Below are 71,514 nucleotides of genomic sequence, written 5' to 3' on the forward strand. Positions count from 1 at the left end.
GTTACACGTTAATGAATCTATACAATACCGTAAGTCATTTGCTCTTGGATACTTTTCTCTGCTTTCTCTCCCACATACACACTGCATTATAACTCATGATCTTCCATTAGTTCCTATACTTCATTTTCAAATGGGTAAACTCTCACACGTATGAAATATTTAAATTCTCGTCCCTTACATCCTCATTCCCTGTCTCCAGTCTATGCCATATACATCTCCAATCATTTTCCCCCTTCCTTCTACAAACTCTCCCTTCTATCTTATTCTCGTATCTTTTTATTCTTCTCGCCCGATCACTCGACCTTTCACTCGCACTCGTAATAGTCTTTTAAAAAATGGTGTACTTCCCATACAAAATCAATAAAAGAAACTGCATAGTTCTAGCATAATCTTTGCTCATTGCATCTCCACATATCTCACTCTTTTCAGACAATACTTTGGCATTATTATAGAGGCCCTGAAGTTTGTAATCCTAGTAACAAGAGATGTAAAGTAGAGAAAGCCATAAGCTATTGTTTCTGTTAACATAATTTCTGTACATTGTTACTCTTGACTCATCCATTCTGTCTGCTTGCTTATCTTTACTCATATCCATTGATGAGTACTCTCTCATATTTGCTTTTACATAGTACTTTTCTCACAGCCTTGCACTTTAATACAATTTTTCTTGTACTCCTATTCACATTCCGGGACGCTATTGCAAGAGTTGTCTTTCTTCTTTCTCTGCACCTTCAATTCTTCACATTTTTTAATGTCTGCGATCCTTTCTTTCATTATTTCTGTCTTCTTTTTCTGCACCTTCAATTCTAAACATTTTCTTAATGTGTGCTATCCTTTCTTTCATTATTTCTGTCTTCTTTTTCTGCACCCTCAATTTTTCACATTTTCTTAATGTGTGCTATACTTTCTTTCATTATTTCTCTCTTCTTTTTCTGCACCTTCAATTTTAAACATTTTCTTAATAAGGTCTGCCATCCTTTCATTCATTATTTCTGTCTTCTTTTTCCGCAGCCTCAATTCTTCACATTTTTTTAATGTATGCAATCCTTTTTTTCATTATTTCTGTCTTCTTTTTCTGCACCTTCAATTTTTCACATTTTCTTAGTGTATGCTATCCTTGCTTTCATTGTTTCTTTTTCTGCACCTTGAATTCTAAACATTTTCTTAATGTGTGCTATCCTTTCTTTCATTATTTCCGTCTTTCTGCACCTTGAGTTCTAAACATTTTCTTAATGTGTGCTATCGTTTCTTTCATTTTTTCCATCTCTTTCTGCACCTTGAATTCTAAACATTTTCTTAATAATGTGTGCTATCCTTTCTTTCATTATTTCCATCTTTTTCTGCACCTTCAATTCTTCACATTTTCTTAATGTATACTGTCCTATCTTTCATTATTTCCTTTGAGGTTTTCAGGGAACCCCTTCTGTTTTTTATCCCTTTCACGAACCACCTCAGTGCTTGTTTTCCTTCCTAAATATTTCATCCTTATTTTCTCTCCTCCATAGTTCATATCTCAAAGCCTTCCATTCATCTTCCATGCCACACTTTCAAACTGTAAAGTCTAACCTCACTCACACACTATCCTTTATGGACCCAGTCGAGTCAGAGCCCAATGAGTAATGCCCACGTTAGGTCTGATATATTATATTTATAATTATTATTTCTTGCCAAGCTACAACCCTAGTTGGAAAATCAGGATGCTATAAGCCCAGGTGCTCCAACATGGAAAATAGCAGGATTGAAATTCATAGGGATCAGAAGTAATCATAAATTTACTTATTTTTTTTCTTTAATTTATTTTCCTGGTTACACACTTATATAGTCCCTTTCATACACTGTTTTACCATCAATAATAATTTTGAAATAGACTCTCATACAGTACTATTTTCTTATAACATATTAACCTCCACTTTTCATAGTAAAAGTACTGTCTTGTTAAAAAAAACTTATTTACATTTTTAACTTAATAAATCTACTTAATGTATACAATATTTAATCTAATGAACTTAAAATAGATAATTTATTCCTCAACTTTTAAATAAATTTGACATGCCTTTCGCTTTTAGATTTAGCTATACTGTATATTTATCTCCACTCTTACTCACCTAGTCTACACACATTGGTAAATCTCTTACGGTAATATAGCATTTGAAACTTTCCAAATATATATTGCATTTAACACATCAGCATGAAGACATATTTGCTCTAGAGGCCAATGTAAGGCCACTTTACTCGAGACCGCAACATCCTTCTCAACAGTCACTTCTATAAATATTATCGGTCATGCTAACCTTTTCAAACCGTGCAAATATTTATTTGAATATTGTTACTATTCCTAAAATATTTTAATTTTCCTTATTTCCTTTCCTTACTGGGCTATTTTCCCTGTTGGGGCCCCTGGGCTTATAGCATCCTGCTTTTCCAACTAGGGTTGTAGCTTAGCATTTAATAATAATAATAATAACAACTTCTATTCTCCACTCCTCATTCAACTAATAGAATACTTGTATGTATTGACCCGGAATAAATTGTGAAACAGCATAGATATAGGACATAGTCTCCATTATTTATTCAGGTCCAGTTGTTCGTTAATCTTTACACTAAGCTGCACTCTTTGGAAATTTCTGAAGCTTTTTTTATTTTCTTGAATATTTTGTAAACAATTTCCTGTTTTGTAATAGCCATTTGTTTCCTATCTTTATTCTTGATTGCCTTACTCATCTAATGTGCCTACAGCTAGTCTTCTGTAGTGAACGACACCTTTTAGTAACGGGTGATTTTGAGGAGGGAGAAGTCTAATTGGAAAGGGACCTCTGGTAGTGGTATCACTAGCCCCAGTTTTAATACTGACACCCTTTAGGGGTGAGCGAGCTGGATATATTCCGGGCATTCCATGCAACTTTTTTCTCTGGTATATTTAGTAGTATTTAGACCTTTGAAATGGTACTTTAAGGAGCATTTCACTGGGCAACACAGGTTGTGCCCAGAAATATTTTTCCTTCGTCAAAATCCCTTTTTTATTCATTGTAGCTTTTATATTTTGTAGTTTTCATGTTCATCCCACTTCATATTTTATAAATCTCTTCTTACCCTCATATACCAACAAACAGTTCCTTCTGTACCCAGAAATTCATGGTGAAGTTAGACAAAATACCCATTTATTTCACCATGTTTCTTGAACTCTAAAACTACAATTAATCCATTTTCACCCTTATTTTACACAAGTACCCATTAACAAACAGGAACTTTAGTACACTTTGTTTTACCTTAAATAATGATCTTGAAACCTTACTTTATACAAATTTTATACTAAGTATTACCCCTGTTTTGCAGATAATAATAGTATTGTTTTAACCCTTTTACACCCAAAGGTACGTTTCTCAAACCCCATCCCTTTACCCCCATGGACGTACCAGTACGTCCTTGTAAAAAAATGCTATAAATTTTTTTTTTTTCATATTTTTGATCATTTTTTGAAAAAATTCAGGCATTTTCCAAGAGAATGAGACCAACCTGACCTCTCTATGACAAAAATTAAGGCTGTTAGAGCAATTTATAATGAATATACTGCAAAATGTGCTGGGAAAAAAATAACCCCTTGGGGGTTAAGGGTTGGAAATTTCCAAAGAGTCTGGGAGTAAAAGGGTTAACAAACAGGCACTGTAGTACACTTAGTTTTACCTTAGATAATGATCTTGTAAGTAACTTGTCTTCATGAAAATTTTATACTGAGTATTACCCCTGTTTTGCAGATGATAATAGTATTGTTTTAAAAAACTACTTAATACTTACCTGTCATGAGGCCATTAATCAAACCTCTGTTCCTACTTATACTACAGTATTATCTTTTATATTGTCATCTCAATCACTACATTACATGTGAAACCTTTTTCCATCTTTTGAGTACAGTATGCATTCTTTTTAAGTATGGAATGCATCTCTTCAAACACTTTTTATACCCAGGTCTACCAAACTTCATTTTTAATCAATTCCTGACATTCTCTTTCTCACATCTTGACCCTTTTACCCCCAGGCTCTTTGGAAATTTCCAACCCTTAACCCCCAAGGGGGTTATTTTTTCCCCAGCACATTTTGCAGTATATATTTTTTTTAAATTGCTCTAACAGCCTTAATTTTTGTCATAGAGAGGTCAGGTTGGTCTCATTCTCTTGGAAAATGCCTGAAGTTTCTCAAAATAATTATCAAAAATATGAAAAAAAAAAATTTTTATAGCATTTTTTTGCAAGGACATACCGGTACGTCCATGGGGGTAAAGGGATGAGTTTTGTGAAACGTACCAGTACGTCCTTTGGGGGTAAAAGGGTTAATCAATTCCTGACATTTTCTTTTTCACATCTTAACTATATACACACGCTCTCCGCATGACCTTCCATTCCACAACCTGTACATTGGCTTCTTAAAGGCTAACCTATTTTAGAAAAATGATTCTTTGGGCCATGATTACAGCACTCCACATAATTGCTATGGGATCTAATCCAGTATTCATGAAAAATTTACTGTAATCTGACTTCTGTTACAATCTTTCACACGCTGATCTACTTTGCCAGAGCCAAAAACAGATACCCATTGACCACCTACTTATTCTTCTCACCCATTCCGTTGTACTTGAAATACCCTTCAATCTGCCTTTTCTTCTTATATCCCTCTTAGACTTTGCAATCAAATTTCTTCTAGTGTTGCCAGCAAATACTCTTGTACAATATTTTCACTCTCTTAGTCTTTCATCCTCATACTGCTCTTCAAATGTCTTATCCACAACATTAGGCTGCTGGGTTTCAAGTCTGTTTCCAAATGACTTGAGGACATTTTGTTTTAAAATCTTTATTCAAAAGGAACAATTTCTGTCTGGACAGATGAATAGGTGTTAGAAGAGGTAGAGCATTTCTGTTACTCTGAATTGTGAAGCAGGAGTCAAGTCGAGAGGGAATAACATGGAGAAATAGTCTCCCCCAAAATCATCTTATATAATGTTGTATTAATAAAAAAAAGGGAAAGCCTTATGCAATATGGCCCAGGGACATTGGCTGCACAGTCAAGAAAAATGGAACACGACTTTGATAACGGTGGTGGTACAGTTTGGTTTGGGTTGCTAATGTGGCAATGTAACTGTTAGGTTCTTACAGAGGGGAGAGATGCATGTGATAGTTTATTCAACAAGACAGCGAGCTAATATACAGATAGTTGAGAACAAGAATGACAAAATTCAAACCAAACAAGAAGTTTGATAGCAAACTTAAACAGGTTTATATTATCAGAGCAGGGGAGACAGAGAGAAAAAAAACTAACGTTAGTGTACGATCGTGTATGAAACACATGCTATACACACCGTGTTCTTGTTCGATTTTTTTTTTATAAGAATTGGATATGCGGACTTTGATGATCTATTGCATGATGTATTTTTATAACAATGTGCGTAACTTCAAAGTTTGTTTACAATTATACATACAGTACTTATATCTTTTACTAGATGTAGGTTTAGGCTGTCACATTAATTCGTCATCACAGGTCAGACATTTTCATATGTTCATATCTATCATGGGGTAATTATGAACATAAAATTGTGGATTCACATATAATACCTGTACATCTTAGTGTTAAATATAATAGTTGACCCATAGCAAACCATAGCGCCACCCCTAACAAAATGCGTTCTGTTTTCCTCCATACGTCAGCCTGTGTTTCTCCATTACAGAGTAGTATAGGCCATATTGCATATGGTTTTCCTTTCTCCTCTATTTGGACATTATATAATAGGATCTTTGGTGCAGACAATTTTTTTTTTATGATGCTGCTACTTTTCTGTACAGCCCTCTTGCTTCCTGCTTTGAATGCCACTGTAACAGAAATACCTTTCCTAAGACCTGTGCATCTGTTCCAGCAGGTTAACCCTTTTACCCCCAAAGGACGTACTGGTACGTTTCACAAAACTCATCCCTTTACCCCCATGCACGGACCGGTACGTCCTTGAAAAAAACTGCTATTTACATTTTTTTGCACATTTTTTATATTTTTTTGAGAAACTTTAGGCATTTTCCAAGAGAATGAGACCAACCTGACCTCTCTATGACAAAAATTAAGGCTGTTAGAGCAATTTATGAAAAATATACTGCAAAATGTGCTTGAAAAAAAAAAGGCCTGGGGGTTAAGGGTTGGAAATTTCCAAATAGCCTGGGGTAAAAGGATTAATAAACATTACTTAATCCAACACACATCTTGACACCATCTGTCAGCTTTACTATCTTGAACCACATATTTCTATGCAACTTTGTTGGGGGTTTACATATTTTTCATTAATCCTGTTCTGGTCATCATTAGGTTCATTTTGTTATACATGTTTTTTCAAATATCTTAATCGGTACTAACCACAACTGCTTTCTCGGATTAATATCAATGCTTCACTTCCATAGATGATTGTCTTTTTAAAATCTATTCATAAGTGGGGATTGGGGCTGTGAGGACAAGATATATTTATTCAACAGTTTTTACAATTGCATGTGATCTTACAATTTACTTTCATATGCTCACAACTCAATACTACGCAGTACTCTAGAAGTTTTATTCCAGCCGTGACCAAGTTGTGGAATGACCTTCCTAATCGGGTGGTTGAATCAGTAGAACTTCAAAAGTTCAAAGTTGGAGCAAATGCTTTTTTGTTGACCAGGCGGACATAGTCTTTTTATAGTTTATTTATGACATATTTGTTTTTGATGTTGTTGATAGTTTATTATATGACATGTCTGTTTTGACGTTGTTTCTTATTTTAGAATGATTTATTGTTAATTTGTTCTCTTCATTTATTTATTTCCTTATTCCTCACTGGGCTATTTTTCCCTGTTGGATCCCCTGGGCTTATAGCATCTTGCTTTTCCAACTAGGGTTGTAGCTTGGATAGTAATAATAATATACACTTATCACTTGGTAATTGCTCACAACTCTACCGTTGATGATAATCATGAAACTGACCTTCGTATTCATTTTATACAATTTTATACCTTTGATATTATCACTTGGTAAAAGTTCAGTATTATTGAAAAAGCAACATCTTAGTGCTTACCTAAATCAAAGTAATTAACCCTTTTACCCCCAGGCTATTTGAAAATTTCCAATCCTTAATCCCCAGGGTGTTATTTTGTTCCCAGCACATTTTGCAGTATATATTTTTTTAATTGCTCTAAAAGCCTTAATTTTTGTCATAGAGAGGTCAGGTTGGTCTCATTCTCTTGGAAAATGCCTGAATTTTCTCCAAAAATTATCAAAAATATGAAAAAAAAAATTTTATAGCATTTTTTTGCGATGACGTACCGGTACGTCCATGGGGGTAAAAGGATGAGTTTTGTGAAACGTACCAGTATGTCCTTTTAGGGGTAAAAGGGTTAATATATGAAGTTTCATTAAACTTAATACAGTACCCTATTTATTAATCTCAAACCGAAGCAATTTTTACATATGCATGTTACATTCCTCTATTACGTAGCCCTCTGCAACACACCATATTCTAGAACAGGACCTGTACATTTACTCGACGGTTTTTTATACACTCGTACTCTTGTCAAATTCCTAATGCTCAAAATATTGCCTATGTTCCATTTAATCCCTTATTCTAGGTTCAAAATACATTTTTCTGCCCTCGCACTCATTTCGTATTTTAATAATTGAAGTTACTTGTTCTACCACTCAAGTTTTGTAAAATTTTATATATTTCTTCAAACACTTAGTATTTCTATCCACTCCTAACCTTTTTGTTTTTATTTTTCCCATTCCCTACACATTCGCTACCAGATCAACTCAGTTTATATGTTTGCTTATTGGAGCTGTGCTGTTCCTTATCAGATCAAATCATGCTTTAGTTTGTACATATACATCTTGGAGTCTAGCACATCCCAACAAAATGGCCTTGCTGAATACAATGTCCACACCCCCTCCATTCTATGAAATTGTGTAGCCTATTACACTTCCGTACTTTCATTCACACGATGCCCTTTCTCTCCGCAACTAAAGCATATGCTGAGTGATCACCTTCATTAAACCTAATTTATTACATCTTAAACCCCTTCCAGTTTGTCTTTTATCCTTTCTTGTATATCTTATGATACTTATTTCTGCGTTCTAGAATTCTGGGTATACAGTATAGTGTACTCTTTTGATCTGTGACACAATTCCACAGTATTCATCCTGAAATATTGCCATAACCTTCACTGGGTTGCTTGTTAAGAGCAAGTCTATATGCCTTCTATTATGAATCACACTTTTCTCCTTACTTTCTCGCATATACACTATATCCATTTCTTGCATTCATATCAATTTTAATCTCTATTTTTTACCGTTTCCTGCATACCATCTCATTTAAATATTTCATTTACCCATCTCATTTTATCCTTTTCCAAATGGTAAACACAGACATTGCTCACTACAGTAGCCAAGAAATTTTTTATCAACACCCTACAGTCATTTATATCTTTGTTTCCACACAGTACGTTGTCTTTCCTAAAGTCTCCATTCTAATTACATATATCCTGTCTAATTTCGTCCCGTTCTGTCTTCTTGCAATTCTTTCTTCTTTGTGGTGTAACTGTAACGTGTCAAGCCTGAAGTTCTGTTGCATTCCACCGCTATCAGTTATTTTACTGACAGTAGCCAATTAAGTCTCACTCATCCTCTTAACCTTCTCCCTTCTCATAGTAGCTAGCAAGGAAGTCCTCTTTCTCTTGCACTCCTCCATTGATTTACTGCCTTTCTGAGCTATCTCTATCCATGGACCATTGCAACGTATTTTATTGAAATGTCTTGGGTGCTTTAAAAAGTACAGTACTGTACTTCACATGGAAGCTTAATACTGTAGGTATTTGGTATTTATAAAAGGATAGCAGGTTTCTAGTACTTTTTCCTGTTCAGTAAGGTATATAGGAAATGTGCAAGTAGCTTTTTATGAAAAAAATCCATTGTGTCAAAATTTGCTTAGCTTTTGTTCTCTTGCAACAAATTCATGGGTGTTACTGTAATGTGTAGTGGTTACACTGAATTCATTTTTCTCTCCTGACTTTTTACATTACTCCATTCATAAAGATGACAGTTAGACTTATCAAGTCGTGCACCCACTTCCCCGCAACACCAGTCACTCCCCTTACATGCTTCTTTAAACTTTCACTTTTCTAGCTTTTATTTTCAATGTATACAGTACCATACAATCTCATTTTGACCCAGATTATACCTTGACAAATTATCATATTTTTTTGGTGTGCCATAATGCTTTATATTCCTCCCTTTACCAAATTTTCTTTCATCTTCCTTCCTTTGCCAATCAAAATTGTACCATACACCTTCCTTAGTATATCAAGTAACATTTGTCCCTTATAATTCTTACAAGTCACTTTTATCTTTATATTCATTCATTCTTTCACCAACTTTGCATCCTGTAGGCTAGCATTTAAAAAACCCTGATAGCTATTTAATCATACTTATCACCACTCCAGTGCAGTATCTGGTTTGTAATATCTTCTGTCTTCCTATTTTTGAACCTCTTAATTACTTTTCTTATATCTTCAGCAGTCATTGACAACTTGCAGATTTGGAAGTGTTGTGGCAAGTTGTAATGGGCGTGAACTGCAGGTCTCCCCTATAATTCACCGAGTCTGTACTCTGCACGATGGTGCACTGCCCCTAGAGCAAGGGAACAATATTTCTTTGGTATTGGGCTGTATTGAATTCCCTGTTCTAGCCTTGAACAGGAAAGTCATTGGAGACCACAGAGCACCTCCATCCAAAATTAAGTTTCTCCTTCGTCAAAACTTCTTTTGTAGTCTCGCATCACTAGGTCCTGCCACTCTAGTATGCTTCACATTCAATCAATGAATTTTGTTCTTTCTGACATTACAGTTTTTGTCACTTATTCAGTTACATTTGTTCATGACATATCTCTTCTTTCTAGCATTCTTGATATCATCATCAAGTACGGGGTGTTCGATGCACAAAACTTCTCCATTCATTCCGGTCTTGAGCCTTCCTTTCCAACTCCACCATCGTTAGCCCGCACATCTCCTTGATATTGTCACTCAATCTAGTTTTAGGCCTTCCTCTCGGTCTTGTACCATAGACTGATCCAATTAGTAGCGTTCTTTCCAGAGTATTGTGTTTCCGAACCTGGTGTCCAATAAAAGTTAGTTTTCTTTCATCCAAATTGTCAAGTAATCTTTTTTCGATATTGATCTTTTGTAGAACTTCTTCGTTAGTCTTTTTCTCAAATTCTTGGTATACACTTCATCTATCCGTTTGCTCATTCATTTGCTTAGTATCCATCCAGAAACTTTGCCCTGACATTCACCGAGATTATTCTTCGGCAGATGTATAATACTTATATCCTGAGATAGTAGTTTATCCTTTCTTTCTTTCCCATGCACACACTACTTCCATTCCTCACACTTGATCATATTCAAGCTTATGAGGTTCTTTTAACCCTTTTGCCCCCAAAGGACGTACTGGTACGTTTCACAAAACTCATCCCGTTACCCCCATGGACGTACTGGTACGTCCTTGCAAAAAACTGCTATTTACATTTTTTTTGCATATTTTTGATAATTTTATGAGAAACTAAAGGCATTTTCCAAAAGAATGAGATCAACCTGACCTCTCTATGACAAAAACTAAGGCTGTTAGAGCAATTTGAAAAAAATATATTGCAAAATGTGTTTGAAAAAAAAAACGCCTGAGGGTTAAGGGTTGGAAAGTTCCAAATAGCTTGGGGGTAAAAGGGTTAATTTCCACAGCATCATTACATCTCATTTTCCTTTTCATATTGATAGAATTTCACCATCAACATTTATATCTCTCCAAATTTTCAATCCTTCAAACTCATTCTGTTGACTTTCTATCCATGATGGTGGTAAATATTAATTATAATTGTACAATTACAAATGACCTGTTGCCTTTAATTGATAGGATGTACTGTAGTATCCTCCACAGAGAGACAAGTTACTGACCTTCTACAAGGATATGTAATATAGCACTGCTGGAACGGACTACAGCTCCCTTTACTTTATTGATTCTCGATTTGATAAATATTCACCATTCTCCTAAACATTCACTACCAGACCAACCATGTTCAGTTTGTACATTTACTTCTTGGAGCCTTATGCTTCCTGGGACAATATCCTTTTCTGACCACAATTTGCATTTCCCTTCACTCTGTGGAACCCACTCTTGCTGTATGGCATAGCTTATTACACTTTTAGAACATTCAATCACATGATGCATTTTCTTTAGTATCTAGTGACCCTAAATTATTATTCTTCTAATGACCAAAGCTATTACATCTAAATCGCCTTTTAATCTGACTTTTCTCTTTTATATATCTTATGAATCTTTTATTTCTTATATGTGAGATGCCAGGCGTACACAGTTCTATTTTTGCATTCGCTCACGCTCTCATTCCCGTAGTATATATCAAGAAAGATTACTATGACATTCACTGGGTTACATGATCTACTGTTTCCAACACACCATCCCATTACAATTTTTCATTTACACATCTCATTTTATGCTTTACAAATTGATACTTTCGGATAGATTATTATGACATTCACTGGGTTACATGATAGACTGTTTCCAGCACACCATCCCATTACAATTTTCCATTTACACATCTCATTTTATGCTTTACAAATTGATACTTTCGGACACTGACGTGGACAGTGGAAAAGAAATTCAGTACAAATGCCATACGTTCATTTCTATCCTTGACTGCAAACGGTACTATTGTACTACTTTCATAAAGTTTCCAGTCTATGCATGCATGTCTTGTCGTATTTTCTGCAATTCTATCTGCTATAAGTTCATTTTTTGTCTTAATGGCAGCTCTTTTCATACTCGCCTGATCACTCGACCTCTCACAGATTCATAACTGTTCACCCGCACGCATAATTGTTGTAAAAAAGTAAGCCAATTTCCCTTCCGAAAAACTGGCAAATTTGTACATTCCTAATTATTTTTGTCAAAACTACCAATAATTTCTCTTCAAACCACTGTACTATCAGGGACTTTATGTAATAACGATATCTTAAAGACTTTTCCTAAATTTTCTTTGATTTGCTTTCTTATCCTTACCCATTTGATCTCTTATTTGTTGGTGAATACTTTGACTTTACTTTTCTTCTTCTTTGTCTACATCTTTTCCCACTTTTATGTGGGGTCGATGTTTCTGGCCAGTGTTCTCCATCTACCTGTCCCACACTTCATCACCGGTTAATCTCACAATCGCCACTGGCCATATTGGTTTTGGCTAATTTTTCATGGCTGGATGCTTTTCCCTTCCGCCAACCTTCCCCATTTACCCGGGCTTGGGGCCGGCACCAAGTTGATGCTGGCTTGTCCCCCTCAGTGGCTGGGTTTTTTACTTTGCTTTTATGTAATTTTATTAACCCTTTTACCCCCAAAGGACGTACTGGTACGTTTCACAAAACTCATCCCTTTACCCCCATGGACGTACCGGTACGTCCTTGCAAAAAAATGCTATAAAAATTTGTTTTTTCATATTTTTGATAATTTTTTAAGAAATTTCAGGCATTTTTCAAGAGAATGAGACCAACCTGACCTCTCTACGACAAAAATTAAGGCTGTTAGAGCAATTTAAAAAAAAATATACTGCAAAATGTGCTGGGGAAAAAATAACCCCTTTGGGGGTTAAGGGTTGGAAATTTCCAAAGAGCCTGGGGGTAAAAGGGTTAAAACTTTGCATTTCTTGACATCTGCTTTTCTTAGTACCCTCGTTCAACTTCCTGCGTGCTGGTGTAAGGAGAGTCTCTTCTTTTCTGCATCTCCTTTCCCTCTAATTTCTTCATTTCAGATGTTCTTGCTTCCATTATCTCAGGTATTTACAGGTAACCTTTCACTGTTTCTTCTCTTTCCCTATCATCCTCAGTTATTCACTTGTCTTCCTCAACCTTTCATTCTCAACTACTCTCCTCCTCAGTTCTTCCCTCAAAGCATTAGTTTCTTCTTCCATAATGCTCGATTTCCTTTACACTTATAAATAATTGATGCTTAGCTTGCTAGCTTGCTCTGTCACAGCAAATATGAAGAGAAATCTGTGGTTCTTGGACGAAAATCAGCCGATGCTTACTTATTTTCTACTTTACCTTTTTACATAATTGCACAATGACATGCATACAGTGTTGCATTCACTTCAAACTTACTAAAAATTTTGTAAAACACATTTCCCTCACTTTTCAAATGTGACAGTACAGTATATAGCTTCTTAACCCTTTCACCCCCAGGCTCTTTGGAAATTTCCAACCCTTAACCCCCAAGGGGTTATTTTTTTCCCAGCACATTTTGCAGTATATTTTTTTCAAATTGCTCTAACAGCCTTAATTTTTGTCATAGAGAGGTCAGGTTGGTCTCATTCTCTTGGAAAATGCCTGAATTTTCTCAAAGAATTGTCAAAAATATGAAAAAAAAATTTTTTTATAGCATTTTTTTGCAAGGACGTACCGGTACGTCCATGGGGGTAAAGGGATGGGTTTTGTGAAACGTACCAGTACATCTTTTGGGGGGTAAAAGGGTTAATCAACTCAATCCAATACAGTATATAGCTTCTTAATAAACTCAATCCAATGAATTTGAGCGAAATTCTATATTCATCGATCTCACGATACATACGTGCATTTTTAAACCTAGCAACCTTGGCACTCCAATATAAAATTTAATTGCATTGCCAAATGACTCCCACAATACATTGCAACACAATATTTGTTTTTACATGGACTGTATACAAATCTTCATCCTTTAACAAGTTAGATAAAAACAAAGATTGTCTACAAACTTCCCAGACTGTCTATTATATGCAAGAATGGATAATTTTTTTATTAATAGGATTATGTATTCAGCATTGCTAGAACCCAGATGTTAAAATTTATAAGGTGGTGTCAGTAGTTACTGGTAGGTGGCAAGGAAGCCTCACTCCCCTGGTGTAATACTGAATGGCCACTTTTTCAGCCGCCGGAAATTAGACGTACTATACTCCCAGCACTGTCGACTGGCATTTTTAATCTTATTCCTTTAGATAATTGTTGGAAGTTTGTTCTGTGCAAAGGATATTAATGAAGATGAAAGGTTTTTCTGTTTTCCAGACATTTGTAGCTAACTGACAGTTGTCTGTGTATCTTGCTTATATGGTTTCTTGTTCCTGTTTGACAGCATTACTGTTACTGTTTATTTCCTTATGCATGATAGGAGTAGCTACTGCTGCCGAGTTGAAGGGGAGGGTCACTGCCCTTATTGTCAGAATTTTCTTGTATACAGGTGGTTCTAGAATTTAGAGACTTATCTCCTGATAGTGCTGCCTCTTCATAGAGTACCGAGGATCTCTTTCCTCAGTGTGTCTTTGGCATCAGCCAGATGCCAGACAACTTCTTCTCTTCACTCACTTCCAGTCATAATGAAGTGTTCCACCCTTCTTTTTGGACCAAGGCCTAGAAGACTGATCAATAGGAGTTGCGTATGTTACGCTACCGTATCTCTCCTCATGGGAGAGACAGTACTGCCCCATGGACTTGCTTCACCAAAGACGAAAAATAAGACGGGACAATGCAGAGGACACTTGAGAGTCCTCCTTTTACTTATGACAAGCACTTCCTTACATGCTCATGTGTACCAACTAACATGCTAATTTATGCATGTGTAACCTTCCATTACTTGTGTTTGTGCTCATGCTCCTGCACCTGTTTTGTTTTCACTCACACTCCTTCAGTCTCGGCTATTCACATGCCCACTAGAGCCCTAGGTGTGTGTCTACCTTTGCTTGCTCAAGTGCCCATGAGTTCTCTCCTGTGTGTTCTCATGCTCCTACACGAGAGAGCACTCGCATGTTTACTCATAGCCTAGTTTATTCTCCTACTGAACTGTGCCCTTCTACAGCAGGTCCCTCCTGCAGAAGTGTACCCTCACCTCTTCGTTTACCTTCTTGTGAGAGTGCGCATTCTGCATTTCAAACCAGTGTTATAGCTTGGCTAGTAATGATGATAGTAATAATAATAGGGGCTCAGCAGGTCAGGTCAGTAAATCAAGCTTGCCCACGGGACAAGAGGCATCTCACCTTGCATAAGTCGTGATGTTACTCCAGAATGAGAGGTAATGTCAAGTGGCCTTAACTTGTTTCTCTTCCCCTTCCTTGGGATGCAGTAATCACTATGTTATATGCTGGACCGGACAATGAATGTAGGTTGAGGTCCACATGATCAAGCATCTTTTCTAAGTAGTAAGTTTGTTTAGAAGCTCCTCTCCCATCTTTCCTAACGAGGGGGTGAATAGATGTGTATGCACCCATGTTCTCGTATGACCCTACATGTAGACAGCATATCCCCCTCACAGATATAGGTTCTTCCCTTGACCGCATACCAGGCCATGGATGTAATCTAGTGGCTAATTAGGAGTCAGGGCTTCATTGTCACCAGCCAGTAACACTTCGTTATAGATTTTAACAACCACGATCAAGCTTTGCTGAAAGTATACGCTTATTAAAGGACTTGGTTTTGTATATTTAGGTAAAATACAAATCACTTCAGATATTACAATCATTGATAAATCTTCGGTACAGTATAGCATTTCTCTATATGAAATCCTCTCGCTATTTGGTTCACACATCACAAATTTATTTGGGTCTGCTTTAAGTAGAGTTCATTCCCTGTTTTGATAATACACTGTAATTGCTCCAAATAAAGATGAATTAGTAGTCTCTTTGAATTACAAGTCTCTAATCTTTTGCAAACATCATGCTACTAATCTTAAGTCTATTTTGTTTAGGTAATTCCTAGTAATGCTATTAATCAAATGTTATATTAATTCCTAGTTTGTGAAGCTGGAAATGGCTTTTAAATCTTTTCTGCTAAGGACATAGTATTTAGAAGGAAGGATTAATGTTCAGTGGTTTATTGATAAGTGTAGGATGTGTGATAATTTCCTGTGCAACCTTCTAATAACTAAATTTTTTCACCCGCATAAAGCATTCATATTTTCTGTCTATTCCCTCGCTCATGTTGAACAGGCTGACATAAGTCTTTTTATAGTTTATATATGTAATATCTGTCTTGGTGTTGTTACCATTTTCAAAATATTTTAATTGTTCATTATTTTTCATAGTTTATTTCCTTAATTTCTTTCCTTGTTGGGATATTTGTCCCTGTTGTAGCTCTTAGGCTTATAATATCTTTCTTTTCCAACTAGGGTTATAACTTAGCTAGTAATAATCATCATGTGGCGGTGTGACGTCAGCAACATAATCCCAAGGAGGTTGGCAATCCTTGGACGTTGATGTGCACCGTCTGAAGTTTGACTGCTGCAGTGTGTGAAGCCGAAGGATGATTTCCTTGTGTGTCTTTCTGTTCCTGGAAAGGCACTAGGGACTCTATACTTTCCCGGGGAACTTAACACCTGTTTGTACTATCAATGGAGTGTGAGATCTCTTCCCAGTTGGAGCGTCACCCTTTGGACTGAACAACTTTCAAGAACAAGTAGAAGGTTCAAGTGTCTTGTCTACTTCTGCTGCTAAACCATTGTGGCAGTGTAGTGGGACTGGGTTATATGATGAACAGAGAGAAGCATCTCTTGTGTTTGCCCTTTTAACACACATGGATGCTTACCCCTTCCATTGTCATCCACAACTGGTATCTTGAACTAGAGTTAGACGAGTGACTCTTGAAATGAATTATCAGTACTTTAGTCTTCATATTGAATAAAAAATACCATTTTAGTTTTAAAGAACTCTGGTTTTTAAATACCATTTTAGTTTAAAGAACTCTGGTTTTTTATGGCTAAGAAAAACAGATTATTTTAATTTTCTTCTGGTTTTTTATGGTTAAGAAAAAGATTATTTTAATTTTCTTTATTAACTTACATCCAGGCTTTTTGTATGAGTCAATTAATATATAACTTACCACCTTTAACAGGAAGACTTCTTCGGGAAGAAAAAAAAACGGCAGAAGACTTCATTCCACTACAAGGCACCTGGCAAAGCAGTGAAGTTCATCAACAGGAACCACCTGGAAAGCCGTGAAGTTCATCAACAGGAACCACCTGGAAAGCCGTGAAGTTCATCAACAGGAACCACCTGGAAAGCCGTGAAGTTCATCAACAGGAACCACCTGGAAAGCCGTGAAGTTCATAAACAGGAACCACCTGGAAAGCCGTGAAGTTCATAAACAGGAACCACCTGGAAAGCCGTGAAGTTCATAAACAGGAACCACCTGGAAAGCCGTGAAGTTCATAAACAGGAACCACCTGGAAAGCCGTGAAGTTCATAAACAGGAACCACCTGGAAAGCCGTGAAGTTCATAAACAGGAACCACCTGGAAAGCCGTGAAGTTCATAAACAGGAACCACCTGGAAGAGAAGAAACGACATTGAAGAAAACCCCAAAAATAACTTTCTAGTTTTATTCCAACTGTTACCAAGTTGTGGAATGATCTTCCTAATCGGATAGTTGAATCAGTAGAACTTCAAAAGTTTTTGACGTTTTTAATAGTTTATATATATGACACGTCTCTTTTGACATTACTTTCTTTAGAATGATTTATTGTTAATTTGCTCTCTTCATTTATTTGTTTCCTTATTTCCTTTCCTCACTGGGTTATTTTTCCCTATTGGAGCCCCTGGGCTTATCGCATCTTCCTTTTCCAATTAGGGTTGTAGCTTGGATAGTAATAATAATAATAAGGCTTCAGTTACATCATGATATGTACCATCATAACATATCATTTGTATTGTAATGGTAATTTATATAATATTTATAAACCATTGCTTCTGTAGTTAAACATTTCTGAAATTGTAATAATAATCCCTTTAACATTACCCAAAAATCAATTAAAGTTACTAACAATTTGTCCTGATAACCGAGGTTCTTGCAAAACATCTGTAAAAAGTCATATCTTTGAAGTTACCAACCAACAATTTGTCCTGATAACCAAGGTTCTCGCAAAAGTCTGTAAAAAGTCATATCTTTAAAGTTACTAACTAACAATTTGTCCTGATAACCGAGGGTCTTGCAATACATCTGTAAAAAGTCATATCTTTGAAGCAGCTGAATATAGTTTGATAATCATTTTTATGACTGAACAAAAATATAGTTTGATAATCATTTTTATGACTGAACAAAAATATATTAGTATGATGAAAAATATCAAACATGAAAAATTTCTTGTGAATAATTACTAGTCAAAAAGGGCGTTTAATTTTCAAACAAAAGCAAAATACGATACTGATAAAAAAATTAAAAAGCCAGAATAAAACCATTAAAGTCAAAAAGGCGTTTAATTTTCAAACAAAAGCAATAACGAAACTGATAAAAAAATAAAAATGCCAGAATAAAACCGTTAAACCAAATTACAAGCTTTGATGTCAAGGACCAAATAGCTGGAAAAACCACAACTTTTCAAGGTAAAACAGAAAACAAGAATACCAAAAAACTTTGTACACAGAAATTAACTAAAACAAAACCTGGAATACCAAAATAAAAAAAAAAAAACAAGACAAAACTAGTAATAATGGAAAACCAAAAAAATTCACTTTCTTAAAAAGCAGTAAATCTGGGAAAACCAGAACAAAGAAAGGTAGAATAGAAATCGACCAAAACAAAACCTGTAAAACTGGAATACTAAATATTCAAGGTAAAACAATAAAACAAAAAAAGGTAAAATGGACAGAAAACAACTAAAACTTGTTTAAAAACTAATGCTAAAAAACTATTCAAGGTAAAACAATACAACAATTAAAAAAAGTTCAGGGTTAAGAAAACATTAGTTAAAAAAACAGAAAACTCAAACAAGGTAAAACTGACAGAAAACAACTAAAACATGTTCAAGGTAACAAAGTTCTCTGTTTAAAACAGAAAACTCCCAAGGTTAGGAAACAAACCTGTTTAAAACATAAAACTGAAACTCCAAGGTTAGGAAACTTCTCTGTTTAAAACAGAAAACTAAAACATGTTTTTAAAACTCCAAGGTTAAACAAACCCGTTTATAAAACAGAAAACTAAACCATTGTAAAAAAACAAACTCGTTTATAAAACTGAAAACTAAACCATGGTAAAAAAACAAACTCGTTTATAAAACAGAAAACTAAACCATGGTAAAAAAACAAACTCGTTTATAAAACAGAAAACTAAACCATGGTAAAACAATCTAAAAAAATAAAACAAAACAACTAAAAACAAAAAGGTTAGGAAAACCAACAACAGAAAACAACTAAAACAAGGTACTAAAACAAATTCAAGGTTAGGAAAACCAACTTCTCTTTAAAACAGAACACTAAAACACAAATTCAAGGTTCGGAAACAACCCTGTTTAAAACAGAAAACTAAAACTCAACAGAAAACTAAAACTCCAAGGTTAGGAAACAACCCAGTTTAAAACAGAAAACTAAAACTCCAAGGTTAGGAAACAACCCAGTTTAAAACAGAAAACTAAAACTCAACAGAAAACTAAAACTCCAAGGTTAGGAAACAACCCTGTTTAAAACAGAAAACTAAAACTCAACAGAAAACTAAAACTCCAAGGTTAGGAAACAACCCTGTTTAAAACAGAAAATTAAAACTCCAAGGTTAGGAAACAACCCAGTTTAAAACAGAAAACTAAAACTCAACAGAAAACTAAAACTCCAAGGTTAGGAAACAACCCTGTTTAAAACAGAAAATTAAAACTCCAAGGTTCGGAAACAACCCTGTTTAAAACAGAAAACTAAAACTCAACAGAAAACTAAAACTCCAAGGTTAGGAAACAACCCTGATTAAAACAGAAAACCAACCTGTTTAAAATACAAAACTAAAATAAGGAGTTTTTTATTTCAGGCAAAACAAACTAAAACAAAACCAAGTATAACAGGCAAAACAAACTAAAACAAAACCAAGTATACTGTACTGTACTCACCAAAAACAGCTTTTGTAACAAATCAATGTTGGTGATTTGCGACCAAGTAAAAGCATAGTCCTTTCTTTTTATCCTCTGTTTATCATCTATAAAGCATAAGCGTAATAAATTCAGCTCTGTTTTCTTCAACACCTCTGTAGGGCAAGATTTAACAGATTAGCATACATCATTCAAGTCAAAATTCATTTAACATGTACAAAACCAGTTAGAGAGCCTATTTTCTAAAGTAAATCAAAATCATGAACTGATTTCTTCCATTATGCAAAGCTAAGAAAAAGTAATCTAAGGTCTCCATAGTCCTTTATTTTCTTAAAAAAACTAATCGTTACTTTAAAGGGATAAAAAAGTAAATTAGAAAAAATAAATGGTGTACTTTGGTATCCCCAAAAATTTATTTCAAATTACAACTAAATATCCACATATTATCCTATTATCCACTGCATAGAATATTAGATTCTATTGAAATAAGAGTAAAAAAGAAATTTATATAAAGTTTTTAAAAGTAGTATGTATTTTTCCTAGCTATATGAACCTGAGGAAATTTCTTTAGCAATCTTTAAAATAAGGAGATAAAAGGATTGGTTTGTTGAAATTCACCGTAAGACCAAACTAGTTGTTCCTTTATCTTCCCTGGAAATGTCAGTCTACATCATATGGATGAATATACCGTACAAGATTGGTAGGTAGTCAAAGGAGGGATACCTTTCCCCTATGGAGGGTCCGGAATAATACAGTACTGTATACTTGCTGTATGATAATTGGGTTGGTGTATATTCCACTATCTTCCCCCTTGCCTAAAGAGGATCTCTAGAATCTAAAAAATGGGGCTCAGAAGTGTAAACTTACAGGCATCAAGTCAGCTTTATCAAGTGATAATTTGATCACTTTGTCCCCCAAGAGAAGGTAAAGAAAACACGGAGAAGAGCCATTCATTTTACCTTTCATTCCAGACTTCCATCCATGCATTACCATAGATAATATGCTTCCAGTCCCGTGTGAGAGATGGGCTGGCTATGCAACTACATGAGTAGCCAAGCACAAAAGTGACGTATTTGTGGGTATACACCTGTTGGCAAAAGACCGTGAAGGTTGTTTAGCATTTGCATACCCCAGTTTTCAACACCTGGCTGACTGGGAGATTCCTCTTTAAAGGCAAGGTGGGGCCCATGACTTCATGGTCTTAGCTGGTACCTCAACACTCAGAAATCGAGGTGTACGCTTTACAGATAATATCAAGAAGCCATGAGAGATCGTGTTCCTTCACAGCTCCTTCTTGGCTCTACCAGTGCTTAACCCTTTTAACCCCAAGGTAAGGTTAAATTTCAAGCACATTTTGCTATATATTTTTTTTAAATTGCTCTAACAGCCTTAATTTTTGTCATAGAGAGGTAAGGTTGGTCTCATTCTTTTTGAAAATGCCTGAAGTTAATCATAATGTTATCAAAAACATGTAAATAACAGTGTTTTGCAAGAAGTACCGGTACGTTCTTTGGGGACGAAAGGGTTAAGCAACGCAGAACCCTCACAGAACAGATAATGGAGAATAATCACTGGGGTCACCTCACCTATGCCCTCTATCACAGGAGACACTGGTACTGGGAACACAGTGGGTGAGCTACCAGCTCCCTTAAACTACCTGACACACCCTAGGAGGCCCAAGCCTCATTGTTAGCCGGCCGCACAGCAACATACGTGTTTCTTACCCTTCTATAGGGTACGGCAATCAATGGGGGGAACCCCACACACCACCAGAACCGTAAAAACACGCCAATGGAGATCGCAGGATACTCCCATGGACGGAGCCCGGGGCATATACACAAAAGCAGTCAAACTCGAGGGAAACAAAGAGGTAAAAGACTTCATCGTTATGTTCTTAGGCGTTGCCAAAACAGACACTGCATAAGACTTGGCTCTCATTTTCCCTTTCAAAACATACGCCTAAAGCCACAGTGTGTGTATCAACAGCCAGTTTTGCCATAAACTGGTTGTAGCATCCACCCTTTTCATTCATCACAGACACCAACTGCCAGCATTTACTTCCTGTAAAGAAAATGAAAAAGATGAAGGCCTTGGTTATGGAGCAACAGTAAGTCTATACTCATTGCGGCCAAACCCAATAGTGAAAGGCTTCCAACTGGCAGACAGGCGGGGCTACTCAGTGTGTCCGCATCCTTAGACCTTTCCTTATTTTAAAGGGCTAAAGGCTTGTACTGTATATGCACAGGAACTACTATTATAATTGAAATTAAATACTAGTTGACAGTAAAGAGTAATTGACGTAAGATTTATACAATCCATTGCTTTAAAAGAACAATTGAAGTAAAAAATTATACCCTTTCTTCTTTGCCCATCTTGGTGGAATTTCCAGGCGAGAACAAACTGGTTAAATTATTGTTATACCTGCTGAGTAATTCAACAATGATAACATTTGATAAAATAGGTATTCAGTATATTGTCCCAATATCAAGGAAAACTTTTTAACAATTATTATTATTACTACCTAACCTACAACACAAGTTGGGAAAACAGGATCATATAAGCCAACAGGCTCCAAAAGGGAAAAAAGCCCAGTGAGGAAAGGAAATAATGAAACAGATAGAAGTGTACCTGAGTGTACCCTAACGCAAGAGAAATCTAATCCAAGACAGAGCAAGACCATGGTACAGAGGCTTTAGCACTACCCAGTCTAAAGAACAACGGTTCGATTTTGGAGTGTCGTCCTAGAAAAGCTTCTTACCGTAGCTAAAGTCTCTATTTTACACTTACTATATGGAAACTAGCACTGAACAATTACAGTGTAGTTAACCCATTGAGTGAAGAATTTTTCAGTTACCTTAGTGTTGTCAGGTGGTAAAGGAAAAAGGGCCAGACTGTTAGTGTACAGTATGTGTAGGCAAAGGAAAATGAGTAATAACCAGATGGGGTTCCAATGTTATTACTGTACTATCTGGCCAGTCAAAGGACTCAATCGCTCTTTAGCAGTACGTAGTACTGTACCTCAATGGGTGGCTGGTGCCTTGGCCAACCAACCTACCTACCCACTATTATACAAATACGACACTCAAAAGACTGGTCAATGTAAACATCTTTACGAAAGATTTTCGAAGAATAAGAGAACTTTAAAAGCCATTGCATGATGGAATATTGTCTTATTTTGTCTCACCATCTGAATGGAGGGAAAGCATAGGACTTCTGGATTACTCGACTGAAACTATCTGTACAGTACATATATTTCCTGGTTTCTAGAATGGAGAAAGGTAGCCAGCCAGTCAGTTGATAGGATGATCAGGAAGATGAAAGAAAGAAAGAGGAGAAGAGGCAAAGTAAGTTAAAAAGTAAGTGCAGCTATGGGTGGAAGACATTACAGAGCCTTAAGTAATGTCTATATGTTAAATCAATCATGCACTCAAAAGGTTCCAGGACACGCTCAGAAAAAAAAATGTAGAGTGGAGAAAGATATAACATTCAACGTCTTACATTAAAAACTAGAGGGGAACTCAATAGAGCGCAGACCTCCCCTGCTGCAGCTTGTTTCTCAAACTTGACCTTTGGCCTTATGTTCTAATTGGCGTGGATTTTCACACACTCAAATATGAACCAAGTTTGAAGTCTCTGTGACAATAATGTACAAACTTATGGCTGACTACGTGAATTGGATATTCTACTTGACCATAACCTTGACCTTCCAAATTTTAATCATTTGCACCTTTTTACATAAGAGTTAATCCCTGCAAGTTTCATTAATCTAAACACAAAATTGTGGCCAGGAAGCTGTACACAAACACACACACAAATAGGGGTGAAAACATAACCTCCTTCCAACTTCGTTGGCAGAGGTAACCATAAGTCGTCATAATCATTAACCTTTAGCTATAAGAAGCAAATATTTGAGGACATGGTAAATGACACCAATGGTTATCCGAAAATACGCACACGTATATGTAATAACTGTTATCATAAAAACCAGGCAATAAAAATTAAAACGGTGTGTGAACCGTGGATATCCGTAAGGTTCATAACGAGAAACAATCAGTATGGAGGACTTATTGAAAATCGTTAAGAACGAACGAGAGAGAGAGAGAGAGAGAGAGGAGCCGAGCCCACGAGAGACCTACAAAAGGTCGTGAATAATAAAGCTGAATAATATAAACAAAAAGGGGCAAGGCCCCCTCCAAAATCTCAAAACTCATAGATCTGGTACTTAACTTAGATGAAGGGACAGTGGAGTCCAACATCTTGAGGTAAATCCAGAAAAAAACCCGGGAAATACACACACAAGGTAAAAAACGGCTATCAAATTGCGTGCTAAAAAGGAGTGACGACACTGGCGTGGGATTGTTAGTAGTAGTGGGATGTTGAACGGCACCTCGCTGTTCGGGGATTTTGACAGGAGATATCTAAATGGTGCGAGGCCTCTGGTTGTGATTTATCACGCCCCAGTATTATATATCGACACCTTTTATAGGTGAGCGAGCTGGGTTCAACCTGGCATCCCTATGCAATTTTTTCTCTGGTAATATATAGCAGTTATATACCTTAGAAATGGTGCTAAAGGAGCATTTCACGGGGCGACACGGGTCGCAGCCCAGAAATAGTAAACTTGCATATGTAATTACAGTATTATCTACAACACTCGCTTCAAATACGAATTGAAACCATTTGCCTAGAAGAGCATGAATAAGCATAAAAATTGTTTTAATATCCATGTAATCAATTAGTAAAGGAGGTAAAGGCATTCATACCAAGGCAATGGACAAGACCCTTTAATAAAAAATGACCAGTTACCCAAAGAAACTAAAGGCCTTTGAAAAAAAAAGATATTTAAAGAGGGAGGAAGATATCTCTTAATAACCTATTCATCTGTAAAATAATTATTTCAACCTATACATACCGAATTTCCTAGATTAACCCTTTGCAGATAATGTATGTGTAAAATCATAATTGTGGAACAAGTGATTTTAATTATGTAACAATATAACAAAAATGTCTCGTATTTCTGTCTATAAGTAAAAAATCTCAAAATAAAAATTGTCAAAGGAGTATGATTTTAGAGCAGCTAGAACACTAGCCTTTTCTTCAAATTTATGTGTCCGTAGTTACTGTTGGGTAGCGGAGAAGCCACTCGGACCTTCAAACAGTACTTGTGGTTTGCATGAGGTAGGCACAGGACTGGTTTATATAATTAGAAATAGTATAAATTACTTTTAGAATTAGTAATTTGTTTCTATATGTATATAAATCTTCATCCCTTAATAGACTTATTCTTAGGAGGGAGGAAATGCCTATAACTAAACTGGTTGGTTTAGGATTCGGGGATGTTTAACCCTTTAACCCCCAAAGTACGTACTGGTACGGTTCACAAAAGCCATCCCTTTACCCTTATGGACGTACCGGTACGTCCTTGCAAAAAAATGCTATAAAAAATTCTTTTTTCATATTTTTGAAAATTTTTTGAGAAAATTCAGGCATTTTCCAAGAGAATGAGACCAACCTGACCTCTCTATGACAAAAATTAAGGCTGTTAGAGCAATTTAAAAAAAAATATACTGCAAAATGTGCTGGGAAAAAAATAACCCCTTGGGGGTTAAGGGTTGGAAATTTCCAAATAGCCTTGGGGTAAAAGGGTTAACAATCGCTCCATATGAGGAGCAAGTGTTGATTCAAATCAACGACTTATCACTTATCATCAGAAGATAGGGCTAGGTTACATAGACAAGTGGTCACGGAAGAAATAGATCTCCAAAAGGCTATTGCGTCTGTAATCCAAGGCACAGTAAATCGATGGGTTTACATTACTATCCATCTTGAGTCTTGTAATAGGAATATGATTTCAACCTAGACGGATTGAGGCTGTTAAAAGTTCATAACAAGGTGTCGGTACTTACTGGCGGGTGGCAGGAAAGCCCATCTTCCCATCAGCACTTGGATTAGCCACTTTGACCTTCACCTAGGACTTGCGGTGGATGAGACGTCAAGTCAAACTTGATGCATTCCTGTTTTTATTGTTAGGAAAAATGCAAATCACTAGCGGTATAAAATCACAAAATGTCCAACCACTGTCTGACAACATTCAACCAGCAGGGCAAAAGATACATTCGCTAATCTACGGAAGAAAAATATCGATTAGTTTTGAACTGGCAATATATACCTACAATAAATAAAAATTAATCTCTTAGGCTATTAACCCTTTTACCCCCAGGCTCTTTGGAAATTACCAACCCTTAACCCCCAAGGGGTGATTTTTTCCCCAGCACATTTTGCAGTATATTTTCTTTAAATTGCTCTAACAGCCTTAATTTTTGTCATAGAGAGGTCGGGTTGGTCTCATTCTCTTGGAAAATGCCTGAATTTTCTCAAAAAATTATCAAAAATATGAAAAAAAAAATTTTTATAGCATTTTTTTGCAAGGACGTACCGGTACGTCCATGGGGGTAAAGGGATGAGTTTTGTGAAACGTACCAGTACGTCCTTTGGGGGTAAAAGGGTTAATATTCAGGGTGGATACTCATCATTTGACAAAGTAAGGTACAGTATTTTCATACGAAATCAAGAGGATATTACATTTATAAAAAATTTAATAACCAATTAAGATAAAAAATAAAAGAATCTTTTAATCATTTGTATTTTTCCTAACCTAATATGAGTATGATTTAAGCTTAGCTAGAATGGCCATTAAGCTTTCAATGAGGTTAACAGACCTGGCTGCAGAAGGACTTGTGGGGTGGTTAAGGTGAATAGTGCAACTTGAAAGATTTGTTCCTATAAATAACACAACCCTTCAACATTATAATAAGACTCTCATCCTTATAATGTGCAAATGCATAACAGGGAAAAAATAATGAAATTACAGTAAATACAGTATGTCATTTTTCTAAGTTGTTTGATGATGTTTTTCGGTACCAAGATTTTTAAGATGACATGATTACTCAAAATTTGACTAAGCCTCACCTCGAATTGGCCAATCAAAATTCAGATATAATTTCATCACCTGTTTTTTAGCATTTCCATTTCCATCATTATAAATGCACTTCACCAGTTCATTTCAAATAAACTCATTTCAGTCATGGCCGACATTTATGAGAGGTTTAAACTATGTTAAATAATTCGTTCGAAAATCCTCATAGAAAAATAACTTTACCAGTTTCTTTCAAATAAAGAAAATCCTCGTTACAGTCATGGCTGACATTTGAGTACTACAAGCCTTATTTCACATAATTCATAAACATTGACATTTTTACGTAACCACATTGTTCTTCCAAGAGAAGTCAAGTGTCCTAAGTGTGTTAAGCCTGGGGGTATACGTTCAGATTGACACTACCAGCACCGTCACGCAAAAGTCCGTAAACCCGAAACTATAAGACGCATGGCGCAACTTGGGGCTTCCCCAACGGCTAGCCGTTCCAGTGCCGTTACTGAACGTCAAACGGAAACACCAGACTCCGACTGATAGGGTAGGACAATAAGGCATCCTAGATCAGCTTGATAATAATAATACAGGAGTTATGGAATTATGATACGTTAGATAATGATTACACGGCTGGCGTGTGTAGAACATTCATGTACCTCTTGCTTAACCCTTTTACCCCCAAAGGACGTACTGGTACGTTTCACAAAACTCATCCCTTTACCCCCATGGACGTACTGGTACGTCCTTGCAAAAAACTGCTATTTACATTTTTTTTTTTTGCATATTTTTGATAACTTTAGGCGAAACTTCAGGCATTTTCCAAAAGAATGAGACCAACCTGACCTCTCTATGATGAAAATTAAGGCTGTTAGAGCAATTTAAAAAATAAATATTGCAAAATGTGCTTGAAAATAAAAAAATAAAAAAATGCCTGGGGGTTAAGGGTTGGAAAGTTCCAAATAGCCTGGGGGTAAAAGGGTTAAACAAAGGAGTGATGAGATTCTGTTTATTTGCGAGTGAGTCGAGCCACGACAGAGCAAAAACATTTGGTGTCTGTAAATAGATTATAGGCAGTCATAATACAGTACTTTGATAGTGACCCACGCAGATGGCGTGCACAGAACAACCATTTAACGCTTGCCAGAAAACACAAGCAACGCAATAATGTTTATTGGTAATAAACATGAAAAACTATTTTTTTCGTTTTTCGTTGGTCTTCTTGTTTTGTTTTGTTTTATGTTGTTACCTTCTATAAAGCCATTGTTTTCCGATCACCAAAGCCCTACATACCCCAACAGTAATGGGGGTCCCCAGGTGGGAATCGGGATTATGGGTGGTGGCAAAGTAAAACTAGGTATGTGCGGAAGATAACAGCAGAATAAAACAAATCCATGAAAATCAACAGAGAAAAATGTTTTTTTCATGTAAAACTAATGGGACGAAGCAACACCAACTGAGTGACTGCAGCAAAGGTGCCTCTCTTGAGCACAGTTTTCTATATCGGCCCGATTTCTAAACGACGATTTAGAAAACTGGCTAAAGAGAAGGCTCTGCAATTTGCCACCACTCAAATAGATTTTCCTTCGCCGTGGCTAGTTTTGCTTGCAATAAACATCATCTCGCTGCTCCTGTATTTTGGCAAGCGGTACATAGATGTTCTGTGCACGCCAACCGCTTGGGTAACTATCAAAGTACTATATCACAATTACTTATAGTTTATATGACATACCTGAAATGGATTTCACTCCGCCGTGGCTAGCTCCGTTCCAAATAAACATTACCTCGATGATCCTTTGTTCTGGCAAGCAGTACACAAATCACTACCTCATTGCAAGAGGGTCGTAACTCCAAATTCCTGATTTTTCAGGAGACGCATTTGAAAGTTGCTAAGTCCTATGAATTTGATCATGTTTCACAAATCTTCTTAGTGCCATCTCTCGGCCGCTAATTCACCTAGATTTACGACTCTTTTACCAAAAGATGCAGAATCAATTCGGCAATCTTGTACACCATATAACTCAAAACTAGCAAATTTGGAGTTACGACCCTCTTGCAATGAGGTAGCGAAATGTGCTATGCATGCCAGCCGTGTGGGTCATAAATGTATCATAATCACCTACTGTACTATTATTATTAAGCTGACCTAAGATGCCATACTATCCCACCCTATCAGTCGAAATCTGCCGTTTCCGGACGACGGGCAGCAACGGCACCGGAACGGCCAGCCATTGGGGAAGTTCCAAATTCCCCCTTACACATTTTACTTCTGGGGTTATGTCCTATTGCGTGACACTGCCTGTAGCGTCGACCCGAACGCAGACTGCAAAGCTTGATTTAGGATCCTTGACTGCTCTTGGAAGAATATCATGATTATGTGAAAATGTCAATGTTTCTGAATTATTATGTAAAATAAGGCTTGTTGTACTCAAATGTCAGCTATGACTGTAATGAGGAATTTTGATTTGAAATGAAATTGCAAAGTAATTTTTTCTGAGGATTTTTGACTGAATTTTTTAGAGAGATTTTGACAATTTTTTAAATTAGGATTTTTTACAGAATTATTTATGATGATTTTAGACTGAAATTTTTAGAGAATTTTTGACTTAAATTTTTAGAGGATTTTTGACTGAAATTTTTAGAGGATTTTTGACTGAAATTTTTAGAGGAATTTTGACTTGAAATAAACAAGCAGTGATTTTTTTTAAAGACTTTCATGAAAAAATATATTTTTTCTTTAATAGAAATACTGTATATCTAAATTTTGATGGCACAATTCAAGGTAAAGTTTAGTCAAATTGTCAGATAAAGAAGACATGGAAAACATCAATAAAGAATTTAGAAATTTTTTTATAATTACCATAATTGGATTATTTTTATTTTTTCGCTGCGGCAGAGCAGCCCTCTCTGCAGCCAGTTTTCTAAAACGTCGTATAGAAATCGGGCCGATATAGAAAACTGTGCTCGAGAGGGCTACCTCTGCCGCGGACGCACTGTTGTTATTTTACTCTCCTAGTTCTGCCTGATAAAAAAACAAAAAATTTAAAATAAATTGTATTTTTCCTAACTACAAATCTGGAGCTCTTTACATAGGAGTATTACTTCGGCAATAGCTGAAACTAGCCATTAAAGCCTTTAGGAGGTGTAACTAGGCTCTGCTAGTTAACGGAGGGAGGTAGCACTATACAAACCTGGAACTCTTTACATAGGAATATTACTTCGGCAATAGCTGAAACTAGCCATTAAAGCTTTTTGGAGGTGTAACTAGGCTCTGCTAGTTAACGGAGGGAGGTAGCACTATACAAACCTGGAACTCTTTACATAGGAATATTACTTCGGCAATAGCTGAAACTAGCCATTAAAGCTTTTTGGAGGTGTAACTAGGCTCTGCTAGTTAACGGAGGGAGGTAGCACTATACAAACCTGGAACTCTTTACATAGGAATATTACTTCGGCAATAGCTGAAACTAGCCATTAAAGCTGTTTGGAGGTGTAACTAGGCTCTGCTAGTTAACGGAGGGAGGTAGCACTATACAAACCTGGAACTCTTTACATAGGAATATTACTTCGGCAATAGCTGAAACTAGCCATTAAAGCTGTTTGGAGGTGTAACTAGGCTCTGCTAGTTAACGGAGGGAGGTAGCACTATACAAACCTGGAACTCTTTACATAGGAATATTACTTCGGCAATAGCTGAAACTAGCCATTAAAGCTGTTTGGAGGTGTAACTAGGCTCTGCTAGTTAACGGAGGGAGCTAGTGGGAGTAGACCAACCTCCCAGCTCACACCAGTGCCAGTAAACAACAGTCACTTTGCAATTACGGCAGGACTTCCGGGGGAAGGTGATGGCGGGACCAGTATGTGTGAAGAACTTCAGGTTTGTATGGTCAGGAATAATACATATTCTAAATTTGTCATATGTTCCAGCACTATATACAAACCTCACACTCTTTACGTTGGAGACTCACCCCATGGTGGATGGAAGTCCTAAATCCAACTGGCTGAAGACTCCCTGGGTGACACACTTTGCTTCGCGTGAGCTGATCAGAGGGCGCCCTGACACCTCGTAATCACTATAGGATGGCAGTCAGGGCAATCTGTGCTATATTTAGAATTTAGCAATGTGACTTGACCAGGTAAGCATAATTTTGGAGCGAAGCTCCCCACTTAACCTAGACATTGCCTGACCACCTCGCTTGGAGAATGAGGACATAAATACATAAACATATATCAGGTTACACAAAGGGCATGGTACCCACCTGCAGTCAGAGGAAGAAAGCTTGTATAATTCCTCAGATGTTTGACCCCAAGAGCGGGGAGAGTGAAATATGAAATGGCCAGTCACTCGTGCATTCATCCTAGACTTACTCGTGGGTAACATCTGCCCACAACCAACTGCTATTTGTCCTACAAGGGAGCTGAGGTGTTATTGACCACATTTTGTGCAGTCACCATAGGACTTAAGGTACAGTAAATGTATTCAGGTTCCTGTGGGCAATGTCCTGCAGGTAGTGGGCGGTGAATGTTATTTGCCGTTTCCACACGCCCGCTTGTTAAACCTGCGTCAAGAGATAAATTCTTCTTGAACGCCAGGGATGTGCCGACACCCCTGAAGTCGTGATCACAGGGATGACGACTGGGTGTTGAGGAGCCTGGTTGTATGGCTCTCTCGATTACCAGTCTGATCCAGTAATCTTCCTCTTGGTCCTCCCCGTGCTCACTAAGAGCCTGCTGATCTGAGGCGGACTCTGGAGGTTTTTTTCAAGTATTTCCTCAGTGCCTTCACAGGGCAGAGTAACAGTTGGTCTGGGTCATCTGTCACAGTACCGAGACTCTCAACCTAACAAAAACAAATATGAAACTCAGTGTCACTTGGCCCCATCCCCTTGAAAGGGCGATATCATAAGACAGATCATGTCGCTGGCTGACTTTCTCGGCAGAGGCCAGGGCTAGGAGAAATGATATTTTCATAATAAAATAAATTTTTGAACATACTTACCTGGTAGTTATATATATATAGCTTAGTCCCTGACGTCACGGCAGCGTTTCAAAACTCGCGGCAATCGCCGATTGGGTAGCCAGGTGTACCACCAGTGCGCCCTCTACCAAGGTCCCTGGAACCATTTCAACTATTCCTCAGATTTTCCATGCCCTTAGGTCTCTAGAGGGGAGGAGGGTGGGAACTAAATTATATATAACTACCAGGTAAGTATGTTCAAAAATGTTATTTTCCTTAGTAAAATAAATTTTTGAATATACTTACCCGATGATCATATAGCTGCATCCCTGCTGCCCGACAGAAAAAACCTACGGGCGGAATACGCCAGCGATCGCTATACAGGTGGGGGTGTACATCAACAGCGCCATCTGTCAAGTAGGTACTCAAGTACTCGATGTCAACAAAGAACCAATTTTCTCCTCTGTCCACTGGGTCTCTATTGGGGAGGAAGGGTGGGTCCTTTAATTTATGATCATCGGGTAAGTATATTCAAAAATTTATTTTACTAAGGAAAATAACATTTTTCAATATTAAACTTACCCGATGATCATATAGCTGATTCACACCCAGGGGTGTGGGTAGAGACCAGCATTACATGTTGACATTATTATGAGCTAAGTATTCCGTATTTCATTTTAGCAGTTATTCAAAATAACAAGCATAAAATAAATAAGTACCTGGTAAGGAAGACGACTTGAACAATTACTCTGCCTTTTTAAGTACGTCTTCCTTACTGAGCCTCGCGATCCTCATAGGATGCTGAGCGACTCCTAGGAGCTGAAGTATGAAGGGTTGCAACCCCTACTAAAGGTCCTCATCAAAACCTCTAATCTAGGCGCTTCTCAAGAAATGATTTTGACCACCCGCCAAATCAAATAGGATGCGAAAGGCTTCTTAGCCTTCCGGACAACCCAAAAATATTTCAAGAGAAAGGTTAAAAAGGTTCTGGAATTAGGGAATTGTAGTGGTGGAGCCCCCACCACTACTGCACTCGTTGCTACGAATGGTCCCAGAGTGTAGCAGTTCTCGTAAAGAGACTGGACATTCTTAAGATAAAAGACGCGAACACTGATTTGCTTTTCCAATAGGTTGCGTCGAATATACTTTGCAGAGATCTATTTTGTTTAAAGACCACGGAAGTTGTGACAGCTCTAACTTCGTGTGTCCTTACCTTCAACCAAGCTTGGTCTTCCTCATTCAGAAGGGAATGAGCTTCTCGTATTAACAGTCCGATAAAATAGGATAAAGAATTCTCTGACATAGGCAAAGATGGATTCTTAACTGAACACCATAAAGCTTCAGACGGGCCTCGTAAAGGTTTTTAAAATAGAACTTAAGAGCTCTTACAGGACATAATACTCTTTCTAGTTCATTTCCAACCATACGATAAGTTTGGACTATCGAACGATATTGGTCAAGGCCGAGAAGGCAGCTCGTGTTTGGCTAGAAAACCAAGTTGTAGAACATGTAGCCGTTTCGGATGAGAATCCGATGTTCTTGCTGAAGGCATGAATCTCACTGACTCTTTTAGCTGTGGTTAAGCATATCAGGAAAAGTGTCTTTAAGGTGAGATCTTTCAGGGAGGCTGATTGAAGTGGTTCGAACCTGTCTGACATAAGGAATCTTAGAACCACGTCTAAATTCCAACCAGGTGTAACCAAACGATGCTCCTTCGTGGTCTCAAAAGACTTAAGGAGGTCCTGTAGATCTTTATTGTTGGAAAGATCTAAGCCTCTGTGACGGAAGACTGATGCCAACATGCTTTTGTAACCCTTGATAGTGGGAGCTGAAAGAGATCGTTCTTTCCTCAGATATAAGAGGAAGTCAGCTATTTGAGTTACAGAGGTACTGGTCGAGGATACGGATACTGACTTGCACCAGTTTCGGAAGATTTCCCACTTCGATTGGTAGACTCTAAGGGTGGATGTTCTCCTTGCTCTAGCAATCGCTCTGGTTGCCTCTTTCGAAAAACCTCTAGTTCTCGAGAGTCTTTCGATATTCTGAAGGCAGTCATACGAAGAGCGTGGAGGCCTTGGAGTACCTTCTTTACGCGTGGCAGACGTAGCAGGTCCACCCTTAGGGGAAGTGTTCTGGGAACGTCTACTAGCCATCGAAGTACCTCGGTGAGTTATTCTCTCGCGGGCCAGAGGGAAGCAACTAGCGTCAACTTTGTCCCTTCGTGAGAGGCGAACTTCTGCAGTACCTTGTTGACAATCTAGAACGGAGGGAATGCATATAGATCTAGATGTGACCAATCTAGTAGAAAGGCATCTATAAGAACTACTGCTGAGTCCGGGATAGGTGAGCAAAGTATTGGGAGCCTCTTGGTCATCGAGGTTGCGAAGAGATCTATGGTTGGCTGGCCCCAGGTGGCCCAAAGTCTCTTGCATACATCCTTGTGGAGGGTCCAATATGTTGGAATTATTTGTCCCTTCCTACTGAGACAATCTGCTATGACATTCAAGTTGCCTTGGATGAACCTCGTTACTAGTGAAAAGTCTAGACCTGTTGAACAGGAGAGGAGGTTACTTGCGAACTCGTACCATGTCAGAGAGTAGGTCCCTCCTTGCTTGGAGATGTACGTCAAAGCAGGGAGTTGACCGTGTTCACCTCCACCACTTTGCCTTGAAGGAGAGACCTGAAGCTTTTCCAGGTCAGACGTACTGCCAGAAGCTTCTTGCAGTTGAAATGCATTGTCCTTTGACTCGAGTTCCATAATCCCGAGCATTCCCTACCGCCTAATGTCGCACCCCAGCCTACGTCCGATGCGTCCGAGAAGAGAACGTGGTTGGGAGTCTGAACAGTCAGGGGAAGACCCTTTCAAAGGTTGATAAAGTCCTTTCACCAAGTCAGACCAGACTTTATCTTTCCGGAAACCGGGATCGAGACCGCTTCTAGCGTCTTGTCCTTTTCCAGTGAAAAGCTACATGATACAGAAGAGGACGGAGGTGTAGTCTTCCAAGTGACACAAATTGAACCACGGATGACAGTGTCCTAACCAGACTCATCCACAGCCTGACAGGGCAGTGTTCCTTCTCCAGCATCTTCTGGATGGATAGCAGGGCTGGGGGTTGATCGTCTTGTTCAGCAATGTCCTCATCAGAGGGTTCCTCATCCGAAACTGATGAGGAAACGGCAACGGAGTGGGCAACGTCTGACTCGCTGAATCCGGTCGCACTGGTGGATGCGTGACGGAGCCGGACACAAGATCATGGTACTGCTGCACAGTCTGTGAACTGTCAACCATGGGGACGCGAGGAAGTACAGCGTCAACCCGAAACTGTCTAGACTGTCTGGGTTGTGCAGTCAACCCCCTACCGGGTTGCTGAGGTTGCCGCACTGCGTCACAACAAGTCACCTCTGCTGGTTGTTGAACGTCTTCCTAGTGACACACTGAACGTCCACAACCACCTCCGAGAGTCGTTTAACGTCAACGTGCGACTGGCAACCCACACTGGGTCGCACCGGTGGAGGAACCATCTCAACTGGCGGACGTGAGTAGGATACCTCAGCGTCAACAGGGCGTACAACCAACCGGTAGGAAGGTTGTTGGCTAGAAGGTTCTTCTCCGTAAAAAATCCTCTATCAAGGACACAAGCTTGGACTGCATGTCTTGCAACAAAGCCCATTAGGGTCTATGGGAGCAGGTGTGGCAACAGACGGGGTTAGCGACTGAAGCGGAACCATTTACCATCCCTGGAAGCATTGTTATGCTTTAATTAAAGTCCATAGGAGGCTAAGCAGCTTAAGGCTCCTCTCCAAATGACAGAGTCCTCAAAGGAATATCAGAAGGAGGGAGAACAGCACTTTCTCATCTACAGGAACCATGTCCGAGAAAAGCTAGGTTATCTCAGTGAGGGTTTCACTGGTGCATAAGCAGCAGACCAGAAGGCAACGTTATGTAACTGCTTGACAGTCTGTGAACTGTCAAAAACTGAACTGTCAACCGCAACAGGTGCGTGAGGACATACAGCACTGGTGCATTAGTAGCAGACCAGAAGGCAACGTCATGTAACTGCTTGACAGTCTGTGAGCTGGCAACAACCAAAGCTGTGTGGGGAAGCCTCAACTCCTGACTGACTAGTCTGCTGCGGGCGAGTGGCGGAAACCACAGTGGGTTGCGGAGGCTGACACACCGTGTCAAAACACGGCAGCTTGTGGTAGCTCACGCACGGCAATGGAGTGCTCCGTGTCTGTGGGAGTCAGCATGCGTCTGGCAGGGTCGACTGCGCATGGGTGGAGGAGCTCTCACAACAAGAGTGTGGGAGCAGGCAGCCATGCTGGGCGCACAACCGTGGCAGGCTGTAGGCCAACGGGTGCATCGTCAACCTTCTCCGCAGTCGGAGTGTGGGAGCAGGCAACAACCAAAGCGGAGTGGTGGTGCGTGGTGGGGACTGCCGTGGGTTGCGGAAACTAACGCATCACGTCAAAACACGGCAGCTTGACTCCACCTTCCCACTGCTGATGCGGTAGCTCACGCATGTTAACGGAGGGAGCCGCACGTCGGCTAACGTTAACATGCGTCTGGCAGGGTCGATTGCGCATCGGAGGTGGAGCTCTCCGCAGCCGGAGTGTGGGAGCAGGCAGCCTCAGCGTGAGCTGGGCGCAAAATCGTGGCAGGTTGTAGGCTAACGAGAGCAGTGTAAACCTTCTCCGCACGAAACTCCTGCAAAACCGCAGCTAACTGAGTCTGCATAGACTGCAGTAAAGACCACTTAGGGTCTACAAAAAACGGCAACAAACGGAGCTACTGTCTGTTGTGACTGAGTTACTGCCTGTTGCGGTACCACCTTGCCTCTCTTGGGAGGTGTGCAGTCGTCGGATGACTGCAGCGAGTCCGAACTGACCCAGTGGCTACACCTAGGCCGTTGGACTTGCGCGGAAGGGACCGACTTGCACTTAAAAAGCTGCAAGATTTGGTCCATGGTTTCTACGAGAAACCTCTTCCGCAGACGAGGAATAAATGAGCTCTCTCGTCTTTGTGTGGTTGGGGCGATCTCACGTCGGCAACGTGTGTAGAAACGCCCGAAACCACGGAGGGAAAAACGTCTGTTCGTCGATCAAGGCCTGTGGAACCCATAAGTCGTTCGACATTACTTCTCCCCTGGGCTTGGGAGCTTGTAAGAGGTCCCGGACTAGGTGAACAACTGGCACGAACAGACGAACCCTCGGACGCAACACTGTAACACTTTGCACATATCACTTTATCACTTTTGATTTTCTGTTTGCACTTATTTCACTGAAATCGAAACTTTAACTGATTTCTACCTGAAACACGCAATCCTATCCTTCATTAAAAGGTAGTAATTGCGAAAACAGTTTTACAATGCAACAGAAAAACATAAATAAAGATAAAGAATTCAGTGGCTGGAAAAGAGACTAAACACTAGATCAAATAAACAACGTTTACAATCTCTCACCGCATAAAGCCTGGGAACAAGAATAAAACTCTAGAAACGTTTTACCTTCTTCGCCTACAGCGACTAGGGAGAAGAGTAAAAAAAAACGAATTCAGTGGCTGGAAAAGAGACTAAACACTAGATCAAATAAACTACGTTTACAATCTCTCACCGCATAAAGCCTGGGAACAAGAATAAAACTCTAGAAACGTTTTACCTTCTTCCCCTACAGCGACTAGGGAGAAGAGTAAAAAACGAGAACAACGTTACCCGCTTGAACGAAACGTTTATTCTCCTCTCTCTCCCTCCGTCTCTATCTCTCTCTCTCTTCTCTCTTGACTTAGCACCTGAGAGAAGAGCCCAATTATATATCGTTAAAACATGTTATTTGCTAAAGGAAAAAACTGAAAGGTTTCCCAAATAAAAAGTTCCTTTATTTAGAATTTAAACCATTTAAGCTAAGAAAGAATGAACGAAACGCTAGAATCGGTTTACTCTTACTGCAACGTGAAACCGTGATACACTCTCTCTCTATCGTAACGATAGAGCACATGTTGAACGTTCTGAACGTCAACAACTGCGGAGACTAAAAAACTAAACGTAGGTTCATCTTTGAAAACAGTACGAGACTTTCAAAGAAATTCTTTCATAAAACATTAAAATTAAAAAAGTATTGAATTCTTAAAAGGTTAAATACGATATGACGGGCTCAATGTTAATAAACTTCGGTTCCAAGTAAGGACCGCCTACTATTAGGAAAGGTCGCATATAAACAAACATAAAAATTAATTTTTATAAGTTTATAATAAATGGAAAGTTAATCGAAGAGGCCTATAAGGGCGGAGAGATATAAAATAAATAGATCTATAACTTGTTAAGCAAAATTACCAAAAACCTAAACACACTTCCGTCTAAGGGAAGGGTCGGCCATTTAAAAGTGAAAGAGAGTCCATACTCTCTTCGTCACCATAATTAAATCTATCCAAAACGAGTTCAAGTTTTGAAATGAAGATAAAACCCCTGCATAGCGAAAGCTCAAAACTGGAATAGTGTACTTCACCAAATCGTTGTGAAAACAAATTCAGTTAGGGACGGCGTATTTAGTAGGTCTTGCCAGTGGCACGACAGAGGGAAAATTGGTTCTTTGTTGACATCGAGTACTTGAGTACCTACTTGACAGATGGCGCTGTTGATGTACACCCCCACCTGTATAGCGATCGCTGGCGTATTCCGCCCGTAGGTTTTTTTCGTCGGGCAGCAGGGATGCAGCTATATGATCATCGGGTAAGTTTAATATTGAAAAATTTATTTTATTATGAAAATATCATTTATAAACATCTGACTTACCTGGTAGTTATAAATATAGCTGATTGACACATTGTTGGAATTTACCTAAGAGTTAATAAACAAGCTTAAGGGTTCGTACCTGTTAAGGAAGCTGACTTCAATGAATTCCTGCCTCATTATGTCCACTTTCCTTAAGAGATCCAGCGATCCACCCAGGGGGCTGAAGACCTCTAGGAGCTGTCAAAACGGTGTATAACCTCTATGTGACAGGACCTCCTCCAATACCCTTGTTCCGGGTGCTCCCAAGGAACAAACTGACCACCTGACTATAAATCAATGATTGTGTACTGCGTCCAATCTCCACAAACAACCATAAAAATACAACAGTTCCAAGGGAAGAAAAAGGGTATTAGGTTACGGGAGTGTAGTGGTAGATCCTTCCCCCACTACTGCACTCGCTGCTACGAATGGTCCCAGAGTGTAGCAGTCTTCATAAAGAGTCTGGACTTGTTTCAAATAGTGTGAGGCGAACACAGATTTGCTCCTCCAGAATGTCGTGTCCATGATGTTCTGCAAAGACCTATTCTGCTTGAAGGCCACAGACGTTGCCACAGCTCTAACCTCATGTGCCTTGACCTTCAAAAGCTTGAGGTCCGTCTCACTACAATGAGAATGAGCCTCCCTTATTAAGAGCCTGATGAAGAAGGATAGCGCATTCTTAGACATCTGTAGCGAAGGTTTCTTGACTGAGCACCAAAGTGCTTCTGACTTGCCCCGTAAATTCTTCGTTCTTTCCAGGTAGAACTTCAGGGCTCTTACTGGACACAGGACCTTCTCTAATTCCTCTCTAACCAAATCCGAAAGGTTCGGAATCTCAAAACTTGGGCCAGGGTTGTGAAGGGCGTTCGTTCTTAGCAAGAAAACCTAGCTGTAAGGAGCAGATAGCCTTGTTATCTCTAAAGCCCACAATTTTGTTGAAGGCATGAATTTCACTGACAATTTTGCTGTCGCCAAACTGACCAAAAAGAGTGTGTTCATGGTGAGGTCCTTAAACGAAGCTGAATGTAAAGGTTCAAACCTGGTACTCATTAGGAACTTAAGGACTATGTCTAGATTCCAAGCTGGCGATTCCTGATGTCGTTTCAAAGGATTTGAGAAGGTCCTGGAGATCTTTATTATTGGACAGGTCCTAATCCCTATGCCTGAAGACGACCGCTAACATGCTCCTGTATCCCTTGATGATTGAGGTCGAAAACTTACGCTTACAGAAGGAAGTCAGCAATCTGAGTCATAGAGGTACTGGAAGAGGAAACAGTTGTTTCTGCACCATTCTCTAGAAACCTCCCACTTGGATTGGTAAACCTTGATGGTAGAAGACCTCCTTGCTCTCGCAATCGCACTAGCTGCTTCCTTCGAAAAACCTCTTGCTCTCTTGAGTTTTTCGATAATCTGAAGGCAGTTAGATGTAGAGCTTGGAGGTTTTTATGGTACAAGACATTTCATATTTTCACATGGCGACAGGAAAGACTAGTAATTATTAAGAATTTGGTATTTCAATTGCCCTACTCTTGGTACCATCAAACTGTCTTTCCTGCCGTCCAGTCTTTAAAGATGGGTAGTTTGGTAACTCCTCCTCCGTCCATATGCTTTACTCGAGCGAAAACGGAGACGAGGAGCCAGGCAGCCCGGCCGTCCGACAGTGTCAGAGAAAGAGACACAGAGAAGAGAGCTGAGACCTCACTCACCTGGGAAGGTTCCTGCAATTTAGACTCTTCCGACATGCCTGTCTTAGGCTAAAGGCTTTTATTGGGATCCCTGGTCTATGTCACCCTCTTGTGAACATCTGCAAAAATCCATCTGCAACGCCTTTGTACATGGTTCGACAATGGTGAGTACCAAGAATATATAGGGCTTATTTTTAAGGTTATCATTGCGAACTCTCATTGCCTTGTGTTGTCTATAAAAGTTTTCCTGTCTGTCATTTTTAATCTTATGAAGATTTGTATTAGTTTTTTGTGGTCAATATGTTTTATACATCGTATTCTCTTGTCCTTTCAGGTGATTTAGCTCTCGGACTAGTAACTCTAGCTTATTCATAAATTCACGTTGTTAACACTTGGGTAAGAGAATCGTCTAATACATTAATGTTTCGAGTGGTTATATTTATGACGGATTGTCTCCTATATTACGACCGAGCAAATTTATATTAGGTTTACCGTTCATTTCAGGATGGTGTTCGGTTTCGGTGTATCGGCCCTTTTATTTCCTTCCTGATACTAATGTAAACCTCAGTTGCTCAATTGTAAGGTAATTTTAAGTGGGTTATTATTGCGATGGGTATATTCTTCTACATAAATGACCATGACTTTTAGATACTAATCTTCCTGAATATTTCTTTACAGACAGCGAGCGAAGCAGAACGAAGGAAACGCCCTACGATCTACGTGAATTGCCTTGTTCTCCAACCAATTGTTTGTAACTACGTTACTACGTCATTTTAAAGGCTTATTTATGTAATAAATATCATATCTAATTACATTTTTCCTTCCAACCTTTATTTCAAATCACAGATTTTTTATGGTGTTCTGCTTAGGTACCTTCCTAAGTGGGGTTGTTTGAGAAGATCTACTCTCAAAGGGAAGCTTCTCGGTGTGTCCACCATCCATTCCAGTACTTCTGTGAACCACTCTCTTGTGGGCCACTAGACTCAATCTGGTTCCCTCGGGCGACACAAATTTTTGCATCACTTTGTGCACAATCTTGAACGGTGGGAACGCATACACGTCCAGATGGGACCAGTCCATGAGGAAAGCGTCGATGTGAACTGCTTTGGGGTCTGGCACTGGGGAACAGTAAGTCTCCAGTCTCTTCGTGGTTGCGAACAGGTCTATACAAGGACGACCCCAAGTCTGCCACAGGCTCTTGCAGACTTCCTGATGAAGTGTCCATTCTGTAGACAAGACTTGACCTTTTCTGCTCTCTCGCAGTCTCATAAAAAGACCTCGAGTGGGTTCTGCCTTGCTTGCCTATGTAGGCCAACGCCGTAGTAATGTTGGAGTTGACCTGTACCACTCTGTTCAGGACTGACTCTTCGAAGCCTTTGAGGGCTAACAGGACTGCCAACAGCTCCTTCTGGTTTATGTGGAGGATCTCTTGATCTTTTGCCCAGGAACCCGAGATCTCCAACTTTCCCAGTGTTGCTCCCCACCCCGAGTCCGAGGCATCTGAACACAACACAAGGTCTGGGTTCCTCTGTTCCAGAGAAAGACCCTCTTGAGGTTTGACGGGGTCGTTCCACTACTGAAGGCATCGCTTTGTGGATTCTGAAATGGGGATACATTTCGTCTCCAGCTCCTTTCCCCTATTCCAATGTAGATTGAGGTGGAACTGAAGAGGGCGAAGATTCAGTCTTTCCAGGGAGACAAACTGCTCCAACGAGGAAAGGGTTCCCAGAAGACTCATCCAATCCCTTGCAGAACACTTTCGCTTCTTTAGAAACCATTGAAGTTTCACCAGGGCTTGTTCCATCCTTGAGGTAGACGGAAAAGTCTGAAAAGCTCGACTCCGAATCTCCATCCCCAAGTACAGAATCTCTTGGGATGGTGTCAGTTGTGACTTGTCCCTGTTTATCAGAAGACCCAGTTCTTCTGATAACTTCATCGTCATCTGCAGATCCCCCAGACAGCGATCTTAGGAATGAGCTCTGCGTAGCCAGTTGTCCAGACACAGGGAGGCTCTGATACCTCTTGAATGCAGCATTCTTGCTACATTTGACATTAACTTTGTAAAGATTTGAGGCGCAGTGCTTAGGCTGAAACAAAGAGCCCCAAACTGGAATACCTCCTCTTTGTACATGAACTTCAGGTATTTCTTGAAGTTCAGATGGATGGGGATGTGAAAATACGCATCCTAAAGGTCTAATGAGACCATCCAGTCATCCTTTCTGACTGCTGCTAGGACTGATTTCGTTGTTTCCATAGTGAACTTTGTCTTCTGTACGAAGAAGTTGAGTGCATTCACATCCAGGACTGGTCTCCATCCCCGCGAGTTCTTGGGAACCAGGAACAAGCGGCTGTAAAATCCTGGTGACCGTAAATCTCGCACCCTCTCTATTGCCTCCTTCTTTATTAAGAGCGACATTTGCTGTTGCATCGCCTGTATCTTTGATTCTTCTCTGTATCTGGCCAAGAGGTCTATCGGAGTTACTACTAAAGGAGGTTTCCCTAGGAAAGGGATTTTGTATCCCTCCTTGGGATACAGAAGTTGGTTAGTCTGGCTCCTACCGCTGTCTGAAGGCGAATGCAGTTAGACCCTGCTTCGACCTGGTCTTGAGCCTCTCCTCTTCGCTCTCCTTCCCTCGGGTCTGGTACTACCCCTGCCGAATGATTGCCCGCGAAAGGGCTGAGAAAACTGATGGAATGGTGCTTCCTCCTTAGGCTTACGACTCGAGAAGGATGTAGGCACTCGAGAAGGATGTAGGCAGAACCTTCCTTGCTATCTTAGACAGTAAATCCTGTGTGGCCTTTTGGGCTAATGCGGAAGAGACTTCTCTGACCAGTTCTTGCGGGAAAAGGAGCGAAGAAAGAGGTGCATACAGTAACTCCGACTTCTGCATGGGTGTAACCCCATTCGCCAGAAAAGCGCACATTTGGGCTCTTTTCTTAAGGATACCCGCCGAGAAAAGAGCCGCTAACTTGTGGACCCGTCTCTCAAAGCCTTGTCCATACAAGATATAATGTGGACGAGGCCTTTTGTGTCTACATCCTTCAAATGAATACACCTTTTTCCCCAAGGCTCCTAGAGTCCAGTCGAGGAAATTAAACACCTCGAAGGCTCTGAAAATGCTTTTGAGAAGGTGATCCAACTCCGAAGTCGACCAAAACACTTTAGTTCTCCTCATGGCCGTCCGACGAGGGGCGTCCACCAGACTCGAGAAGTCCCCTTGGGCAGAGGCAGGGACTCCCAGGCCGAGAGCTTCTCCAGTCTCGTACCAAACGCTCGATCTGGATGCTAATCTGGTCCTTCTTAGATTACATCCAGTCCCCCATCATCTTTTAGGCTCTCTTAAATGAGCGAGACAACACCATCTTCATAAAATGGGACTCTTTCGAACCCTTCCTGAGTGTAAACTCTAAAGGCGGGGAACGAGGAGCAGCAAGAACAAGGTTTTCAGGAAAAACTTCAGAAAAAACTCTCATGAGTCTTTTCAAGTCCGCCGACGAATGTTGGTTTTTCGGGTCCTCTTCTTCCGACACCTCCTCTAAGGGATAACTAGGGGAAAGGTGACAGTCATCATTCCCTTCTTCTGACAGGTCTCGTATCGAAGTAGAGACGTCCTGCTTCCTTGGAGTCAACTCCCATTTTATCCTGACTTCTGGCGTCATGGCGTCCAATATCATGACGCCTGGCGTCACGGTGTTTCAAACCTTGACGCTCGAAGCAATGACGTCCGCGATCTCAACGTTCGGTTTCATGACGTCCGAGGTTTTGACGCTCGGCGTCCCAACGTCCAACTTCTTGACGCTCGGCGTCATGACTTCCAGCTTCCCGACGCTTGGCATGATGTTCAACTTCTCGACGCTTAGCTTTCTGACGCTTGGCGTCAAGGCGTGAAGATTCTTGACGCTCGGCGTCTTGGCAAGCAACTCTCTTCTTGTCTGTGGGCTGGTAGACCTTCATGAGGGAGGAGAATTTCTGCAGCATATCTTGCAGTACACTTAAATTCGGAGCAACTTGCTGCTGTGGACAAACAGGAGACGCTGCTTCCTCAACTAGTTCTCCCTCCACATCACTCAAGGAAACCGCAGAACGTTCAGGAGACGAGTACCAATCCGAAGGGGGAGGAGGAGCATGTACAGAGATCATACCAGCCTCCGATAACTGTTTATTTCCAACCGATGGGGATGGCCGCCTGACATCTTCCAACTTCCTTTTATCTCCTACCGAAGTAGATGGCCGCTTGGCAGGAGAACTTTCCTCGGAGCAGGAAGAAAAATGCTCCAATGGCTGCAACCAGGCGCCTGAGGCGTCATAACACGACGCTACTCAACAGCGGAAATCTTCTCTTGAGAGGTCTCGATGTAAGACGGCAGCCCTGTCTGGGCGCTGCGTCATCCGACGAAGAAGAAAACACTTTTACCTCGCCTTTCCCATGGCGAGGGCGAGCGTCCTGCGAAGCGTCAACAGGTACGCTTGAGGGGACGACTGCTCGGGAGCTAACACCTCTCGCCTTCCCGTCGACATTTCTTCTCCCAGGGGTTGGGAGCTTGGAAGAGGTCTAGGGCTAGGAAAATGACAGGTCCGAACAGCCGCACCCTCCACTGCACTGACTTTAGCACCGACACTTGCACTCTTTAACTCTTTCACATCGGACCATAATTTAGTTATATCTGCTGCGAGCGACTCCACTCTCTTGCCCAGGGCTTGAATGGCCACCATCATGTCCTTAAGAGTTGGTTCATTAGCTTTAACAGTAGTGGGATCTGGAACTACCACTACAGGGGAAGGATCAATAGGTTCGTTATCACGGGGAGGGGAACAATCCCTAGAAGAACGAGACAAACTTTAACTTCTCCTGATCCTATCCCTTTCAAGCTTATGAGTGTAGCAATCATACTCCAACCACTCACTCTCAGTCAGAATTACACTTTCATCACAACGATCATCCAATTCGCAACATTTACCACTACATTTCACACAAATGGAGTGGAGATCTAGAGAGGCTTTAGCAAGCCGGGTCTTACAACCTCTCACACACCTTCTAATACTCGAAGAAGAGTCAGACATTATGAAAAAATCGAAAGAGAGATCAAAACAAGCAAAGGTCAAAACAACAATATCTAATCGGGCCAAGAAAATACCAAAAAACAAATCCAAAACGAGCGAAAGCCAAAGCCAAAGTGTACTTCACCAAAATAACTGCAAATAACACAGGCTACAGCGAGCGAAATTCCAACGATGTCACCGGTGAGGCGGCAGGGAAGATCTGAGGAATAGTTGGAATGGTTCCAGGTACTTGGGTAGAGGGCGCACAGGTGGTACACCTGGCTACTCAATCGGCGATTGCCGCGAGTTTTGAAATTCTGCCGTGACGTCAGGGACTAGGCTATATATATATAACTACCAGGTAAGTATGTTTAAAAATACAAATTACTCCAAAAACTAATGATTTGTTCCTACACGAATACAAACCATCGTTCTTTAATATCAGTTTTACCCTTAGGAGGGAGAAGTCTTAAAACCAACTGGCAGGTTTACATTCCTGGGAAATGTCTAAGAACTTTGGTACTGAATAGAAACAAAAGTGATGACTCATAGACATGAAGATGAGGTATATGTTAGGATAAGTCCCTACTATGGACTGGTAGATCAAGGAAGAACCTATACCTGTATAATTGAAGTCAGTGATTTTATCATTATGGAAGCATTATAAACGACATAGCGAGATGTTTTCGTTGTCTTTGCCTCTTTGACGTGATGAAATTCTTTCCAAAACAAAGGAAAACAGATGTGAAAAAGGGAATGTCAGAGGAAAACAAAAACGTGAACTAAAACGTGTACAGGTATTAATTTCTGGCACTGTTGTTCTGTTAGTTCTTTATGCATGCTGCATAAGATTTTTCATAACTCTGACCATCCTTTGCATCCAGATCTTCACAGAATGTACCATCCTGTACTGTGAACGTGAAAAGATTAATTATTTTAATGAAGTTAACATGAACAAATATTAAGGAAAGGATAATATTAAAACAATTTAGATGAATTATAATAATCAAGTTAGGATATGTTGCTTAACCCTTTTACCCCCGGGGTATTTGGAAATTTCCAACCCTTAACCCCCAGGGGGTTATTTTTTTCCCAGAACATTTTGCAGTATATTTTCTTTAAATTGCTCTAACAGCCTTAATTTTTGTCATAGAGAGGTCAGGTTGGTCTCATTCTCTTTGAAAATGCCTGAATTTTCTCAAAAAATTATCAATAAATATGAAAAACTAATTTTTATAGCATTTTTTTGCAAGGACGTACCGGTACGTCCATGGGGGTAAAGGGATGGCTTTTGTGAAACGTACCAGTACGTCCTTTGGGGGTAAAAGGGTTAAATGTACGGTCATATGAGAACGCGGCTGCATACAGTTGTCTATCCTCCCCTTCATCCAGGAGGATAAGGGAAATAATTCTGAACAAACTTATTGCTAAGAAACGTTGCTTGATCATGTGGCTCAAATGCATCTATCGTCCGGTCAAGCACATACCAGAGTAACTGCTGCACCCTAAGGAAGAGGTAAAAAGCCAGTCGATCTTACCTTCCCTTCTAAAATCACGTCATAACTGTCAATTTTTAGGCCCAAAGATGACTATTTTCAGCTAAAAATCAATTACCACATGACTTTCACCTTTACAGTGAGCCCTCGCTACTTCGCGGTTCGACCATCGCGGATTTTTTTCATAACGCATGTATATACATATATCGCGGATTTTCCGGAAATTTCGAAAATACCGCGATGTGACCGATGGTGCGAGATTGGAGAAAGTAAGGAAAATTGAATCATGATTGATTTCAATATAAATGAAACTTTGAGGAGCAACAAAGATATCATTTGTTAGAGAGATAGAGAGGGGTAAGGAATGGGAGGTAGTGAAAAGTAGCCCAGAGAGAGAGAGAGAGAGAGAGAGAGAGAGAGAGAGAGAGAGAGAGAGAGAGAGAGAGAGAGAGAGAGAGAGAGAGTGCGTGTGTGTGTGTTGTTTTAAATGTAATAAACAAAAAAATTTTATAGGTTATGACACATTGGTGCTTATGTAATATCAACTGTATACTGTAGACGGTTTGAATAAGTTAAGAAATGGTATAAACGATACTTTGTTAGTGTATCCGTACACTCTCAAGAGCGGCAGCTAGACGTCAGCTGATCTAATCACAGCCAAAAGTAAAACAAAAAGAAGTCAACAATACTCAATTTTTAAAACGCACCCGAAATTTAAAAACAAAAGTACACGCTTTCTTAATGTGCAATTAACTATTTAAAGAGAAACAATTTTCTAGAACAAAATGATGTTTCCCAAAAAATAGTGGTTTGCTGATGAAATCGAATGCCGTATTTTTAGCAACGATTGAAATGGATGTAAAGTCGGCATAATTTTTTCGCTTCGTATTTAATTGACACTAAGAAAACTAATTTTAGTTTCTTCATCTATATGTAAGTATTGTATAACACGAAGAGAGAGAGAGAGAGAGAGAGAGAGAGAGAGAGAGAGAGAGAGAATCAGCTGTTGTAATGAATGCCGTGTTTTTCTTTCGTGAGAATTTCATCGCCACAACTAAAACAACAACATACTGTACTGAACTTTACAGTATTATACAGACTACTGTAATATGATAAAGTAAAATATTTGTAATAACCTATTTTATATGAAATGGGGCAATTTTTTTTGTTTAAAATTTACATTTACGTACGTAAGACAACTCTCTCTCTCTCTCTCTCTCTCTCTCTCTCTCTCTCTCTCTCTCTCTCTCTCTCTCTCTTAAAATGTTTTCCTGCTTTGCTACGTATGTATGATTTTATATAGATACGGTAAATAATATTTGTAATAACATTTTCTAAAAGCTTTTACTGTAATATCATTATTTATCACTTTCATCATGCGCGTTAAATGCCTTCGTTTGTTTACTGAGCGTACTTTATGACGCCGTCGTTTCAGGCGGCGTCATAAAGAAAAACATTTCATTTGGAAGTCCTAAGAAAAATTAAGTAAAACATTAGTAATAACAAAATCAACATACTGTACTGAATAATCACTATAATCGATGCAAAAACTAACCTATACACAGATGTGTAAATGCGTTTGTTTCTTCATTATGATCAGAAATAAACGTAAACAAAACAGTGGTTGCCATTTTTTATCGTGCTTTATGGCGTGTTTAGGAAACGCATGATATAAAATCACCTTTAATATTTGTGCCTGTTTTAGTTTAGGGTACTGTAGTACATGCATTAAGTGTTCTGTACATTAAAGGGTAGTTTGTTAACAGTACTACGTACAAGGGAAGGTTTTAAAAGTCTGAATATACATGTTAAATAAATACGTAAATATGGTGTCACTACTTCGCGGATTTTCACCTATCGCGGTCGGGTCTGGAACCTATCTACCGCGATAAACGAGGGCTCACTGTATACAAATTCCAGGCTTGGGTTAAAAAAAGAAGAATGGATTATTAAATCTTTTACCCCTAGGCTACTTGGAAATTTCCAACCCTTAACCCCCAAGGGGTTATTTTTTTCCCAGCACATTTTGCAGTATATTTTTTTCAAATTGCTCTTCTAACAGCCTTAATTTTTGACATAGAGAGGTCAGGTTGGTCTCATTCTCTTGGAAAATGCCTGAATTTTCTCAAAAAATTATCAAAAATATGAAAAAACAGAATCTTATAGCATTTTTTGCGAGGACGTACTGGTACGTCCATTGGGGTAAAGGGATGGCTTTTGTGAAACGTACCAGTACGTCCTTTGGGGGTAAAAGGGTTAAAGGAAAATGCTTCATCCCTTACACATCAGGCATATCATCAACCCCTACCTCAAAGTAATTCACTATACTGTACCTAAAAACCGTAATTAATCCCTATAACAATACTGTATCACTGTGCCGTACTACAGTAAATACAGCACTTGATCTGTACTTATTCACATAGTATACTGTATAAATCTAGAATACAACTATGCTAGTCATCAAATACTAGAAAATATTTTAAAAATCACCACAATGTAAAGTAGAACACAAACCTTATCTTGCAATGAAATTTATGGGAAAGAGAATTAAAATAAAGTGGTTCCCAATTCAACAAATATAAAAAAATACATCATGGTTATCTAGTATTGTACAAAAGCAATAAGAAATTTCTATTTTAAATAGGATTTAATCGCTAAATGTATATTTTCATTGAAAGAATAAAAACATCAGCTACTTACTGATCGATTATATTTACCTGTTCTTTCTTCAGAACACCGAATACACCGTTATTGAGCCATCATAAAAAATTAATGTTCTTGCAAACATTACTTGTATGTTCCTTTCCAAAACTAGCTTGGGTTAGGTCACTTCACTTGCATAAAAGTTCATATCTTGCTGGATCATATTTAACAAGTAACCTGGAATATAAAGAAAAATTAGAAAATGCACATACAAAACAGCTTAACCTTTTTACCACCAAAGGACGTACTGGTACTTTTCACAAAAGCCATCCCTTTACCCCCATGGACGTACCGGTACGTCCTTGCAAAAAAATGCTATAAAAATTAGTTTTTCATATTTTTTGATAATTTTTTGAGAAAATTCGGGCATTTTCCAAGAGAATGAGACAAACCTGACCTTTCTATGACAAAAATTAAGGCTGTTAGAGCAATTTAAAGACACTATACTGCAAAATGTGCTGGGAAAAAAATAACCCCCTGGGGGTTAAGGATTGGAAATTTCCAAATACCCCGGGGGTAAAAGGGTTAAATGAACAATAGCATAGTACAGTATTAATGTGGCTTATGAGGGGCCGTATATATTAGCATAGCATAAAAATAATTCCAAGAATATACAAAAAAGCCTTTATTAAATTATACCACTAACTTTTTGATGACTAATTTCCTCTTAAAGGGTTAAATATTAAACAATTTTTCTTCATCTTCTGATTTTATGGGATTTAGAGCAAAAAGGCTTTTCTTTATCAGCCACATGACCGAATATAAATTTGTGGTATTAAATATGAAAGGAGATTTATCCACACTAAATATATGACATCAGGATAAATAATTACAGTACAGTTTTACCGACTCTTTTCATTACTAATCATTATTCATCCAGATGGGTTAGCAATATTGAATCACGTAAGGTACTGTACTACTAACTAATGGCATCCATAACACTTCCATAAAAGATATTCCTTAGTCACAAATAACCAATTTAATGTATAGACTAACATTGGGTTTTCCAAGTCTTGAAACTCTGGGGTCATTATGAAGAGTATTTCAAATAAAAAATATCCATGAATCAAAGGGACAACCAGAGAACCAACCAGGAAACCAAAAAAGATAAAATTGACATGACTTGGTAATAAACCTAGTCACGAAGTTGGATAGATGTGAGAGAGGCAAGAGAGCGTGCTGGAAATAGGAATGAATGGCGAGCGATTGTGATGCAGTTCCGGTAGGGCCTGCTGCTTCCTCCGGTGCCTTAGATGACCGCGGAGGTAGCAGCAGTAGGGGATTCAGCATTATGAAGCTTCATCTGTGGTGGATAATGTGGGAGGTTGGGCTGTGGCACCCTAGCAGTACCAGCTGAACTCGGTTGAGTCCCTGGTTAGGCTGGAGGAACGTAGAGAGTAGAGGTCCCCTTTTTTGTTTGTTTCATTTGTTGATGTCGGCTACCCCCCAAAATTGGGGGAAGTGCTTTTGGTATATGTATGTATGTATGTATGTATGTATGTACGAAGTAACCAATTCAATATATAGACTAACATTGGGTTTTCCAAGTCTTGAAACTCTGGGATCAGTATGAAGAGTATTTCAAATACAAAATATCCATGAATCAAAGGGACGACCAGAGAACCAACCAGGAAACCAAAAAAGATAAAACTGACATGGCTTGGTGATACATGGGCATCAGAAACTACTACATATGACCCAATAGATTCTTGTTTAAAATTTCAGCAAAATTTATAGGATATTAGATCTATTAATGAAGCACTATAGCAAAATAATCCTAGACTACCCTGCTATCCTTCTTGAAGGGAAAAACAACAAGTCTATTGCAGGATATCAAGTGTAAATTATAAGAGATTCTGGTCTAGAAATGCTATAGTCTACTTTTGGCACAAAATCCTTCAGTCTCATCTTTTCAAGAAAAAAGCTCTCAAACAACCGAAGGAAATCCATACAGAGCCTGAAATAAAATCAATACTACCAACATATAATAACCACGAATGGGAGACTTTCTCAATCAGAGAAAAAGAAGAACAAGGAATCTATGATTGTGAATTTGCCCATCATACAGTATATGGTTAGTGATCAGAATATTACAGAATTAATGTAGATAGCTACAAAGGCTTCCATTAAAATGAACTTCTCATTTATTTCTAAGGGGAAATGTCTTAGAACAGACTGTCAAATAAAAGATTATCTCGTTGGGAACTTCCTAGTATAATTTTCAGTGAATCTAGATTTGAATTTTTAAAATATAAAGGGTTACAAAACTATACCCTTTCCTAAACGTTGCCTTCCTGATATTCTACAATATGAAAACTCTCAAGCTAAGATCCCTTGATTAATGAAGCTGATTTCAAATACATTTGGTCCAAGGAAAATTTTTTAAAAGGCTGTCTATGAGAGTTTACAGTATGTAAAAGGCCAATACTAAATGCAGACTTGAATTATTTAAGTTTGTAAAATGCCATGTCAACTTGTGTAGTCTTTGCCTTCAAAGTCTAGATACGGCACAAGAATAAAATTCCTCATAAAATATCCTACTTATCAATCATTCTAAATGGATCCTCTATCTGCAGATCTTCCACATATATGTCTAAACATGTATTCACGAAGAATACTATGAAATAATATCTGATAAAAAAGCATTGATGGCATTTCATCAATCCATGTTACTCTAAGGAAATCGGTTAGTTTATTAATTGCACTGTATTTCCGTAAATTCGGTGGAAAGCATAGACGTCCAGGCCAGCCCCTGGATATTAAAATGCATCCTCTAATGACACTGCCTGATCCAGAACTGGTGATCAGGAACTTTGGAGCTTCTTGTGGAGTCTCGTCACAAGGAGGCAGATCATTGGGATGCAAAAATAAGTCAATAGGCTCCTCACCCCTTGAGGATTAAAGGACTATTCCAATCTGACCACTTTTCCTTGTCGACTTAGGGTGTCTACGATAACATTACTTTTATTGGGAATGACTATTCCCGACAATTCGACTGCTTTCTTCAGTGCCTACTCATTAGCCAGCATCGCCAACTTGATGAGGTGCTTTGAAACATACAGTACTGTACTTCCTTTCTTTTTGACATATACTACTACAGGTGGTGTTGTTGCTCATCCAATCAACAGAGTGACCAATCAGATCTTATTAGAATGACTGCAGTGTCAAGAACGCTGCTTTCAGATCCAGAAGGTTGATGTGCAGGCTTTTTTCTTCTTGTGACTAGCGACCTGCGATGAACTGGCTCCTTAAATGGACACCTGAACTTTCTTTTAAAACATAGAAAAAAAGAAGCAGCACTGGTGAAGGGCACTCCTTTCGAGAGATTCATATCCCTCAGCCATCCATCTTGATCAGACATCACTTCTTGTTTCATTGGTGACCATCATTTCCTCAGACATCACTCAAGTGACTGCTGATGTAAACTGCAGTAAGGGATGAGTTTCTCTGATGATGACAGATGATCCAGTAAGTACTGCTGACGTGCTGGGAAATGTTAATGGCGTAGAAAATGGCATGCTACTCCTGTGACTCTTGGAACCCAATTATAAGATGGAAAGACTTGTCCACTAACATCTTTTGATATTCCATCCTCTGTTAGGGTATGATGCTGAATTTTTCTAGATTTACCACGATCCCCAGATCATGGCAGAAGGAGAGAAGTTTGTTCTGATGTTGAAGGAGTTGCCTCCATGAGAATGTAAGGATTAGCCAATCGTCCAGGTATATCAGTGGCCGAATCCCATTGGCATTCTCCAAAGCAGATATGCTTGTGAAAACTAGAATGAATACTTAGGAGGCAGTCAACTCTCCACAGCACAGAACTTTTAACCCTTTTACACCCAGGCTCTTTGGAAATTTCCAACCCTTAACCCCAAGGGGGTTATTTTTTTCCCAGCACATTTTGCAGTATAATTTTTTTAAATTGCTCTAACAGCCTTAATTTTTGTCATAGAAAGGTCATGTTGGTCTCATTCTCTTGGAAAATGCCTAAATTTTCTCAAAAAATTATCAAAATTATGAAAAAAAAAAAATTTATAGCCTTTTTTTTGCAAGGACGTACCAGTACGTCCATGGGGGTAAAGGGATGGGTTTTGTGAAACGTACCAGTACGTCCTTTGGGGGTAAAAGGGTTAATTTGAAGATTGATGAACAGGGATCTGGGAACATGCATCTCTCAGGTCCAGAGAGCTTATAATCATTCTCCCCGATGGCCATTCTTACTGTGCTTGCTATATCAATCTTGAATACATTTTGTTATATAAACTTGTTCATGGTGGAAGGGTCAATTGCAGGTCTCCAACCTCTTGTTGATTTTTCCATTAGGAATAGACAACAGTAGAAGCCTGGAGACCCATCCAAGACTAATTGTATTGCATCTTTTCCCATCATCTTTTGGGCTTTTCCTTGAAGAATCGCATCTTTCTGAGAATTCTGGTGGTATGACGACAATCTTGCTGCCACAGTCTGAGCGAGAGGAGAACGAGAGTTAGAGAACGGGAAGTGGTATCAGTGTCTGAGGACCTCCACTGTCCAGTTCTCTGCCCTGTAGTAATGCCCTTTGCCTACCATAATGGGTTATAGCTCCCCTTCTACCCATTCCCCTTATGCACTGGGCAAAACAGGGATGTGAGAGTTGTAGTGAATCCATTGCTCTTTTAATAGACTGCATTGTTGATACCCTAGCTTTTTGAGGTATAGGGATCTACTTAAAGGATGGTTTTAAGACAGTCATAGCTATATTTATTGGGGTTGGTCCTGGTGTTACAGATATATAAAAAATGACAGCACAACGGAAAAGTGAGTCCTTGGTGGAGTTCCTCTACTTTTCCGCCGTTCCTTCTACTTCTTTGTGTGGAAAAAAAAAAGAACCGAGCTCTGGCTAATTAGGACGTTTCTCGAAGCCAGAGCCTCTAACCTAAGGAAGGCCATAATTTCCTTAGGACATCGCCCATGTCTGCATCGTCATTTCAAAGAACTATGTCTTAGGTTCACCTACAGGAGAATGGGTACAGTACTGTACTTGTGTCTTTATGGAAGACAGGTAAACGCAAATCGCTCTGGGCTTGCCTTAAGGTTACATAAGTATCGTCATCCTTTGTCGCCTTCCCTTTGGAGGACACCGACAGCGAAGGATCAGAAGCCAGAGTTCAACCAGGAGAATGATGGGGCCCTGCGGATTTCTTATACAACGAGGATGACTCAAAAGGAGAAGAATCTGATTTGCTTGGTTCTCTCTCTCTCTCTCTCTCTCTCTCTCTCTCTCTCTCTCTCTCTCTCTCTCTCTCTCTCTCTCTCGTCTTTACACCAAAATATTTATACTCCTGCCACTAGGAGGACAATGACTTACATTTCTCATATGACGGAGACTGTAAGCAGTCATGACCTCTGCATAAAGGGCACAGCAGATGGGAATCTACACGGACAACTTGCTCATGACTGTTACGCACCGCCTGACAAATATTCCTGGGCATGACTGCATGCCTAAACATGGTTTCTCCATTTAGTAGGTAGTAGGTTGGCCAGGGCACCAGCCACCCATTTTGATACTACACTAGAGAGTTATGGGGTCTTTTGACTGGCCAGATAGTACTACATTGGATCCTTCACTCTGGTTACGGTTCATTTTCCTTTTGCCTATACAGTCCCACACCGAATAATCTGGCCTATTCTTTACATATTCTCCCCTGTCCTCGTACACCTGACAACACTGAGATTACATAACAATTCTTCTTACTGTACTGTAATTGTTCAGTGGCCACTTTCCTCTTTGTAAGGGTAGAAGAGACTCTTTAGCTGTGGTAAGCAGCTTTTCTAGGAGAAGGACACTCCAAAATCAGACCATTGTTCTCTGGTCTTGGGTAGTGCCATAGCCTCTGTACCATGGTCTTCCACTGTCTTGGGTTAGAGTTCTCTTGCTTGAGGGTACACTCGGGCACACTGTTCTATTTTATATCTTATTTCTCTTCCTCTTGTTTTGTTAAAGTTTTTATAGTTTATAAAGTGATATTTATTTTAATGTTGTTGCTCTTCTTAAAATATTTCATTTCTCCTTGTTCCCTTTCCTCACTGAGCTATTTTCCTTGTTGGAGCCCCTGGGCTTATAGCATCCTGCTTTTCCAACTAGGGTTGTAGCTTAGCAAGTAATAATAATAATAATAATTACATTACTTATACAGCCTGAAAAAGAAAATGTAAAACTAAGAGCCAAATGTGGAACACTTAGCGCACATATATACGTCTTGGAGGCTAAAGTCAGTCGTTATTCGGTTAGCTGACAGGGAGGGGCGGGACTCCTCTACCCTCCAGAAACTACCGACACCTTGTTGAAAATCTTAACACCCAAGTTCCAACTTTGCTGATATCATATCCATATTAAACGACAAGCGTTTGTACTCATGTAGGAACAAAATACAGATTTGAATAAAAGTCTATATTACATAAGATTTCAGTTGACTTAAGTTTACTTCTGTGTGAGAGACAATCTTTTTCAGTACAGTACATATTGTATGAATTGATTTCAACTACAGTATGTAGGCAAATCTCAAGCTGTATCAAATTCAACCTAACCTAACCTTACCTAAGAGAGCTGGGTATTCTTACGGGGAAGAGAGAGAGAGAGAGAGAGAGAGAGAGAGAGAGAGAGAGAGAGAGAGAGAGAGAGAGAGAGCTACACCTCTCCTATAGTAACCTCTTAGGACGACACAGCTTTAGGTCGGTGGAACACAGGAATAATAAAATAAAGGAAACTTAAATAACCTGGTCACACCCACTTAATATAGATTAAAAGGGCATGGCCTCATTACTTAACACTTTTACCCCCAGGCTATTTGGAACTTTCCAACCCTTAACCCCCAGTGGTTATTTTTTTTCAAGCACATTTTGCAGTATATTTTTTTTTTAAATTGCTCTAACAGCCTTAATTTTTGTCATAGAGAGGTCAGTTTAGTTTAGTCGGTGTCTATATTTTATGCTCGCTGGAGGAACTGGCCGCTGATATACAAAGGCTCCGAAACCTCCAACACACAAGACATGACCTAATGAATGAAATATACATTTCAGGGGAAGAGGATCCCCATATTTTGTGCAATTTTTCGTGGATTTATTATGCGTCCCAGAGAATAACGTATATATAAAAAAAATTAGTTTTACCATTAATCATCCATTCGCCAGTAAGTCTCGCCTACCCTAAACCCATGGTTCCCACTGACTGGCCCCATTACTGTAGGATATATTGGGGTATATCTTATTAACTATTTATTTGCAAGGGAAATAATGGTTGGAGCCTTTGTATATCAGCAGCCAGTTCCTCATGAGTTAAGAATGGACATCAACTTACCTAAACTTTTCCCCCTAACCTAACCTACAAGCTATGTCCTTACCTACTTAGGAGCCTTCGTAGGGTGACGGCCAGATCCCGTCGAAAACGGGAATATTCTGAACTGTGGCCGTCGTTCTAAAAACGATTTCGGCGGGAGAAGCTAAATTAAAAAAAACCACCTAAGCTATGCTAAAAGTTGTATCCTTACCCAGGGAGGCTTCGCCCCTCGGACCCCCCCTTACCCAACAGTTTCCTTACCTACGAATACGACGGGAGAAGCTAACTTAAAAAACCCACCTAACCTATGCTAAAAGCCATGTCCTTACCCAGGGGGCTACGCCCCCCCCTGGACCCCCCCTTACACAATCATATTTAAGATCCGCAGACCATTTCCAAACGTTGTTATTCTATACAAGATAACAGTCGGAGCGATAATAAGCAAATTAGGACGCTTGGCCGTAGCACTATAAACTACCCCCTACTTACCTAATGCCGTATTCTAAGTTAGCCATAAGTGTACATGCAGGTGTCCGCTATCCTACATACACCACAATTTGGGACAATCATTAATAGGACATACGGAATTATAGCTCTTAAATTTCACACACAAAATCCCAAATATATGCATTTCATTTAAATTACGTTTCAAGCATGTCCCTAGGAATTACGCAGGATGCTGAAAAGGGCATAAAATACCAAAATTACCTAATGACCAGGTTAAAGTTGAATTAAACAGCGTGGCTTTCTCACCCGGCACTCACTTTGTTTACATTTATAAGCGTCGTCTGTTGAACAACAAAGTGGTTTAGGTTGCGTTCTGTTTTAGAATTGAGAAATGTTATACATATATTCATTGTATTATTCAAACTACTATTACATGTTATAATATTAGTAATAAAAATAATAATATTAAAACATCTTTATTGATATTTTCCAGAATGATATTTATTTTATAGATTGTTTGTTATGTTTTGGTCTAATAATCTGTTCAGGTTCAGGTTCCTGGTTCATTCCTGGTTCCTTATTACTCACTCCGCAAAATAAGTGATAGGTGCAAAGCCTCTAAGCTTATTCTTATTATTGTTAATAAGTTTATATTACCTGTGCCTTAAATAAGTTAATACCGTAATGTGATTCTCAATCTTTACTTTTATTCCCTTCTACCTTGAAATTGAATAGGATAACACCTTGCTATCATCAGTTTTGACTTCTTAAATTCTTCTTTTATATGCATTGCCCTACCTATAAATGCAGCTAGACCCCTGCTAGGATTTTTCAGTGTACCTAATCTTATGTCTACATTCATTAGCTGTCCTAATTTTGGACATAGAAATAAATGTTCAGTAGTATCTTCTTCATCTTTGCACAAGTCACACAAATTATCTTCATCCATTATAGAGTACACTATAATTTTTCATTTATGGCTGACATAATTTCATAGCTTAGCTTATTGTTCAATCTACGTACACATGGAAGAACAATATAAAAATCAACCAATTTTGATTAAATGTGCATTATATTATGAATAAATGACCAATAGAACATCAAATTATGATTTATAATCCATATGAAAGAGATTAGTTATTCCAGTGCAACAGGAAACAATTGTGTTGATACGTATGCATAATTATTATTTAAAAACACATTCACAGTACAGTATACATTAATGTATTTGCTTTCCTTCATACATTATTATATGTCTGATATATTTAAAATGGGTTCCATAAGTCAGCATAGCATTTCATAAGCCCCCGTGTTAAGCTCGTCTAGTGGGAAGGTTATGTGCTGTGATTGGTTGCTTTGATAATGACGTCATTAACTATCGAGCTCGTAATTGGTTCTTGACTCATGACGTCATTATTCATAGCTATTATTGATTTTTGATTGATGACGTCATTATCCATAACTCATTGTATTTACTTAAATACAGAAAGGAGAAAGGTGTATGCATTATAAATGTAAGAATACTTTAATTGAATGTCTTTTAATTAAACAAAAATAGTTTAACAATTACAGTTTTCTGCGTATATGGTATTACAAAATATTCTCGCCTTATGCATTTATAGCGGGAAATATCTGTTGTCTCATTGGCTGGTTGTATGTGACGTCAGACACTCGTATTCATGAATAAAAAAAAACCTATACGTATTTTAGACTACCTATAGCTTAAAAAATTGAATTTCACAAAAAATAATCTTAGTAATATTATTAATTTCAAAACAAAATAAATAAAGAATCTTATTAAAGGCCGTAAGTTAGATAAATAAGTCATATTCGAAGGAATAATTGACTGTTCTTTTGGCTACGATGTTAAATGTGTGTGTGTTCGTTTGTGGGTAAAGCCGTAGAAAAACCTATACGCATTTTAGATTAATTAGAGCTTGAAAAAATAAATTTTACAAAAAGTAGTCTTAGTAATACTATTAATTTTAAAATTAAATAAATAAGGAATCTTATTAAAGACCGTAAGTTAAATAAATAAGTCATGTTCGAAGGAATAATTGACTAACTTTCTGGCTACGATGTTCTATGCGTGTGTTCGTTTGTGCGTGAAACGAAGGCAATAACCAATCAGAGCTGAGGAAGATATAGCCAATCAGAGGACTGGAATGTACCACCCAGAGTAACGGGAGCTTATGAGTTGCTGTTGGAGGAACCTGCCCAAATACCCGTAAATTTACATTAAAACGCTTATGAAAACAAAATACGTCATTAACTAGAGCGTTTGACCGAAATGGCTCCCGTGAATATGACTTTTTCGTCAACAGCAGCTCATAAGTCGGAGGAACCCTCTTGCCTTATGCATTTTTAGCGGGAAATATCTGTCGTCTCATTGGCTGATACTTCCTCTGCTGTGATTGGTTTTAGTATGTGACGTCAGATAATAGTATTTTATGAATGAATTCGATTCGGTAGGAGTGAAATATCTATACGTATTGCAGATTATTTAGGACTGATAAATTATAGTTTCCTGTAAAAATAAACTTTAAATATAATTAATTTACTAATCAAATAGATAATGAATCTTATTCAATTGCTTAAGCTGAATGGATACGTATTTTTGAAGGAATAATTTATCTACGAATTGGCTACGATGTTAAACAATGTCACCTAGGGGTAAAAAAACCTATACGTATTTTAGATTAATTAGAGCTTCAAAAATTATATTTTACAAAAAAAATCTTAGTCTTAATATTAATTTTAAAATAAAATAAATAAAGAATCTTATTAAAGTCCGTAAGTTAGATAAATAAGTCATATTCGAAGGAATAATCGACTGACTTTCTGGGTACGATGTTCTATGCGTGTGTTCGTTTGTGCGTGAAACCAAGGCAATAACCAATCACAGCTGAGGAAGATATAGCCAATCAGAGGACTGGAATGTACCACCAAGAGTAACGGCATCTTATGAGTTGCTGTTGAAGAATCCTGCCCAATTACCCGTAAATTTACATGAAAACGCTTATGAAAAACAGAATAGGATGAAAAAAAAACGTCATTAGCAGCTAGAGCGTTTGCGCGAAATAGAATCCCGTGAAGCTGATTTTTTTGTCAACAACAGCCCATAAGTCGGAGGAACCCTCTCGCCTTATGCAATTTTAGCGGGAAATATCTGTCGTCTCATTGGCTGAGACGTTCTCTGTTGTGATAGGTTGTAGTATGTGACGTCAGGCAATAGTATTTTATGAATGGATTCGTCTCGGTAGGAGTGAAGTATCTATACGTATTGCAGATAAATTAGGACTGATAAATTATAGTTTCCTGTAAAAATAAACTTTAAATATAATTTATTTACTAATAAAATAAATAATGAATCTTGTTCTATTCTTTAACCAGAATAAATATGTCGTCTTTTAAGAAATAATCAACCAAGTTTTGGCTACGATGTTAGACATGAGGTGTGAGTTTGTAAACAAATATAACAACCAATCACAGCTGAGAATATACAGCCAATCAAAGGACTGTAATATCCCGCAAAGAGAGAGTTCCTACGATTTATGAGCTGTTGTTCGAGAAACCAGTTACTTTATTCAATTAAAAGCTCAAAAGCTTTACCACTATTTATTTGTTTGCCAACAACAGCCCATAAACCAGAAGAATCTCTCGCCTTATGTATATTTAGCGGGAAATATCTGTTGTCTCATTAGCTGATTCGTCTTCTGTTGTGATTGGTGGTTGTAGGTGACGTCACTAATCATGTTTTTATGAATGAAATTACGTAGAAGGCCTAAGGGGGGGAGGGGGAAATACCTATACGAATATCAGATGAATTATGACTTAGAAAATTAGGTTTTTACAAAAATAACCTTATAAAAGATAGTACTTCTTTATCTAAACAAATAAAGGCTATTTTTAAAGGCCGCAAGTTAAATATATACGTCAAATTCGAAAGAATAATACTGTTTCTAGCTACGATGTCTAGTTACGAGAGGCGGGGCAGAAGATTTATTGTTTCATGGGAAATTAAAGATATATATCAGGAAAATATATAGAGATAGGGCTTATAAGATGTTTATATAACATAATATATCAAAAGGATACATTTTAGAGACTAAATCTGTGTTTTTATTAAGAAAATACGTTTTAGTGACGTCATGAACAGTAGGTTGCATTTCACAGATTGCTTAAATGACTGAATAATTTTGTTTGCTGGTTTGAAGTGTTGAAAATCGCTAATGAGGAATATTCAATAGATTCTATTATTATACAGAGCTTAGATAGTGAAGGAACTCCCCAACTTTAATTCATATTTTGTAGAATTTCAAGTAAACTTTGATTTAAAGGAATAAATGACTGTTTTGGTTATGGTGTTTGTGTGTGTGTGTACGGCTGTAGAGTGTAGTATAGAATTTAAGCAAACATTAAACAGATGATGAAAAACGTAGTTTAACTTATGATCTGAAAAATATTCCAGCTGGTGTTGTAATATTGACATTAGAAGCCTATAATTTGATATTCAAATAACCTATATAGTTAGATTAGTGTGAACTAATAAGGTTAACATTTTCTAATAACTAGAGGGAGCTCTAAAATTTAGGAGTAAAAATTAGCTGGATTTCTTTTTAAGAAACTCAAAACTTGTAGAGATTATGTCTCTCTTATATATAGTAAAATATCTCGCTCAACGAGCTGTTTAAATTCTGTATAACTGATTATCTTTGTGTGGTATGGATGGGGTGTTTTGGGGCAACATATGGATCTACTGGTCTTACACAAGGTAAGGCAATCTATACAGACAGACAGACAGACAGATCTACTTGCTGAGTCATCAACAGCCATTGCTTGACCCTCTCTGGTCCTAACTTGAGAGAAGACGGGGCTTAGTGCTCATCATATGTATATAGACTCAGTCTCTAAGGCATTGTCCTCCTAGAGTGTTGTCATTTTACCTTGTCTCAGTCATTCTTTAAAGAGAAAGTTATAAACACCCAAGAATCCTTCAAACATGAGTTTAATATGCAAATATATTTTGACTGGTTACTGAAACTCCAGCAATTCAAGTTTTGATCTAGTCCATGATAATAATACTATAAGTGAAGCTACTCACAGGTCTGGTAATTGCTTGGACCTCGTATGCACTGACTCCCCTGGCATTGTTACAAGTGAGGTTGGTTCTCCAGTCGGGACTTATCATCCTTTGATTTTATTAGTAGTGAAGACCGAGCAGCCTGTCCCTGACGTATCATACTCTTGTAAAATTTATATGAAATCCCAAGCAGACTGGAATAGGATTTTGCATGATCTTTTGTGCTTGAATTGGTCACAATTATATAGTACTGTTGATTCTGTTGTCCCTTTGAATGAGAATCTAGTCAACATAATTGACAGGCATATCACTCATCGTGTACTAAGGTACCAAGTGAAGGACAAACTGTAGTTCAATGATGATTGTAGACGTGCTTATTTGGGGAAGCAGGAGGTATCATCTTTGGAAGGGTAATAGTTCAGATTTAACCTGGAATAACTATATTCAGCTTACAGCTTTTGCTCAGAGAGTTTATGCTTCAACTGAAAAGGAATAGCCTACAATTTAACCATAAAAGAAACCCTTTCTAGTACAACTCAGGAACATAAATGGTGGTCTACCCTTAAATCTGCACTCTTTGGTGTAGATGCAACTTGAACCAGATGGCTGTCACTCACTGTCCAAAAGAAAAAGCAACCCTTTTGGCTGATGCTTTTTATAGTAAACAGAGTAATGAAAAACTTGAATTTCCTCATTCCTGTTTTCCTGAAGTTAAACTAACTAGTTTAGCTTTTTGATCTCATGAAATTAAAGCTCTGTTGATGGACCTTGATGCTTATAAAGGTGTAGACCCAAATGGTATTTTTCCTTTTTTTTTTTTTATAAAGACTGCAGATTTCTTAGCTCCAAAGTTATCTGTTATTTTGCGCAGGTTAGCAAAAAGATCTTTTAGCACTTGTTGGAGAATTAGCAATATTACTCTATGCAAATGTGTTTGTGGTAGCTCAAGTCCAACTGATTACCGCCCAATTTCCATGACTCCCATATTATCTAAAGTTTTTGAACGTCTTCTGGCAAAACGTCTTAATAGGTTTGTTGAAGGTAATCATCTATTCCCTAGTCTGCAGTTTGGTTTCTGTAAAGGCCTTGTAGCATGTGATGCCCTTCTTACAATCTCCAATGCTGTACAGAAATCCCTTGATTGTGGTTAAGAAGTTCATATGATTGGCCTTGATTTTAGTGCTGCCTTTGACCTTTTTAATCATGAGGCCCTTGTTTTTAAACTCAAACAGTCGGGAGTGTGTGGGTCGTTTCTTATCATTATTATTGATTTTTTAAGTAATAGATCTCAAAGTTGTTGTTGATGGGCACCATTGTGAGTATAGGAATGTGATATCCAGTGTTCCACAGGGTAGTGTTCTTGGCCCATTACTTTTCATACTAAATACACATGACATGTGGTTTGGCCTAGAAAACAAGTTTGTTGCATATGCAGATGATGCTACTCTCTGCATCAATTTCATCCCCAGAATCTGGGGTTGCTGAATCCCTTAATAGAGATCTAGCTAAAATTAGTGCATGGTGCAAATTACGGGGTATGAAGTTGAATCCTTACAAAACTTAAAGTATGATTGTAAGTAGGTCAAGGACAGTGGCTCCTCAACCTCCGGATCTCAGTATTGATAATGTTTCTTTAAATATGTATGACTCTTTCAAAATTTTAGGTGTGATTCTCGACAGCAAATTTACTTTTGAGAAACACATTAGGTCTGTCTTCTTTAATTGCACTAAAAATGGCTTATTGAGAAATACTCAATATTTTCGGTGATCAATCTATTCTGAAGTGTTTTAATTCTTTCATTCTACATTGCTTTGAGTATTGTTCTTCTGTCAGCTCTTCAGCTGCTGATTCTCATCTTAATTTGTTGGACAGAAACTTACGGTCTATAAAATTTCTTATTCCTGATCTACTGTAGAAATTAATCTCTGGCACCGTCATTCAATTAGTTCATTATGCATGTTGCACAAAATTGTTCATAATTCTGACCATCCTTTGCATTCAGATCTTCCTGGACAATTCCATCCTGTTCGTAATACTAGGCAGGCAGTTAATTCTATATACACAGGCGTTTCTCCATCATGAGGCTCAATACTACACAGTATTCTAGAAGTTTTATGATAGCTGTTACCTAATCGGGTAGTTGAATCAGTAGAACTTCAAAAGTTTAAAGTTGGAGCAAATGTTTTTATGTTGACCTGGCTGACAAGAGCCTTTTTATAGTTTATATATGACATATCTGTTTTTGACGTTGTTAATAGTTTATATAGGACATACTGTACCTGTTTTGACGTTACTGTTTTTCGAATGATTTATTGTTAATTTATTCTCATCATTTATTTATTTCCTTTCCTCACTGGGCTATTTTTCCCTATAGGAGCCCTTGGGCTTATAGCATCTTGCTTTTCCAACTAGGGTTGTAGCTTGGCTAGTAATAATAATAATGATACCAATACAGTATCCTACATGGTACACTGACGGAATATTACTTACACAGATTGTTGGGGTTTCACTGAAGATTGCTGAATTACACCCTTACATTAGTAAGATGAGAAACAGCAGAAGAGAGACTGGCTATGGATCTAAACTTCTACATGCATTAGTTCAAGCAGGTTGGAATAATCCAGCACAAGGCAGGGGAAATAGTAAGCATATCATATATGAAGTCTCAACAGAGGATTTCAGACACTGTAAGCAATCTATGCATTGGATAAAAATCAGTAAGTTCCTCTGCGATGAGGCAGTAATGAATATCAGGCTACTCTGGAAAGACAAATGACAAGGAGCATAGACACTAAATTCTTTTCAGCCACTAGGAATGGTTTAAGGGTAGACAATGCCTTTGATGACCAATGAAAATTTCTCCAAAGACAGCGAACATAGCAGTTTTGTGGTATAATTTCTTCACAGGATGTCAAACAGGAGAAACAGCGAACGAAATAAATCTACAGGTCCCAGCGGGAAGCCATCGAGTACATGTTTGCGTACCCATAAATACAGTGATGATTCAAGTGAAAATGCATTGGCATAATGAATCAAAAGCTATAACAGGATACTTCAGAACCCTCTGAGAAATCTAATTAAATTAGTGAAACATTGGAAAAATGAGATTCAAGGAGGCAGCACAGGAATGTAGATATCCCATATAAAAAGGGGAGCAAAGATAGTTCAACGAGGCAGGCATCAAGGGGGACGAGGAAACAGCTATGCCACAGTTAGAATAAGCAGCTGTAATTACAATTTACCAGAAAAATAAGAGAGATGTGACAAAATCCAGCTACAAGGTAAAAGTGAAATGCGAGTTTTGTGCACCTGAGAGGCTGTGCCAGTTTCTCCGCTAGCGTTGGGTTATGTTTTTACTGCGGAAAAATCTGACAATTTGCAAACCATTATTATGGGGAAAAAGTTGCATTGGATGGTACAATAAGCACCATTTCTGCGAGTGATATTAGCGGCAACAGGCTAAAAAGCTGAAGACGACGTCAGTGGCTGGGAGGTCTGATTGAGATGTGTCCATTGTTGTTGCTGTGCCATACATGCAATTGACCATGAATGTTAGCTTCATTTATTAAAAGATAAAAAAGGTGCACATCAGAAATTGTAACTGATACTAAGGCTGAGGTATGCAATGCTGGGTCAGTACAGGTACTGAGCCTGGAAATTGCTGTGAAAAATCTAAATAAATCAGAATTAGATTTCCAACATGCACCAGAAGGTCACAGGTGTGTACTGTAATAGGATGTTGTCAGGTTAACACCAAGTGTAGCAGCTTGTCAAAAAGTGAGTGTATGCATTTTGTCAATGGGACACACAATACTCTGATGCAGGTGTTGAGGTGCCAGTGATGGGAGATGAGAATGAGAGAGAGATTACAATAGATGAAGTGAGGAGAGCACTAGATGAAACGAGAGTAGGAAAAGCGTCTAGTATGGATAGTGTGAGAGCTGAGATGTTGAAGGAAGGGGGTGTGACTGTACTTGAATGGTTGGTGAGATTGTTTAATATGTGTTTTGTGTTGTCAATGGTACCAGTAGATTGGGTTTGTGCTTGTATTGTACCACTATATAAGGGTAAGGGAGATGTGCATGAGTGTTGTAATTCAAGAGGTATTAGTTTGTTGAGTGTAGTTGGAAAAGTGTATGGTAGAATACTGATTAATAGGATTAAGGATAAAACAGAGAATGCAATCTTGGAAGTACAGGGTGGTTTTAGAAGAGGTAGGGGTTGTATGAATCAGATTTTTACAGTTAGGCAGATATGCGAGAAATATTTGGCAAAAGGTAAGGAGGTGTATGTTACGTTTATGGATCTGGAGAAAGCGTATGATAGAGTTGATAGGGAAGCAATGTGGAATGTGATGAGGTTATATGGAGTTGGTGGAAGGTTGTTGCAAGCAGTGAAAAGTTTCTGCAAAGGTAGTAAAGCATGTGTTAGGATAGGAAATGAAGTGAGTGATTGGTTTCCGGTGAGAGTGGGGCTGAGACAGGGATGTGTGATGTCGCCGTGGTTGTTTAACTTGTATGTTGATGGAGTGGTGAGAGCGGTGAATGCTCGAGTGCTTGGACGAGGATTAAAACTGGTAGACGAGAATGACCATGAATGGGAGGTAAATCAGTTGTTGTTTGCGGATGATACTGTACTGGTTGCAGACACAGAAGGAAAGCTTGGCCGATTAGGGACAGAAATTGGAAGAGTGTGTGAGAGAAGGAAGTTGAGAGTTAATGTGGGTAAGAGTAAGGTTATGAGATGTACGAGAAGGGAAGGTGGTGCAAGGTTGAATGTCATGTTGAATGGAGAGTTACTTGAGGAGGTGGATCAGTTTAAGTACTTGGGGTCTGTTGTTGCAGCAAATGGTGGAGTGGAAGCAGATGTACGTCAGAGAGTGAATGAAGGTTGCAAAGTGTTGGGGGCAGTTAAGGGAGTAGTAAAAAATAGAGGGTTGGGCATGAATGTAAAGAGTTCTATATGAGAAAGTGATTGTACCAACTGTGATGTATAGATCGGAGTTGTGGGGAATGAAAGTGATGGAGAGACAGAAATTGAATGTGTTTGAGATGAAGTGTCTAAGGAGTATGGCTGGTGTATCTCGAGTAGATAGGGTTAGGAACGAAGTGGTGAGAGTGAGAACGGGTGTAAGAAATGAGTTAGCAGCTAGAGTGGATATGAATGTGTTGAGGTGTTTTGGCCATGTTGAGAGAATGGAAAATGGCTGTCTGCTAAAGAAGGTGATGAATGCAAGAGTTGATGGGAGAAGTACAAGAGGAATGCCAAGGTTTGGGTGGATGGATGGAGTGAAGGAAGCTCTGGGTGATAGGAGGATAGATGTGAGAGAGGCAAGAGAGCGTGCTAGAAATAGGAATGAATGGCGAGCGATTGTGACGCAGTTCTGGTAGGCCCTGCTGCTGCCTCCGATGCCTTAGATGACCGCGGAGGTAGCAGCAGTAGGGGATTCAGCATTATGAAGCTTCATATGTGGTGGATAATGTGGGAGGGTGGGCTGTGGCACCCTAGCAGTACCAGCTGAACTCGGTTGAGTCCCTTGTTAGGCTGGGAGGAACGTAGAGAGTAGAGGTCCCCTCTTTTGTTTTTGTTTCATTTGTTGATGTCGGCTACCCCCCAAAATTGGGGGAAGTGCCTTGGTATATGTATGTATGTATGGTTCCACATCATTGGGGCTGGTGAGTTCCAATTTCCCTATTCAAACAGGTTATAATTAACATGGGAATGCAGTTTTGGGTTTGCAGGGTGATTAATAATACCCAATGATTTTCTATCCTCCTCATTGCTTTTGATGTTAATATAAATTGCATCAGAGTATTGAAAAAATGGATCACATATAGGGAACGGGAAAATTTTGATGCTGAGAATTTTATTGAAGCTAGTGTAGCGCAAATGTCTTGTGAGAACACACAATGTGAACATATGGTAGATAGAGAATGTGTTGGGTGTTATACCAAAAAATATAATGACAATTTTGAAAAAATGTATGATACCATGTGTCCCATAAAGAGCAAACAAATAGTTTTAAGCGAAAATGTTAGATGGTATAATAGTGAGCTGTTAAAGGCAAAAAGACATAGACGTAAGATGGAAGGTAGATGGAAAAGAGCCAAATCCTCACAATCCAGAAATCTATATAATAAGGCCAGAAATGACTATAACATCCTGTTGGAAAAAACAAAAAGAAAATTCTACAACGGCGAAAGTAAAAAAAACTAATAACATGAGGGACTTTCACTAAAACCTAGATGATTTGATGGGATTAAAGCAAAAATATGTCTTGCCTGATAATGTTTGTGCAGAGAAATTTGCTAAATTCTTCAATGAAAAAATTGATCAAATTTACAGAGGTTTCCCCTAAAATCACTTGGAAGGACAGTCAGTTATGCCAGTGAAGGCGGGTAAGAAGTTAATAAAATTTAGGGAAATAAATATGTGCGACTTGTTAAAGGTTATGAGAGAGATGAAGAATACATATTGTGGAAACAATCCTTTCCCAAACAGTTCAATAAGTGAAGCTCCAAACAAGCAAGTTGAATATAATATTTACCTGAACATAATTAACCTAAATATATCACAATCCTGTTTTCCTAGCTGTGAAAAAACTGCGTTGATCAAACCAATATACAAAGGAAAAGGTGATGTAAACGAGCTAAATTCATATAGGCCCATTTCAAATTTATCCTACATGTCGAAGCTTATTGAAAAAGTCATAAGTGAGCAACTATGGGCGCATATTAATGAGTTAGAAGTATTCCCGGGAAATCAATCGGCCTACAGAGCTAATCACTCTACAGAAACTACCTTATGCTCAATAATGAATGATATGATAGGTCTTCTTGATGAGGGAAAGTGTGGAATTTTGATTATGTTAGATCTTCGTGCTGCTTTCGATACTGTTGTGCACGAGTACTTACTTGACGACTTAAAGTCTATTGGAGTGACTGAGGAAGCACTGGAATTTTTGCGAAGTTACTTAATGAATAGGAAGATTATTGTAGAAGTTTCTGGAAACCGATCCAGTGAGAGAATTCTTATGAAAGGTGTACCACAGGGTAGTGTTCTGGGCCCTATTTTGTTCAACATATATACTATCGAGCTATCACACATCTTGAAAAAACAAAAAGTGAGCTTTAAACTATATGCAGATGATACTCAGTTCTACCTTTCAATTTCAACAACACAAGATACAAAGAAGAAAATTGATGAGATAATGACTGAAATAAAAACATGGATGCAGAGGAAAAAGCTCAAATTAAATGATGATAAAACAGAATGTATGTTTTTCGGCACAAGGGTGGCTTTGAAGAATTACCAGTTAATTCAAAGTATAAAAATTGGTGATGCTGATGTTGGGATTGTGCCTGTTGTGAAAAATTTGGATGTACTGATAGACTGTAATTTGTCAATGAAGGACCAAATTGTGAACACAGTGAAAGTGTGTAACTATCACCTGAGAAACATAGCATTTATTAGAAAATATTTAACAGAGGGCAGTACAAAAATTTTAGTGGTGAGTCATGTAATATCAAGGCTTGATTATTGCAATTCTCTGTACTACAAATTGCCCAATACACTACTAAGGAAGCTTCAAAATGTGCAAAACCGGGCGGCTAGACTGATAAAAGGCATTAAATTTCGGGAGAGAATAACTCCTGCACTGATCGATCTACATTGGTTACCTGTTAAGGCTAGGATTGAATTTAAAATTTGCTTGTTGACTCACAAAGCACTTACAGGTGATAAGCCTAAATATCTTCGTGATTGCTTGATCCCCTACCCTGAAGCTACCAGCGCCACTGTAAGAGTTAGACATGCAGATGACCCACATAGACTATTCGAAATTAGTGTGAATCATGCAATAGGAGGAAGAACGTTCAGTTATGCTGCACCGAGACTCTTTAACGACCTTCCACTCGATGTCAAGAATAGCACAAATGTGGCTGCCTTCAAGAAAAACCTGAAGACTTATCTTTTTAGAAAGTATTATAATATTGACCTGAAAACTATTAAGCCTGAATACAAATGCTAGCGAAATAACTGATAACGATACAGAGCAAAATATTAACTGGAAAGGAATTATTTTTTCATACACCAAGGCCCGCCTGAACAGACCTTTAGTGTTTGATGGAGGGCGAGAAATAAACCTCTAAAAGTAAAAGTAAAGTAAGTATAAGCCCAATGGCTTAAACAAGGAAAAAATAGCCCAGTGAGGAAAGCATATAAGGAAATAAACTATACATGAGAAGTAATGAATAGTTAAAATAAATCATTTCAAGAACAGTAACGACATTAAAATAAATATTTCTTATATAAAGTATAAAAAAAATTCAAATAAAAGGAGGAGATATAAGATAGTACAGTGTGCCATTGTATACCCTCAAGCAAGAGAACTCTGATCCAAGACAGTGGAAGGCCATGGTACAGAGGCTAATGCACTACCCAAGACTAGAGGGCGGGAAATAAAGGCGGGAAATCGCAGTTTGGGATTCTTCTGGAGAGAGAGAGAGAGAGAGAGAGAGAGAGAGAGAGAGAGAGAGAGAGAGGAGAGAGAGAGAGAGAGAGAGCAATAACACTATCTTCCCCCATAGCGTCTTTTTGTCACCTGCTTCCTTCTAGACGAAAATAAATGAAAAAGTTTTATCCTAACGGGAAATACTGACTAAACCTTGAGTTGTTTCTCACAATGTTTCGCTCAGAACCATAAATGTTCAGTCATAGAACTACGAAGCACTCAACATTCTTCAATATTCCAACGGGCGAAACTATATGAAACTATCGCTCAATTCTGATGAAAATTATGTAATCCTTTGGGCGAAATAATATGAGAATATCGCTCAACTCAAACGAAGACCATAAGAGAGGCTCCCTATAGTCCGAGTGCTTTTGAAATAACAGTGAAGAATGGATTAATATATAGAATCTCTCTCTCTCTCTCTCTCTCTCTCTCTCAATACATCTACCCAAAGAGGCTTTGTGAAAGTCTCTTTTAAAACCTAATACAGGATATATATATTGAATCTCAGAAGCCACATACAAAACGTGTAATGTATTATAATTGGTATCGCAATAAAAACAGGGCATTTACACATTCAACAATTAAGTACAGATTGACCGCTGAAATTGAAACGCCATCACACACACACACATACACACACACACACTCACACACAAGGCCATGCAACTT

General features: G+C 38.6%; 1 long non-coding RNA gene across 2 annotated transcripts; it reads right to left on the bottom strand.

Annotated features, from left to right (window-relative positions):
- Positions 1–15,058: 15,058 nt before the first annotated feature.
- Positions 15,059–57,583, bottom strand: LOC137638375 (uncharacterized). Of its 2 annotated transcripts, none has more exons than XR_011044124.1 (5): positions 57,508–57,583; positions 49,496–49,658; positions 25,814–26,031; positions 19,929–20,062; positions 15,059–17,048 (listed from the first exon to the last, which is right to left on the bottom strand). It is a non-coding gene; the product is annotated as an uncharacterized lncRNA (long non-coding RNA). The 2 variants fall into 2 exon arrangements; XR_011044123.1 differs by lacking the exon at positions 15,059–17,048 and adding an exon at positions 17,252–17,388.
- Positions 57,584–71,514: the final 13,931 nt, after the last annotated feature.

Source organism: Palaemon carinicauda, chromosome 3 (genome assembly GCF_036898095.1).
Source record: "Palaemon carinicauda isolate YSFRI2023 chromosome 3, ASM3689809v2, whole genome shotgun sequence".
Taxonomy (NCBI): domain Eukaryota; kingdom Metazoa; phylum Arthropoda; class Malacostraca; order Decapoda; family Palaemonidae; genus Palaemon; species Palaemon carinicauda.